Source organism: Phaseolus vulgaris, chromosome 3 (assembly GCF_051622355.1).
Source record: "Phaseolus vulgaris cultivar YP4 chromosome 3, ASM5162235v1, whole genome shotgun sequence".
Taxonomy (NCBI): Eukaryota; Viridiplantae; Streptophyta; class Magnoliopsida; order Fabales; family Fabaceae; genus Phaseolus; species Phaseolus vulgaris.
Genome location: NC_143500.1, coordinates 27,934,597 through 28,006,685, shown reverse-complemented (window position 1 = coordinate 28,006,685; position 72,089 = coordinate 27,934,597). Strand labels below are relative to the sequence as shown.

At 36.7% G+C, this 72,089-nt stretch overlaps 3 protein-coding genes and 2 pseudogenes across 5 annotated transcripts; 2 read left to right on the top strand and 3 right to left on the bottom strand.

Moving 5' to 3' along the window:
• Positions 1-12,080: 12,080 nt before the first annotated feature.
• Positions 12,081-13,766, top strand: LOC137806934 (histidine-containing phosphotransfer protein 1). 2 transcript variants are annotated; one of them, XM_068607331.2, is made up of 6 exons: positions 12,081-12,579; positions 12,684-12,814; positions 12,900-12,968; positions 13,207-13,278; positions 13,398-13,470; positions 13,554-13,766. In XM_068607331.2, exons 1-6 carry the CDS (start codon positions 12,520-12,522, stop codon positions 13,611-13,613), a joined length of 465 nt encoding a protein of 154 aa, XP_068463432.1. In that variant the 5' UTR covers positions 12,081-12,519; the 3' UTR covers positions 13,614-13,766. The 2 variants fall into 2 exon arrangements, 1 of the variants encoding a protein (XP_068463432.1); XR_016519630.1 differs by having other exon boundaries at positions 12,279-12,579; positions 13,120-13,278.
• Positions 13,767-14,704: 938 nt separating this feature from the next.
• On the bottom strand, positions 14,705-39,120 carry LOC137806933 (nucleoside hydrolase 3). 2 transcript variants are annotated; one of them, XM_068607329.2, is made up of 12 exons: positions 38,836-39,120; positions 37,462-37,641; positions 25,921-26,031; positions 25,505-25,840; positions 18,528-18,704; positions 18,126-18,410; positions 17,890-18,012; positions 17,509-17,706; positions 17,106-17,359; positions 16,756-16,957; positions 15,512-15,817; positions 14,705-15,152 (listed from the first exon to the last, which is right to left on the bottom strand). In XM_068607329.2, the coding sequence occupies exons 1-12, from the start codon at positions 38,998-39,000 to the stop codon at positions 14,862-14,864; spliced, it is 2,628 nt and encodes an 875-aa protein (XP_068463430.1). In that variant the 5' UTR covers positions 39,001-39,120; the 3' UTR covers positions 14,705-14,861. The 2 variants fall into 2 exon arrangements, with proteins under 2 accessions (XP_068463430.1, XP_068463431.1); XM_068607330.1 differs by lacking the exons at positions 25,505-25,840; positions 25,921-26,031; positions 37,462-37,641; positions 38,836-39,120 and adding an exon at positions 20,438-20,642.
• A 9,834-nt stretch (positions 39,121-48,954) lies between these two features.
• On the bottom strand, positions 48,955-52,398 carry LOC150028763 (uncharacterized; annotated as a pseudogene).
• A 1,179-nt stretch (positions 52,399-53,577) lies between these two features.
• LOC137808886 (small nucleolar RNA R71) lies at positions 53,578-53,683 on the top strand (annotated as a pseudogene).
• Positions 53,684-61,624: 7,941 nt separating this feature from the next.
• LOC137806935 (Low-density receptor-like protein) lies at positions 61,625-62,356 on the bottom strand. The gene is made up of 2 exons (XM_068607333.2): positions 62,149-62,356; positions 61,625-62,071 (listed from the first exon to the last, which is right to left on the bottom strand). The coding sequence occupies exons 1-2, from the start codon at positions 62,294-62,296 to the stop codon at positions 61,944-61,946; spliced, it is 276 nt and encodes a 91-aa protein (XP_068463434.1). The 5' UTR covers positions 62,297-62,356; the 3' UTR covers positions 61,625-61,943.
• Between the last annotated feature and the right edge of the window lie 9,733 nt (positions 62,357-72,089).

Below are 72,089 nucleotides of genomic sequence, written 5' to 3'. Positions count from 1 at the left end.
TATCAAAACTCTTAAACACGTTTTGTTCTTTGTTCTTGTTTTCCAAACGGTAGTTTGTTGTTAATCTTCATTTTAATCGGTGAGAATTACTTGTTTGTGATTCTAATCGGTTCATGTGTCCTTGGTTATGATATCAATCGGTTCATCTCCTTGTAATGGGTTTCTAATTATTTTGGTGTGTTTGTATCATAGTTTCAATTCAGTTTCTTATTCTTGTTTGTGTTCTTGAATTGCTTGAGAATCTTGATCCTAATTCTTGAAAGTGTTTATTCATGAATCATCTCCTAATCAACTCACATCATGTGGTATCAAGAGTTATGGTTGTGTTCAATTCTTTTTTTGAGTTGATTGGCACTTTAATTGGGGCTTTGTGTTAACTATTCAGTTTTTTGCTGTAATTGAGTCTTTCTTGCTGTTTAAATTTAGGATTGTTCATTTAGGTGACACTTTAAATTTAGAATTGAGATTTTTAAACAATTATGAGTGAAAACCTAAGGAAAATCCCCACTGGACATTAACTTAACCAAGTGGTTAAGTACATGTGAAGATTCATTTCACAAAGACAAAAGGAAAATACAATTATATGTGAAGATGATGACAAGATATGGTGCAGAATTACATAAGGAAAACAAGAGTAACATATAAAAACCGAATAGACATAATGAAGCAAAATAAGAACATGTTTATGAATAGAATGTGGAAGGAAAAGACGAAGGAAAAGGAAGCTTATGGGAAATGGAATTGAAAATGGTTGCACGCCACTTGGATGGTGAAATGACGACAAAATAAGTGAAGGATGCCGCCACTTGAGAGCTCTCAAAAGTCACAAGATAAGACTAAGACTAAGAAGACAAACCTCACTAATCATTCACACAAAAAAATGTGCAGAGTAACTTTTCTCTATGTCATTCAACTTCTAAAATACACTAGGTAGGCCTCCTATTTATAGGTGAAGGAGCCTTGGAGAATAAGCTAAAGGGGTAGGATGGGAAAAGGGAAAAACTGGGCAGCCTTAGGCTTGTTCTTCTAGAAACTAAGTCAAAATGCTTTCAAATGGGCTAGGAACAAGCTGAAAAGCTACCCACACCCCCTATTATGCTAAAGGTACCTTATTCAATCTTATATTTTCTATTTGGACTCCCAAAGTGAGCCCAATTATTTACAACATATTCTAATCTTTAAGAAGACTAGAAGGAAGAACTTTAGGTGCTCCGGTCCTTGTCCAATTCTCGCTCTGCTGAGGTCTCTACTTTGAGATGACTTCTCATTGTGTAAATTAGCATCCTTGGGCATCTCCTTGTTGACTTGATTCGCATCACTTACACAAGTTCTTTCATATGTCGTTTATATCCAGTCAAGGAGGCACGTCCAAAATGTAAACACAGAAAAAGATATACGAAAGGAAAGCCAGGACGTTCGGTTTTCGAAAAAAAAAAGGTTTTCCAGTTTTATTTGCTCTCGGTCAAGGACTTATTACGCCTTATTCCTTGGGTGTTTTGATTTGAAATTTTTACCATACATTCCTTATTATGTGTACTGAGTTATCGCTTAGATTTGAGAGTCAAATTCGTTCCATAAGATTTGCAATAAATTTTTTATTCATTATTGCCACGACTAAAACGAACGTCCGTTTCTATGTGAAATTGTCCGATAATTTTCTAAGTGAATACTCTTCCGTTTGAGCTTAAATTTGCTGGGTTTCGCCCTAAATTATGTTGGGATTGTTCCATAAGATTTCAACAAGAAATTCTTTTTGGAGAATGTTCCAGAAACTTCTTGCACTCCAAGGCGTTCCTCTTTGCAGATTTGCAAAAATTTTCTCTAGTTTCTACAATTTTATTATGAGTTCATATTACGCTGAAAAGTTCCGAAAACACTTACACAGGTACTTTCATATGTCGTTTGTATCTAGTCAAGGAGGCACATCCAAAATGAAAAAACAGAAAAATGTATAAGAAAGAAAAGCCAGGACCTTCAAGAGATTCTTTTGGAAAATAATCCAGAAATTTCTTGCACTCCCAAGGCACTCCTCTTTCCAGATTTGTGAAATTTTGCCATAGTTTCTGCAATTTTATTATCACTTCATATTATGCTGAAAAGTACCAAAAACACTTACATAAGTACTTTCATATGTCGTTTGTATGCAGTAAAGGAGGCACGTCCAAAAAGAAAACACAAAAAAAGATATAAGGAAGAAAAACCAGGACGTTCTGTTTTCGGAAAAACAAGTTTTCCAGTCTTGTTTTGCTCTCGGTCTGGGACTTATTACGCCTTATTCCTTGGGTCTTTTGATTTGAAATTTTTACTAGCATTCCTTATTGTATGTATTGAGTTGTGGCTGAGATTTAAGCCTCAAATTTGTTCCACAAGATTTGCAATAAATTTTTTTATTTATCATTGTCAAACTGAAAGGAAGGTTCGTTTCTGTGTGAAACTGTTTCATCATTTTCTAACTGATTACTCGTCAGTTTGAGCTGAAATTTGTCGCGTTTTGTGCCAAATTCTCTTGGGATTCTTCCATATGATTTCAACAAGAAATATTTTTCGAAAATTTTCCTGAAACTTTTTGCACTCCAAGGTGCTCCTCTTTCGAGATTTGTGAAATTTTGCCCTAGTTTCTGCAAATTTATTATGAGTTCTTATTATGCTGAAAAGATCCGAAAACACTTACACAAGTACTTTCATATGTCGTTTGTATGCAGTGAAGGATTCACATCCAAGAAGAAAACACACAAAAAAAGATATAAGGAAGAAAAGCCAGAACGTTCAAGAGATTCTTTTTGGAAAATGTTTCAAAAACTTCTTGCACTCCAAGCCACTCGCTCCTCTTTCCAGATTTGCAAAATTTTTCCCTAGTTTCTGCAATTTTATTGAGTTCATATTACGCTGAAAAGTTTTCGAAAACACTTGCACAAGTACATTCATATGTTGTTTGTATCCAGTCAAGGAGGAACGTCCAAAAATAAAACACAGAAAAAGATATAAGGAAGAAAAGCCAGGACGTTATCTTTTTCAAAAAAACAAGTTTTCTAGTTTTGTTTGCTCTCAGTCTGGGACTTATTACGCCTTATTTCTTGGGTGCTTAGATTTGAAATTTTTACCAGACTTTCCTCTTTGTGTGTATTGAGATGTGCCTGAGATTTGAGCCTCAAATTCGTTCCACGTGATTTTCAATGGATTTTTTCTTCATCATTGCCACGACTGAAGTGAAAGTTCGTTTTTGTGTGAAACTCTGTGATCATTTTCTAACTGAATACTCGTCCGTTTGGGCTAAAATTTGTCACATTTCGTCCAAAATTCTGTTGGGATTCTTCCATAACATTTTAACAAGAAATTATTTTTGGAAAATGTTCCAGAAAATCTCATCTTTGCTATAAGTTGTCCAGTTTCTCATCTGAATTGATTTTGTTTCTGTTATTGTTGATCGTATAAACTGCATACTAACCTTCTTTCTAGTTGGAACTGTCTATTGGTGATTAGGTGCAGGTAACAGCAGACTAAGCAATGGCATCCTCTTCACACAGAAAGAAGAAGTCCAAAGAGCAACCTAACAGCAACCAAGGTATTCTGGAAAATTGGTTTGCTGGAGATTTTGCAGCTATGACAAGGTTCATACATGAGACAAGCAGGAAGCAAATCAATGTACCTAAGGTGTTGGAATTCTCATGGCTGAGAGAAGAAAATCTGACAGAAGCAAAAACTCTTCTCAAGCATCAAAAACTAAAAAGTTTTCTGGAGATGACTGGAAATGTTTATCCAGACCTAGTGAAGGTGTTCTATAGCAATCTTGAACAAGATGGTAAGAATCTTGTGTCCTATGTGAAAGGAGTAAAACTGAAAATCACTAGAGAAATCTGGAGCAGTGTTGATGGAATCAAATACTCAGGGCTGAAAGTGAGCAAAGGGAACACTGCTGGAATACCAGGGTTCAACAAGATGCAATTCTATAGAAGCTGTGTGAGGAACCATACTGAACCAGTGGCTAGGTTTCATGCAGGTAGCTTGACTTTAATTCCAAGACTCTTAGCTCACATCATTGCTTGGCAGCTCACTCCTAGAGGAAGTAATCATGTTGTTCTTCATGAGGAAGACTTGATACTTCTGTACTCCATAATGAATCAGCTTAAGGTAAATTGGGTGAGTACTATGGTAGAACACATGTTGAAATCCACAAGTGATGAGAATCAAATAAAGGAGGCTTTTATTAATGGAGGAAGAGGACATCCACCCTCACATTTGAAGTTCTTCCTTCTAGTCTTCTCAAAATTAAAAGAAGAAATAAAATAAAGATGAGGCCCAAGCCCAAAGCCCAAGCCCAAGCCCAAGAAGGCCAAAGCCCAAAGAGCCCAAGTCCATCCCATGAGGGGCAAGGCCAAGCTTTGAAATACTCTTGTATAGTTTTAGGAGGTTTGGTTATTAAATAAAGGTGTGTGAAAATGTAAAATAAAGTCACATTGTCCATGTGACTTAGGAGAGTGGTGTAGGTGTAGTTTTTGGGAGGTGTCATAGTAGAAAAAGGTCACACCTCCCATGTGACTTGTTTTTGGTGGGAATTTCAAATGAGTTTATTTGAAATTTCCCACCTATTTTTCAGCACCTTAGGCTATAAATAGAGGTGCTTCCTTTGTAAAATTCAGATTTGAATTCATCTAAAGAAACTATACTCAAAATTGGAGTGATCATTTGGAGAGCTTTTGAGCTTCTACTCTAGTCTTATCTTGAAGGACCATGGTTTCCTCAAGTGGCGGCTTCCACACTCATCTAGGAGCATCCATACTTCTAGTGGCGTGATCATCCAACCATTCTTCCATCTTCATGAGCATTCTCTTCTCCTTCCTTTCTTCTTCTTCAATTTGTTCATGTTGTCTTGTGTTTTGAGTTGTTGTTGTTTCGGTTCTTCTAATTTTCCAGCACCTATAGTTTGTTTGTTTCTTAATTATGTTCGGTAGTTTTGATTTTAATTCAATTTTGTTCGGTTTCTTCTTTTTAACTTTCCTTTGTTGATTCAATTTGACAATATTTGGTTCATCCAAATGAGTTTGAGAATTGGTACTTGTTATTGGTGAGTTCTTGATTTTAGAACCATGATCCAACTTCTAAGAAAGTGCCTCTATATTTTCCAGCTCAAGGTGATTCCTCAAAGTGTCAAGAATCTTGTTCTATGTGGCTATTGGAATCACATCATGTGGTATCATGAGTCTTAGGTTCATTCTTGTTTAATTGTTGAGTTGTGTGCACTTTATTTCAAGAGCTTTTTAATTTCTTGCAATTTAAGTTTCTGTTTTAGAATTTTAATTGAGTATTCTTGCTGTTTTTCTTTTGCTCCAAGTGTTTGTGGAAAGGTTTATGGCACTCATAATTCTTATGAGTATGGTTGCTCTTTTGGAATGGCATTATCCTTCCTAGAGTTTACCTTAAGCTTCCTTTCACTTGTTGTTAAAATTTGTGTTGTGTCTTTTAATTTTTGAATCATGTCAAGTTTTGTCTTAGTCATGTTATTTCATATATGTCATTACTTCTAGTCGTACTTTTATTGTTTTGATTGTTTCTTGCTTTGGTGTCATATAATTTTCTGAATTGATGTTGATCCTTTGTGCATTTTCTTTTTAGAATTGAGTTCATACTTGTATTCTAGACCTATACAAGTTCCAATACATCATTTTCTATTATGTCTTTGATAGTTCATCATTCTGTTTTTTTATTCCTATTAGGATTCCTCTGTTTCTGAAAAGAGTGCTTACTGTTTTTCCTTATTGCAACTGATTTACGTACTGTAAAATTCTGAAATTCTGGATTTGAGATATTCAAAGTGTTAGAAAAGAATAGAAAAAAGAATCATTCAAAAATATGAAGTACACAAAAAATGATAAATAAAATAAAAAAAGTGTACATTCCTGCCGAAAAAAATACGGTAATCTGGCAGTGATTTTAAAAAATTTATTTCTCTCAATTGGCTTACTGTTTTTAATTGATTCCAGTGCCATTTTTGAGTTAACATCTTGAAGTTTCTGTGGTAAAAATTTCATAATCCAGTTCGCTCTACAACGTTCCAGTTAAATCAGTGAATATCAAACACAGTTTGCATAAAAAAAAAAAAAATTTCCAGTAGCTAAATTTTTTGTTTTCTTCATCTACTCTAGTGCTTTTCCTTAGGTATTCTTTTGTGTGCCTACTTTTCTCATTGAGTTCTTTATTTTCTTGTTTGTCTTTCATTCTTACTCTTTGAGTTTGTCTTACATATAGTATTCCTTTTGCAATTACCTTTCCTTGCTTATACCTTTTCTTGTTTGTCTTTATTGTTTCTTTGGTTTTGTGGTGGTTTGCTCTTAAGATTGGTGTGCTTGCTTTGACATATTTCATTTGAGGATTCCAAGGCCTCAAGATCAGATTGGAGCAAGAACATTATTTCTTCGAGAGTGATATCTTTTTCAGCCTTAAGTTCACTTCGGCAGTTTCATTACAGCTCACTGTTTTTGCTAATTTTTAATTTGTTTGCTGTTTTTGTGTGTTTGCTGTTTTTAATTACAAATGGCTGGATCTTCAAGTGGTGCATATTACAAGCAGCATTCTCCTTGCAAAGTTTCAGTCCTTGGTGAAGAAGAACATAGAAGAAGGTGGCATCACCATCATTCTCATGAAGAGAGCTATAACCGTGACCAAAGATATCACCAAGTGTTCAACATTGCTTGTAAAAAAGTCCCTAGTTTTAATGGTGATAGTGCTCCTAATGTGTATTTAGAATGGGAGACTAAGGTTGACCATTATTTTCATGTGTATAAGGTCCAAGATGACCAAAAACTTAGATTAGTTTCTTTATCCTTTTTGGGCTATGCCAAAGAATGGTGGCATAAAATTGTAATGGACATTATGTATCGCAAGAAACCTCCCGTGGTTTCTTGGAATGCTTTGAAAGAGTGTATGCGCGCGAGGTTTGTTCCTCCTTCTAGGAAGGAACACTTGTTGAAGTTCCAAAGGCTTCCTCAAGGACATAGGATGGTAGAAGAATACTTTAAAGATTTTGAAACAACTTTGACTAAAATGAATATGCATGCTAATGAAGAGTCAAAGATTAAATGGTTTGTACGTGGTTTGAAAAGAGATATTAGAGATTTTGTAGAATTAAAAGAATATTCTTCTTTAAAGAGCGTGTTTCGCAAAGCCATCAAGGTAGAATCATATCTTTTGAACAAAACTTTCAAAAATACTCATGATGATGATTTCTACAACTCTTCTAGGAAGGATGCAAACAAAATTTCTCCTTCCAATTTTTCCAAACAAACCATGTTTCCAAAAAAAGTTTCTACTACAAATCTTTCTACTCCTAAGTCACCTACCAAAACTTCAAATATCAAATGTTTTAAATGTTTAGGTTTTGGGCACATAGCTCTTCATTGTCCACGAAAGCAAATCTTAAAGATCAACAAGGTAAAACAAGACCTAACTCACCCACCTACCACAAGTAAACAAGAAAAAGACAAAGAAGGCCAAGTTGACATGGGTCTTATCCTTTCACCTCCAAGGTGTTTTCCTTCCTTATCTTTTTCATTACCCAAGGTTCCTATTTCACCACCATCTTGGTTAAAAAATGTTAGGGATGATTTGTTCATACCTCCTAATGGTTGTCACCATTTAAGAGGTCTTTTTCCAAAACATCACATCATTCCCAAACAAATTTTTCCAACTTGGTCGATTTATAGAACCTCCTTTTCTGAAATCCCATTATTTACAAATGCTAAGTCATGTTTACATTTTTCTTCCACTTTTAATTGTAAAACTAAACTGACTTTGTTATATGCAGGGATTCAGAATTCGTGGACGAATTCTCTCCAACTCGAGGAGTATGATGAGAATCAAATAAAGGAGGCTTTTATTAATGGAGGAAGAGGACATCCACCCTCACATTTGAAGTTCTTCCTTCTAGTCTTCTCAAAATTAAAAGAAGAAATAAAATAAAGATGAGGCCCAAGCCCAAAGCCCAAGCCCAAGCCCAAGAAGGCCCAAGCCCAAAGAGCCCAAGTCCATCCCATGAGGGGCAAGGCCAAGCTTTGAAATACTCTTGTATAGTTTTAGGAGGTTTGGTTATTAAATAAAGGTGTGTGAAAATGTAAAATAAAGTCACATTGTCCATGTGACTTAGGAGAGTGGTGTAGGTGTAGTTTTTGGGAGGTGTCATAGTAGAAAAAGGTCACACCTCCCATGTGACTTGTTTTTGGTGGGAATTTCAAATGAGTTTATTTGAAATTTCCCACCTATTTTTCAGCACCTTAGGCTATAAATAGAGGTGCTTCCTTTGTAAAATTCAGATTTGAATTCATCTAAAGAAACTATACTCAAAATTGGAGTGATCATTTGGAGAGCTTTTGAGCTTCTACTCTAGTCTTATCTTGAAGGACCATGGTTTCCTCAAGTGGCGGCTTCCACACTCATCTAGGAGCATCCATACTTCTAGTGGCGTGATCATCCAACCATTCTTCCATCTTCATGAGCATTCTCTTCTCCTTCCTTTCTTCTTCTTCAATTTGTTCATGTTGTCTTGTGTTTTGAGTTGTTGTTGTTTCGGTTCTTCTAATTTTCCAGCACCTATAGTTTGTTTGTTTCTTAATTATGTTCGGTAGTTTTGATTTTAATTCAATTTTGTTCGGTTTCTTCTTTTTAACTTTCCTTTGTTGATTCAATTTGACAATATTTGGTTCATCCAAATGAGTTTGAGAATTGGTACTTGTTATTGGTGAGTTCTTGATTTTAGAACCATGATCCAACTTCTAAGAAAGTGCCTCTATATTTTCCAGCTCAAGGTGATTCCTCAAAGTGTCAAGAATCTTGTTCTATGTGGCTATTGGAATCACATCAACAAGGCTCCCTGATTATCATTTTCCATATGCAATATTTGTGTCCAAACTAATTGATTACTTTGAAGTGGATACTACAAATGAAAGGAATGACACTATTAAAGCAACAAGTGAGATAGACAATTGTACACTCATGAAAATCGGATTTCATAAGGAGGATGATGGCTGGATTTTCAGAAGAAATGTTGCCCATAGAGTTGAGCATGAAGCCTCTAATCATGGAGATGGAGAGGAAGAGAATGCTACAATGTATAGGGAAGATGAAACTGTGCAGGCTGCAGAAGCATCATTCCATAGGATGCATCATTCATCATCTCACAGGGTTGAATCACCAGCTCAGCACATGGACGAATCACCAATCCATTCCTTCATGAATGAAGATGTTGCTGCCAAAAATTACAATGCATTGGTTGCATATCAAGCACTTGAATACAAAGGTGAACCTCTATCAATGTTCGAAAGACAGGTTCTGGACAGGCTGGACACACTCACAGATGATCAAAAGACATACTTTGAAATGACTCAAGCCAGGTTTCAACACTTAGACTATCAACTTGAAGGGGTCCAGAAGCAATTAGCTGAGCTTTACTACAAGCACATGTGATCCTTTCCAAATCTATTTCTGTTATGTCCTGTTGAACAATTTGGTTTCTAATTTTCTGCACTGGTTATGTTTGTTTTCTGGTTTGTAATAGAACTTTATGCTGGTTTTCTTTTGAACTATTATGTATGCTCCCATTCTGTTTGATGAATCCAAAGGGGGAGAAAAATAGCTTGATACAGGTTTTGTTAGTAGAAGAATAATTCATATAAGCTGCTGATGTGATTCAAACATCAAATTTGCAGGGAGGTACAACAATACTTAATATGATATGTTATGTTTTAACATCTAAAAGCTCTTGTGCATTTTCTGGTATCTAGTGCTCTACAGGTTTTTGATCATGATATCTCTTCAAAGTTATGCAAAGCAAAGGGGATTTGTCTCCATCAAACAGGGGAAGATTGTTGAAGATGGAGGAATCTTCTTCTCTACTCAGTCCTTGTGTGTGTTTGATGAAGAAATAACTAGTTTGCTTTAAAGTTGTAATGGGTTTAGATGATCTTGTATTTAGGCTTGTGTATGTGTAAGGTTGTCTTTTGCTACATGACCTATCCTAGATGCCTAATCAAGCTTAGATCAAGCACATGAAATGGTTAAAAGTTTTTCAAAAAGCTTTTTAGAGTTTTCTCCAAAAATCAGGATACTACACAAAAATAAATCTGTTTGCTTGAAAAACAATAGATTTAATTTTGTTATGCTAAAAGGATTTTTGAAATTCTGTTAGGGCACCAAAGGTACAACTCGGTCAGTTATTTCAGTTAGCTGAGTTGGGAGTTTTCCTAAAATAAATCTGTTTGTTTTTAAACTAAATCTGTTGTTTTCATAACTGCTTTTCAACTGTTTTTTGAAAAGTAGTTAGAAACTGTTTTCTATATAAAGAAAATCTTCTCTCACATGAAAGGTTGTTGAGCAATCACGATTTTGACAGAGATTAAACACTTTTTGTGTGAGAAGAAGGATTGAATTGAGTTTTTGAAAGGTTTTCCAAAGGGATATTCAAGTGTGCTTGTTCTAGGAAAACTTTGATCTTGGTGAAGGTGCTGGTGCAGTTCTGCAGCAATTGAACTACTGGTTTTGAGTTCTTGCATTTTCTTTCAGGTGTTATCTTTCCTTTATTCCTTCTTGTAAAAGGTGTAAGTGTTAGTCACTCTTTGATAGGGTTTCTTGGAGTGCAAGATGTGCTGAAATAGGGTTTTTCAGCTTAGGTTGTATGGTTCTTGTAGGGTTCAAGAACTATTGTGTATTGTAATTGATTGCAATTGGTTTTAGTGGATTCCACCTTGGAGTAAGGTGAAACTGGATGTAGCTCTTTATGAATGAACCAGTATAAATCGTGCTTGCATAAATCTTTTCATCCCTGCACTCGTTTCTGGTTTTTGTTTAATCTGTCAAGAACGAAATTTGTTTACTTCAAATTAAATTTGTTAATTATAGACTTAATAAAAATTGTTCTTCTTGATCTGGAAAAGTTCTTCAATCATAAACAAAGCTTTTGAATATAAGTTTGTAATTGGTGTAAGGACTAATAGTTTTCTTCATTAAAGCCTTGATAAAGATTCATTGTCTTTGAAGCCTTGTGTTGAATATTTGTGATTGTTCTTTTGGCATATTCTGTGTTCTTCAAAACTGTTAAAAGTGAACCAATCTGCTTTTTCCATATTTCACTGTTTGATCTCAATCCTAATCTGGATATGTTCTGTTTGTGTTAAAGTGTTGTGAAGAATCAATCTGTTCATTCTAAAATCAATCTGTTCTTTTTTCTCTGATAAACTTTAAAACAGTTTGTGTTTGCGAAAATTTTATAACTTCAATTCACCCCTCCCCTCTTGAACTTAGACACTAATAGACCCAACACGATCATTGCCTGAACTTAGCTGGTATTATCCATACTTAATCAAGGCTTCATGGCGAGAGAGTGTTCCAGTCAAAGGCAAGTCAAGGTAGAGAGTTGTGGGATATGACTTACCTTTGCCGTTTTCTTTGCATAATTGGGAGGTTACTTACCGTTCACAATTAATTGTTATCAAAGGGAGGTTACTTACCATTAATTGTATTTATTATTGTTATCTCCTGGAACCACTATATATACTAGCTTCCTTCAAGCAATGAAACACTACAAAAAAAAATAACAACACACACTTGTTTCCTCTCTCCTTTCATATACTCTCTATTTCTTCTCTTGGGTGTAAGTGTTTAACCCATATAGAGAGAATTTGTTTTAGGACTATTTATCTATTAGTATGAGAGGAATTCATTGTACTGTGGAAATTTTGGCTCTCTCGTCGATGATATTTTATCTCTATTTAAAGGGAGTTTTCACCTCAAAATTCCGGTATCGTTTTCATTTTTCTTAGTTACTTTAATTTCTCATAATCTATAGTTAAAATTATCACGCTTCCACACTATATCTCTACACATACATTACCAAGAGATGCCCTTTCGAGATGCTGTAATAGTGTATTTACATATTTTCATGTTATATTTAAATACGATAATATTGTGTTATAATAAGACTTATTATTATAATTACTATTACTTCTATGAGTAACTGAAATCAGTGAAAAAAGTTCAGTTGAATTTGTAGGGACGGAATTCGCATTTTAAAGAACACGAGTTATCTCAGTCTCGAAGTCAGAACTTTATATGGTTGCAAGTGTTGTGTTGTGACAGCAAGTGTTTGTCAAGTCTAGAAATTTGTCCTAATTCTGATAAATCGTCAAAATCCAAATGATCTGATTTTTTTTATTATTTTTTTTTTGTAAAATAAGAGAATATGGATAGATTATGGATAGAAATGATATACATAGATAAAAGGTGGTGGGGTCGGTGATTCTGCAAGAAAGCAAAGACTTGATAGGAATAAAAGACTATACGGGCCAAGCAGAAAGAGATAGTAGGCGTGCACCAACAGCAACTAGACCTTGGATTTTGCACCACTATTTCTCAAAAATCTCTTTCAACTTCTGCATTATTTGTTCAGGTACACTTCTCTTCGCAGTAACAATAAGTAGAATCTTATAACATAACAAAAAGTAGTAGCTTGTGTTGTGTGAGGGCCAAAGGCAAAACATGGAGGTGGATCAGATGCAGAGGCAGTACTTGAACTACACAAACTCCTTATTCTCGGAGGTAAGGAAGATAAACAGAGTGTGGAATAAATTCACAATTAATTCTGGGGTTGTTTTCAGTAGCTGATTTTCTGGATCTTGTTTTCTTACGTATGGTGAGAGAAGGGCTTTCTGGATGGTCAATTTCTACAACTTCAGCAGCTACAAGATGAGAACAACCCGGACTTTGTAGTTGAAGTTGTGTCTCTTTTCTTTGAAGATTCTGAGAGGCTTCTCAATGACCTTACCTTTTCTCTGTGAGTTTGCTACCATCTAACCCTCCCCTTAATGTTAATTAGTGGCTCAAGAAAAAAGTGCATGATCTTCCACCTTCTTGTGCAGAGAACAGAAAAGTATTGACTTCAAAAAAGTTGATGCTCATGTTCACCAGCTAAAGGGTAGCAGCTCAAGGTATTATCACTTTTCTATGGACCCAACCATAAGAATCTGAACCAAAAGAAACATGTTTTTGCAATTAAATTGTCTTTTTGTTTTGTAACACCTGTGTACTTGTTGATTCATGAAGAATTCGAGTAACATACTAACAGACTATGGATTTTAGATATTAGCCTTAGTAGAAAAAAGAGGTGGTGCCAATTCGGTTTCTGTTATAAACTTTGGCTGAGACAAATTTTCTGTCTGGCCACAGCATAGGGGCTCAGAGGGTAAAGAATTGTTGCATTGCTTTCCGCAACTTTTGTGAGGAACAGAACATAGACGCGTAAGATTTTTATTTTTGAATTTTTTTGACTCCTGAAGAATAGTACTAAAGTTTGAATAACATCAACAAGTTATAATTTCTAGCTTTAGTAACAATTTTGTATATTATAATTATTGCAGGTGCCTCAATTGTCTGCAACAAGTAAAGCAAGAGTACTGCCATGTCAAGAATAAGCTTGAAACATTGATCAGGGTAACGATAAGAAAAACTCTAGTTGAAGAACATTCTGTTTAATTCTGATTTGTAATTTATGTGTTTTTTTTTATTTGGTGCAGCTTGAGCAACAGATAGTGGCTGCTGGTGGGTCAATTCCAACCATGGAATTTAGTTTCTAAGGATGTGTGAATTTGTAGAGAAGGGAAATAAGAGTATTTTTGTGATCCACTTGTTTGGTGAAAATTCTCTTTAATGTCGTGTCTCTGATGAATGTAAGGGTTTTTCATAAACAGATATAAGTTCCTTTCTATCTAGTTTAACTGTTTGCACAACAAGGCCTCTTTTTTTTTGTTCTTGTCTACCTAGGGAGACAAATTTTGTGCATCAAATCTTACAATCGATATATTATTAAATGTTTAAATTCTTGAATCCACATTGATATTAAGAAAACAAAAGTGATTTCTATTAAAATATGGATTATAAATCTATATTTAACTTAATCTGATGGAATAAAAAAACACATTAAAAAGGTAAGTGGCAAATATATTGTCTTTTAATGGAACAGAATATAAACCTTATGAAACCCCTTAAATTGGTATAGACAAGTTAAACCAGTTTCAAGGGTGGAAGTGAGGTATTTTTTAGCAGTAAGTGGTTTTGTAGTTATTGTTGGTTACATTGTCTTTTGTTAGAGTTCCTTTGATTGATTTTATGCTAGTAAGAGGAGGTAAAGTGTTTGGAGTATTTGGGTGGGGCAAGATCCTAGATTAGTGACAAAGTTGTCATTACATGGAAAATGTAGCCTAAGTTATTAATAAGTTATTAGTTGGCACACATTGATTTGTGGGTTAAAAAATATAGTGGTTGAAGATTGTGCGGATATAAAGTTACTTTATTTTGGAATATGAAACTGGGTCAAGATAAGGGGAATCCTGAAAAGATATGATGCTTCACAGGTCAAATCACTCCAATCGTATTATCCGTGTCACACCTAATGGGGGAATAAATCATTTATACTAAGAATAAACATTGATTAATGGACAAAATCAGGATTTTTCATACAATCTTATTTTATAGTCGAAATTTTATTTTATAAAATTTAGTTAAATTTAAATTTTTTTTATATGATATTAAAATTATTTAAAGTTTGTCTTAATTAAAATTTATTCACCTTATCACGTTAGCAACTATGAGAACACTAGGCGAAGTTCTCATTAATCTTGAATTGAAGGAGAGAGATTTGGCAGTCATTTTCTACGATCTAGTTAAGTTTCGATAAACCTTTGATTTATTTTATTTTCATTGTTTGACATAGGTAAGTTATAATATATAAATAAATAAAAATTTCAGTTTATTAAACTGATTTAAAGAAGTTGAACTAGATTTAAATTGTACATGAGAAAATACTGAAGTAGCGATCTCTAATTTTATTTGTGAGGATGACTCCATCTTCTCCGCTGTTCTTCAAAGCTCGCTATCTTAGCTGACTGCTCCTCATTGCCAAGCTTGTTTGCAAACAAACTATGGTAAGCCTTGGCATCCACACTGCTTAAAATTCTGACTAATTTTCCACCTTTTTCATCCACCACAATTTTTCCATCACTTGATTCATTGCCATCAGCCAAGACTTTTATGAGCTTCTCCTCAAATTTTGGATCAAGACCTGAATAGCTATCACCCACGACAACTGCGCCTAGAATTTCTCCCAAGAAAGTGCCCTGCAAAGACAAAGGACTTAAACAGTGGAAACAACAACTAATCCTATCTAAGCTACTTTTGTCTAATGGAATTTCTTAACGTTTAATCAACATTTGGTTCCTACATCTCACCAACTTTTTGTCTTAATTTTGTACCTAAATCCTCAATATTGTAGTCTTTTACTAACAGTATTTTATGTTTAGTTCTTGCTCTAAAAACAGAAATAGACATATATTCCTACAGGAACTAAATAGGAACCACCGTGCTTCTTAAGGGGCATTCTGTTAAAATGATTCCAAAGTTGATCATTGTCCTTTTTGTGTCAAAAGTTTAGATGTGAAAGCTAGGAAGAAAAAAGGGTGTGGAGAGGAAGTTATACCATATGGTCATATATGCTATGAGATTGCTTTAAACGGAGTAGCCTTGACAGCAGACGCTCGGAAAACACAGCCTCTGGTGTTCTTGATGTCCCACGCAACTTGCCTATAATGTCTGAAAACGAACTTACTCTGCGCTGGGTATTGAGTGGAATGAGTGTGACGTTAACTTGTGATTCAAACACTGTCTTGGCTGCTAAAGGATCCAGGAACATGTTGAACTCAGCATATTGGTTGGAAGGAACTGAAAAAATATTTCCCTTGTCCATCACACTGCTGCTAATGTGTCCCCCAACTACATATACATCCTGCAACATTTTGGAATTGTTATTCCTTCCTATGCTATCAGTAATCATCTGCGGGAACAATGTTAAATGCAGTATCAACTCTTTCCTTTTGGCTAATTTTATCAATATTATCAGAATTTTTTTCTGGGGTTTACACTCAAGCCACTTTGATAGCAGCTGATTGTTCTTTCTGGCATAAGTAACTGTTTAGTAGATAACAAATAAGATTAAGTAAGTTTCCAGTCTCTCGTATATTTTATTTCAAAAAATTATATTTTTCAATGTTGAGTTCGTACTATTTACTTTTTCTGTTAGTCAGATTATATTAGGGGTGGTAATGCAGGCTGGTCCGTCTCGCATGGGCCCGTCCCGCACTTGGTCTGCGGGTGTAGAAAAAAATTATACATTTTAAAGTTATGCAGGTTATGCGGACCCACCCGTCTCGCCCCGCACTTGACTCGTGTGGGCTGCGGGTTGTGCAGGACGGGCCTAAGCGGGTCAACGGGTTGAAATAAGCAACCGACCCCACATTTTTTTCAGCGAGCCGCGGCCGGCCGCACCACTTTGTCACCCCTAAATTTTATTAATGTTATTTTGTCAACCTTACTTGTCTCTGGGAATTAAGATATGTAAATTTTTCTGATCAATATAAAATAATACTGCAATTAAAATAAAATAACATGTAATTTTTATTATTTTAGTTAAAAATATAATGAACAACATGTCACGATTATCTACATTAGTATAAATTCTTGATCAGGTAATAGGTGGAAGTTATCGCGAAACATGTTTTTCAATAAAAATAACAAAAATTACTTATTATTTATATTAATTATTAAACCTTAGATCTTGTAACATGTAGAGATAAGAGAAGTAGGTAAGATTACTAGATAAGATAAGAAGTAAGTGTTAACTGAAACATCAAACGGGGAAACTAATAAATATATACTATAACTCACCTGAATTCTTGAGGTTATTTTCTTGACCGACAGAACCTTTGCCAGATTAGTCAAGGGTCCATTAGTCAATACTGTAATCTTAGAACCTGGTTTAGTATTTTGTAATACAGACTCCCAAACTTCCATGGCCAGGGGTTGTCTGAGTTCAGGGTGATCCGTATCCCGAGGAGCTCCAAACTTCACAGAGTTCTCTGCTGTATACCTGAAATGGTTCGTGTGTTAGACACCTCTACTTTCAATAGCAGCTTCCATTATTCCACTTGGCCTATGTGATTTCACTATGCTCTGATGCATTCTAATCCTGGTGAGCAATACATAGAAAGCCATAAAAGTAACAGAAAGAAAATCACCTTCGTGGACTGCGTGGAAGATCACGAGCAAGACCATAAAGAGTGTCAGAGTCCAGTAACCCCCCACTTCCATGGGGAATGGCTTTTATGTACTTGCATTCCCCAACACCTCCAAATATTGGATCTGATTCATTCATTGCAAAAACATCTCCAAGACCAACTGGGATATCGTCACGACCCATCATGTGCAGTAAGTCATAGATCGAATCTATTGTTGCTGCATTAGTCCATCCAGTAGGGCTCACGATTATTGCCTGAGTGCAATTGCGTCTATATTTCAATATAATATTCAACATTTTAAGAATTTAAATTTGACTTCAGAGTAGGAGACAAATTGAGATTGACGTGAAATCAACAATAAGTAAATCAAAGAAACAACAAACAAATGAAAAAATAAGAATACCTTAAGGTCGATTACTTGAACAGGCACTTTTAGGAGGTAAAATAGAGCTAGAAAATCTCCTGCACTCATGTCCATGTCAAACACAACAGCTTTTCCCAGTGTTTTATTTTGAAAATTTGGCTTGTAAGTTACTTCTTTGTAATAAGGAAACTGTGTGGTGAAGTTGAACCTCCCTGAATTTTGTGGATGATTTAGAACCTTTCACCCCACACAAGACAAAAAATCAGATTCATCTACATTTGTCATTTTAAGAATTCGTTCATATAGTCAGAGCACATATAATTAGTATTTAGATTTCCTTATATGCCATGATAAAAGAGTGTACTTCATAAATCTTGAAAGAAGTTTGAGCAATTAATATAGTGAAAAAAGTAAACATACATTCAAGAAGCTTATGAAATATTCTCTGTCAAGTGTGCTCCTAACATCCTTGTTTGGCTTTGCTTTTGTGGCAACAAGTACCCTCACTGAGTCTGGACCACTTACCTCTTCTGTGTAACCATCCTGTATATAGAACATGTTGCAGCACATAACACGTTATAACATTTACTATATGTACGTGGGAAAGTGTAGGTAACAAATTAAAGTTGCAATCTAAAAGGGAAAGTAACAATTACCTGGCATCTCCCTTTCCCATTTTTCACAAAGCAAAGTGGATCTCTAAGTCCTTGCTGAATATGACCACTATGAACCCCACCTTTTTCTAGATTGAACTTAGGAACTCTTGGGCCATCAAAGAAAGGGTTAGAGCCATCAGATACCCCATAAGGTTTGTTTGAAGTGATTACAGTTATGTTCATATACTCCATTTCAGCAAATTCATTTTCTCCATTATGGTTATTGGGTTTACTCATGGTTGAGACGGCTATACCAGCTGCAAAAGAGTCCCACATAAAATAACTCTGCCAACAATGAATTGGTATTAGTATGAATATTAGGTACTTTGCAGAAAACAAAGTGGATGTTAAATTGTTAACAACAGAAAATAATAGCCATGCATTGCTTCATTAAGAAATTACCGAATAGAATTCGTTGTCAAACCAAGTATCACGAGCAATTTTCAAGGATTTGAAACAGTACTGAGCCTCGTATGTGTCTTGGCTCTTTTCAAATTCATCAAAGAACTCTTTATTGATGGGGATTGTGTTTGTTGAATCCAGAGGAACAAGAGTGACAGGAATTCCAGAATGAATCACCTAAACAGCCAGATATTATCTGGTCATCAATACTTTGTGACTTGAATCAACTAAATAAACGTTATATAATCCTCCCCCAGAAAAAGAAGATACTACTTCTAACTTCTTTATGAAAATGTTGAAATAAATTTTTGAGTTTTTTACATTTTAAGACTATATAAATTTCTAAAACATGTTTTAAATTATAAAAACAAATCTTAGAAATAAGAAAAAAATATAGGTTGACGTCTTTGTCTTCCTTAATTCACTTTACAATCTAATATATTATTATTTTATTTTCAAATTTTGTTTATACTATTATTTTTTAAATAAAAGAGGTTGTAAAATAGTAGAGAGAGAAAAAAAGGAGTTGGCCTATCCATAAAACCATTTTTCCCAAGAAAGAGCATCAAGTTTATTTGGTATCATGGGTAGTGTATGCCAAGGACTGAACTAGGGTAAAAGGTTGTTGAGTTTTGAGGAGCTTTTAAGTTTTATTGACTTGTGTCAGAGGTTGAGAGGTTGTATGGTAATGGGCCTAGTAGTGCTTGTGGGCGGATCATTCTCGATCATAATATTTATGAGTGATTGGACGGAGATCATGGTAATTGACAGACACGCGGGATCAAAATTATTTTGACTTAATGCGACTAGGAAACAAAAAGGAACGACCCGACATAAAAGACAACATATATCGATCATCAAGATACAACATTCTCTAGGGCTAGAAACCTCTGTTTCTGGAACAATTGTATGCTCTAGTAAAGAGACATCTCTCTTGACTGGAACATTTGGCACCCACCGTGGAGTAGGTAAAATAATCTTGCACCATATAAATTTTCTTGATCACAATGAGGACAAATCGATGCAATGCGACAGAAGATAGCAATGGAGGAACATCAGATGCAATGCAAACACTGACAGAAATGATGGAGACGATGAGAAAGCAGAATGACAAACGCCTGGAGGAGGTTAGGAGGGAGTAGGAGGAGTTAAGAAGGGAAAGTGCCAAACAAGGCAAATGCTGGAAGAATCCTTAAGGGTTCAGGACCAATTTCGTAGGAGGAACAAGGAGCTTCAACAGCATATAGATTAACAAATGATGAGCCCCCAAGTGGAGGGAGCAAGTTGAACCAAATTTCCATTCCAACCGTTCGTGGAGGAAATTTTTAGGGAACCTAATCCAACCGGATATGTTTTTCCAAAAATAGGGTCTTTGGAGGGAAAACAAGACCCCAATGCTCATCTAAAAGCTTTTAGGACCCAAATGTTGATTTGCAGATGATCTGATGCCATAAAATGCAAAATGTTTGCAAGCACGTTGGTAGGAACTACTCTAGACTAGTTCAACAGTTCGCCAGGAAGGTCGATAACCTTTTTGGAGGTTTTTATTCAAGTTGTTTATCCCTCACTTTGCGATAAATAAAGCAAAACCGTTAGAGGTTGCAAACCTTTTTTAGGTGAAACAAATGAAAAAGGAATCCATCAACCAATTCCTAAGTTGTTTTAGCGAAATAATCGTACAAATTCCACAACCTAATGAAAAAATGTTTGTATAGGCATTTAAAACGGGCTTCCGTCGAGAACATTTGGTGAATTATTGGTACAAAGAAGGCCAAAAGATATGGCGATAGTAAAATTTAGAGCGGCTTCGCATATTAAGGCAGAGGAGTTTACAATTAAGAAAAAATAAGAGGAGAAAAAAGATGAAGGCATGATTACGGGAGTAAAGGGTGTACAGAGTAGAGGAGTACCATTCAGGAGTTACCGAAAAGATGATAGGAGGTCAATCGACCCTTATGATAGTTTTCGGGCAGACAATTGGACGGGAAGACAGAATGGATGGGAAGACAAGGTAAATGGATGGGAGGACAGGGCACGTGGATTTCACCTAAGATAACAATATTGCAAAAAGATATTGTCAATGACATTAATACGGGGGAAAAGGTTGATGTCAGAGAGGAAAGAAAGTGGATTTTGTCAATAGATGGAGCGCCAAATATTAAAGGAAGTGAAGTAGAGATAATTTTGGAGGGGTGATAAGTTCCAAATTTCAGTAATATTTCATATTAAAATATAGGCCCTTATGAGTATTAATTGATGTACCGACCAGTCCTCGGACATCGACGACTGCTAGTAATGGTGGGTCACGTAAGCTGGGTCCCACAAACAGTACGAGTTAATGTATCAACCTCCAGCAACAAAAGAAGGTTGATGAGTCATCGAACATCGATCCTCGGCAATAGAACAAGGCCGATGTGACATCGGGCATCGGCAGTTTGAACAGCTAAGTTGGGCCATGAAGAGTGGGCCCTGGGAGACACACCAGTTATCAGTAAAACGCCTAGAGGTAGGGGGAAGCCTGAGTCACGAAGTACCCATGCATGTGGTGTGGATAGTGCATCTGGGCGCGACACAAGTAAAGATTCTTGGAAGGCACTAATGCCCGTTAAGGTTAGGGTTTCCAAGGGAAGTTGCATGCATGACACGTGAATACTTAGGGCACCCCCAGAACAGATGGCCCCGGAGATTTGGTGCACAAGTTGGTACCCAGGTGACCATTTTGTTAGTGGTTGCACTCCAGTAAGGGGAGCCTTATGCGCTAGATTACACTAAGATTGGGTAATAGCGGCATGAGGGCATTCCTCCAAAAACCCTAAATGCGGGTAACGGAACAAAAGAAACCCTAGACTATATAAAGGGTAGTAAGAAAATCCACAAGGTACGCAGTTTCTAAGATTAGAACTATTACACAGCATATTGTTTCTCTACCCCAGGATTGACTTGAGCGTCGGAGTGCAAACGGCCTCTAAGGCGCCCCCTTTGTCTTCGCATGTACAGAGTGCTTCGATCCAAGAAAGCGCAAACCTAGGAAGAGACAGGCGGGCGTGAGATCGTCGTTAGAGTCAACCGGCAAGAACAATTGATAAAATAAGTACAAAATAACCCTAAATTTATGAATTTATACCTTTTTATATATTGTGTGATTTTAATTTAAATAAGAACGATTTATTCCTAAAATTGTGTTGATTTCAAGATTCTATAGAAGAATGGAGATAATTAGACAAAAGGAGAATATACGAAGCTAAAAAGAGAAAGTTGGAATGCACCAACATCACCAAAGTTGTCCAAACTCGTAAAAAGCCAATAGGCCATCAATGGATCTCACTCAAGCAAGCTCAATCTCGCTTGGGCGAGATTGCTCTAGTAAAGTTGGGCCTTTTTACGTTTTACTCGCCCAAGCAAGCCCATTAACGCCTAAGCGAGGAGTCACTTAAGCCCAAGCAAATTAGGTTAAATAAGAAGCTTGAGACACAACCCTAGTAATCATTGATTGAGAGGAAAACATCATTGAGGGAATTGTAATCAAATTGGGAGAATATAAGGTGTTAGAAAACCCTAGATGAGGTAGTTGTCAAGGAGAAACATCCGGAATCTTCTTTACTTGTTCCCCATGCTTGTAGGCTAATTCTACCCTTTGGGGTTGGGAGTAATCTATTCAAACTCTTATATATTGAGGTAATATCTAAGCATAATATTTTGTTCTTGATTAGTGATTGGTATTATTGTTTTGTTTGTAATGCTTGGTTTTTCATGATCTTGAAACTTAGATTTGTCTAGAAAGTACTTCTATGGTTCTGACCCAAACGATAATGCTTAACATATTTGAATGTTAGGTAGGAATAGATTTGAAATATTAATTGTTCTCAACGTCTAATCCTAATGATAAATTGTTTTTATAAATATGCGAGGAATCGATATTTAGGAAACATCTTAATAATTTTATATGCGAGGAATCAATATAAATGATTTTTATATGAGCATCAATATCAATCAAATGACACAATATTGTCATGTTAATCAAAATACAAAAGAGTGAGAAAGATGAACATAATCCCTATTTTTCGAATTGAAGCAACAAGCTCTTTGACTTGTTTTCTTATTAATCATTGCCATCATAACAAATCTCAACAAACTTTTATTATTCTGTTTTATATTTAGTGAATCTTTTACTTGATTATTCTATTGATCCTTTTGGGTTTGATATTCGTCCTTAGGGACAAATTATTACTTCTAACAACGTGGTGCACTTGCTGTAGAAAAGTCATCAAGAGGTCTAATGGGGTTTTGGTAAAACAATCATTGAAATTTTCCTTTAGGGCGAGTAATAATCAGGCGAAGTATGAAGCTCTGTTGGCAGGGTTATTTTTGGCGAAAGACATTGAAGTTAGAAATTTGATTGTAAGGAGTGATTCACAACTGGTAATCGAGCAAGTAGCAGAGAACTTTCAGGCGAAAGACTCGCATTTGGTAAAATATCTTCCCAAAGTCCGTTTAGTAGTTGAAGCCTTTGAAGATTTTGATTTAGTATATGTCCCAAGGGACCAGAATTCTACAGCACATTTCCGGTCTAAATTTATGAGTACAAAGAAACTGAAACAATCGATCAGTAATTCAGGAGAATCTTGAATCTCCAAGTGTCACAGTGGACGAGGTAATGGAAATACAGATAGGAGCTGGATGGATGGATGTGTATTTGAAGTGGTTTCGAAGTGAAGAAGAGCTAAATAATCCTCAAGAGGCAAGTATATTTCATAAGAATAAGGTAAGATATGTCCTAATTGATAATAAGTTGTTTAGGAAGGGTTTTTCGACACCTTTTTTTAGGTGTGTGGAAAGTCCACAAAAAGAAAGAATCGTGCAAGATGTACATGAGTGAGTTTGTGAAAGCCATATCGAGGGCGATCACTATCTACCAAAATTTTAAGGGTAAGTTTTTATTGGCCAACTTTGAGGGAGGATTGTCTGATGTATGTTAGGAAATGTAGCATGTGCCAAAGCCATGATGTTTTAATTAATGCACCCGATGAACTTTTGTATTCTATCATAACACCTTGGCCTTTTTATAGGTGGGGGATTGATATTCTCGACCCTTTTCCCGATCTCAGTGAGATAATTCAAATTCATTGTAGTAGCAATTGAATGTTTTACGAAGTGGGTGGAGGTTGAACCTCTAACTATGATAACAGTTGAAAATGTGTTAAAATTTATTTGAAAATCTATAATATGCAGGTTTGGTATACCGAAGGGGTTAGTTTCAGATAATGGAACACAATTTGCAAATAGAAAGCTTCGGGATATGTACGAGAGGGCGGGAATCAAACATGTTTTTTCTTCAGTAGAATACCCTCAAACAAATGGATAAGTAGAGGCGGCAAACAAAATAATTTTGCAAGGATTGGAAAAGAAGGTAGGCAAGGCAAAGGCAAGATGGGTGTAATTTTTACCAGAAATAATGTGGTTGTATCATACTACGATCCAGTCAACAACTAAAGAAACCCCTTTCAGTTTGGATTGCAAATTTGATGCAATGCTACCTATTGATAATCCATGAAAATAGAATGGAAGGCGAGAAACAGATAATGCTAAAGACACAACTAAAGAACAAATAGAACGTAGAATTGGAAAGAAGCAAAGCGTACTTGAGAGCAGGTGAAGTTGAGACTAGCAAAGTGACTAAGGAAGAAGAAGGAAAGGTGTGAAGAAAAAAAGGGGGAAAGAGGAGAATGAAGGGGAAGAAGGAACGACATTTGAATCTAACCAGATAGAAGAAGACACATGGAGGACAGAGGCATCACTTCACCATAATGACTGAAAGGATGTGGCAAAGATAATGATGAGGCACGGTTACCAATAAAACACTTTGAGGCTTCGAGGGAGAAGCTGAGAAGTTGTTTACACACAATAATGTTAGTAAAGATTTCATAATGGTCGTGGACTGGCCCATACAAGGTAAAAGGTTGAAGTTTTGAGCTTTTAAGTCTCATTAGCTTGTGTCAGAGGCTAAGGGATTGTATGGTCAAAGATCGACCCAAACAGGGTAAAGGGTTGTTGAGTTTTTAGGAGCTTTTAAGCCTCATTGGCTTGCGCTAGAGGCTGAGGGATTGTATGGTCATGGGTCTAGCCCGATAGTGCTTGTGGGTGTATCATTCCCGATCATAGTGTTTATGAGTGATGGAGCAGAGATCATGGTAATTGACAGATACGCGGATCATAGTTATTATGACTTAATGCGACTAGAAAACAAAAAAGAATGACCCAACATAAAAGACAGCAGATATCGATCATCAAGATACAACATTCTCTAGAATTAGAAACCATTGTTTCTAACTCAACTATATGTTATACTAAGGAAATATCTCTCTTCACTAGTAAACAATATTATATATAAAAAACTGATAATATATAATTGTATTGATAGTAAACTAATTTGCTAAATTTAATTGTTTTTATTACAGTTAAGTAAAAGTCTTCTTAATAGCGATAAACTGTGTTAAATCTTGCATAAAATTTATAAAAGAAATTATCCTTTTTTGGATTCATATTTCACATTCATAGTAATATATAAAGAAATTTTTCTCTTCTGTGTATATTTTATATTCTTGTCTTATTCTTAATTATATTTTTAAATTTAAAATTAGTAATAAAAATAAATTATTCAAATACTAAAATTGAGAGCACACATTTAACATTATAACGTCTCATTATTTTTATACATAAGACAGGAAGTGTTTCTTTCCCCATATCATTATTAAAATTCTAATACTTTTATTATTAGCAGAATTATTTTTTCAAATGAAGATTACTTACATAATATCAATAAATAATCCTGATTTTCACAAAAAGTAAGAAAAATGATGATAAACAGTTAATAGAAAATAGCAGAATGTGTGTATATATATTTGAAGAATTGAGTGATTGCTAAGAAATAATGTTGTGTTAATGATGAATGAGTTTAAAGGAAGAAGTGTGTATCTGACCTGGTATGCTGCAAAAGGGTCTGAAAATATATTGAACTCTGCAAAAGGGTTAGTATTATAGTCTGTGAACATGTTCCCACGGTTACCACACTGGCGAGGGACGCAGGAAGATGAAGCATTCTTGGGGCAACAACCTGTTGGGTTGCTTGACCTTACACCTCCACCCATTATATAAATACGCTCCACGTTCTTCTTCAGCTGTGGGTTATTCATCAGGAAGATTCCAATGTTTGTGTGTGCTCCAATCATAAGCACTGTTATGGGACCATCAGATATTTTTTCAATCAACACTTCCTGTGCACTTGCTTGTTGCATTGAACTGTATTTTCTACTTCCCTAATTTCATCATAAATCATCATTAATCACGCTCTAAACACAATTAATCATGAAATAAGTAGAATTTCAATTTCATGCACCTGTGGTAGGAAAGCTTTCCTGATACCATAATTGGCATCAATGTCCAACCGCCCTCCAAGACCAATAGGAATGGCCCGCCTATACCTGCAGCCTCCTGCTGTTGTCATTCCCTGCTTCAAGAGAACAATAATCCTTAAAACAGATGCTCATAAATGTTTTTTTTCAATTAATATAATATAATTTTTTTCATTTTAAATATAAATTGTATTACTAAGAGATAATGTACACCTAATAGTATTCTAATATTTAGAAATCGAGGATAAAGGTAATTTTTACACACATTTTTTTTCTTAATCTTTTAAAATATTTTTAAAAGATAAAATCATAATTAAGTTATGAGTGACAAATAATATTTCAGATACTGTACCGACCAGTCCTCAGACATCGACGTCAGGGATCAACATCGGATCTCGCCAACAGAGGGAGAGATCGAAAGTCGGAGGTCTGAACAACTATATTGGGCCACGTAAGATGGGCCCCAGAATTACACTAGTTACCAGTTAAAACATCAGATATGAGAGGAAGCCCTAAGATACGAGGGATCCATGCAGGTGGTGTGTATAGCGCACTCAAGCGCGGCACGAGTAAATAGTTCGTAGAGATGCTAAGGCCCGTTAGGGTTAGGGTTTCCAAGGGAAGATTGCATGTATGGCACGTGAATACTTAGGGCACCCATAGAACAGATGACCCTAGAGATTTGGTGCACAAGTTGGAACCCAGGAGGCCATTCTGTTAGTCGTTGCACTCCAGTTAAGGGAAGTTCAATGTGCCAGATTACGCTAAGATTGTGTAATAGCGACGCAGGGACATTCTCCAAGGGACACTAGACACGGGTAACAGAACATAGGTAAACCCTAGTTTCAACCTATATAAAGGGGACTAAGAACCCTAGCAAGGGACACCGTTTCTAAGACTGAAACTAATTTATACACTTATTGTTTCTTTGCCCCAATACTGACTTGAGCGTCAAAGTGCAAACGGCCGTCAAGGCGCCCTTTGTCTTTGCAGGTGAGAGATTCTTCAACCACGGAAATGTGATTCTATGGCAGAGACAAGCGGACCAGAGATTACCGTTTGAGTCAACCGGCGAGCGAGTCAACCGGCGAGAACATTTGGCGTCCACTGTGGGGCCCGATAAAAAAAGGTCTCATTCGCAATCGTGTTAAGAGTTTACCAACAACATGAGGAGTACGAGGCAAGGATCAGTTGCGCCCCTGGGTGTTACGCCCTCTAGAGGGGACAATGTCACCATGCAACAACTCATGGAGACCATGCGCGCCCTCCAAGAGGCGGTAGCAGCATCTAGGATTGACATAGTTGTGTCGCAGGCAGACAACGAAGAGCTGCGCAAAACCAATGAGGAACTGCGCAGGAGTTTACAACAGGCAATAGAACGCGCGGTGGATGAGCGTGCCCCACCCATACCACCTAGGGCACACCCCATGTCGTTCTCTCAGACGATTATGGATACTGTGTTACCAACCACGTCTCTGGGCCCGAAAGTCACCTTCACGGGTGTAGAGGACCCAGAGGCTCACCTCACAACGTTCCACACCAGATGATGCTTATAGGAGGATCTGATGTTGTGTACTGCAAGTTGTTGATGAGCACATTGGCAGGCGCAGCGTTGAAATGGTTCGTCAATCTCCCTGAAAGAGCAGTACCTTATCAATAGGGCTCCCCCTCGAATCTCTTATGATGTCTTTGACATAAAGTAGTACCAAGGAGAGTCCTTGAAAGAGTTCTTGAACAGGTTTGGAGTCCAGGTGGTGAGGCTGAAACCCACCGATGAGGCCATGAAGATGCACGCCTTCACCAAACGAATGCTACCAGGCCCTTCAGTGAGTTGTTGCTTATATATTACCCGAAGACGTTCTGTGAGATCAAGTGTCAAGCTATGGCGCACATCGCCGCAGAAGAACGAGTCATAGAGAAACGTGGCTTCGTCGGTCCTGTCCGACCTCGAGCAGCTGGTCAACCTCAACCCATGAGGGTGCACGAGGCGAAGATAGAGAAGAAAGGCTCAGGGAAGCAGCAACCTTACGAGAAGCCCCAAACTAGAGCACGCACACGGGGAGACCCGCTCCCCAAGCACAACTTTCGTGTAGAGCTCAAGGAGTTGATCGTTATCCCCAACATCGCGACAAGGCTGAAGGTGCCCCCGAAGACCGACAAAAAGTTGGGGCCCAACAAGAACGCTTGGTACGAGTTCCACCAAGCATATGGTCATCCCATACGCAACTGTTTGTCACTGGGGCACCAGTTGGACGAATTAGTGAAAAGCGGCTTCTTAAAGGACTACCTCCTAGGGTCGCAGGAGGATCAGGCGTTAGTAGCAACAGGAATAGATCAGGGGCATGAGGTACCCATTCATGGTGAGATCAACACCATCTCTGGAGGGTTCTCAAGAGGAGGATGCACCGCCTCCCAGCGGAAGAAATACGCACGAGAGGTGATGGCAGTAGAGGTGCAGAAGGCAAATCATACACCTAATGTCGACCTCGTCTTCACCAAGGTCGACTGCCAAGACGTCGTCCCACATGACAACGACCCAGTGGTGATTTCGTTAGTGACAGAAGGAAGGAGGGTGCATCGCGTCCTCGTGGACCAGGGAAGTTTGGCCGATGTGATGTTCTGATCGACCTTCAAAAAGTTGCAGTTGTCCCTATACCAGTTGAGGCCTTATACTGGTTGCTTGTATGGTTTCGGTGGAGACAAGGTAGAGATGCGTGGACACAAAGAGTTGAGCACGACCTTCACGGATGGCACAACCTCGCGTACTGCAAACATCAGGTACCTCGTTGTTAACGCTCCGTCAGCCTATAATATACTTTTGGGCAGACCTGCTTTGAACAGGATTTGAGCGGTGGCCTCTACGAGGCACATGAAGATGAAGCTGCCTTCCCTCGAGGGTACGGTGATCACCATCAAGTCTGATCAGAAAGAGGCTAAGAAGTGTTACGAGAATAGCCTCAAGACGAAGAGAAGAGTGTTCGTTGTTACCACTCAGCCTCAAAGGGAAGAAGGGGTCACCCGCGCAGAGATCGCCCGGGAGAGACAACCCGAACTTGCCAAAGACATGTTAAAGAGGGAGATCGGCGGGAAGAAGTTCAGGCTTGGCAAATCCCTAGGCCAAGAGACACAAGATCAGATCGCCGAAGTCATAGCTCGACACCTTGATGCTTTTGAATGGTCTGCCTCAGACATGCCTGGCATAGATCCTGACTTCTGCACCATGGACCCCCAGGTCCTACCTGTTCGCCAGAGAAGATGAAAATTCAATGACAAAAGGCGTCAAGGCGTCAGAGAAGAGACTTAGAAGCTGCTCAGTGCTGGCCACATCAGGGAGATTCAGTACCTTGAGTGGCTAGCGAACGTGGTACTGGTAAAGAAGGCTAGCGGGAAATGGAGGATGTGCGTCGACTTCACAGACCTCAACAAGGCCTGTCCGAAGGATTCCTGCCCGCTGCCCACTATAGATGCTCTGGTGGATAGTGCGTCCGGTTGCAGATTACTCAGCTTCCTGGATGCCTTTTCTGGTTACAACCAGATCAGGATGCACCCCAGGGACGAGTGCAAGATAACATTCATGACAGAGCTGTCTTGTTATTGTTATAAGGTCATGCCCTTTGGGCTTAAGAATGTAGGGGCGACTTACCAAAGGTTGATGGACAGAGTGCTAGCGCTCATGATAGGGCAAAATGTCCAAGCGTATGTGGATGACATGGTGGTCACCTCCCAGCAGAGGGAGCAGCATGTAGCAGACCTAGAAGAGCTATTCACCACAATAACTAAGTACAAGTTAAAGCTGAACCCAGAAAAGTGCGTGTTTGGGGTAGAAGCAGGCAAGTTCTTGGGTTTCCTACTCATTGAACGTGGGATAGAGACGAAATCTGAGAAGTGCGCTGCGATCATAGCGATGGGGAGCCCGATCTTAGTGAAGGAGGTGCAGCTGTTGACAGGGCGCATGGCCGCTCTGTCCAGATTTGTATCGACAATAGGAGATAAGGGGCATCCTTACTTCCAATGCCTGAAGAGGAATAACAGATTCGTATGGACCAGGGAGTGCGAAGAGGCGTTCCTAAAACTGAAGGAGTACCTGGCCAGTCCATCTGTGTTGTGCAAGCCACAGCCGGGCACTCCACTTCGTCTGTACTTCGCAGTTACAGAAAGGGCGATCATCTCGGTCCTGGTGCAAGAGCAGGACCAGGTGCAGAAGTCAATCTACTTTGTCAGGAAAGTATTGTAGGGGCCAGAGGTGAGATACCAGGCCATAGAGAAAGCAGCCCTGGCAGTAGTGTTCTCAGTGCGAAGACTTCGCCACTACTTCCAAAGCTTCACCGTAATAGTGATGACAGACCTTCCCATCCGCAAGGTCTTACAAAAGCCAGAAGTGGTAGGAAGGATGGTGCAATGGGCAATAGAGCTATCAGAGTTTGACGTACAATATGAGCCCAGAGGCCCTATTAAAGGCCAGGTTTATGTTGACTTCGTGGTAGAGCTCTCCTCGGCAGCCACGCACCAAGAAGGAGCAGGTTTCAGATGGGTACTCTCTGTACACGATTCCTCCAACCAACAGGGTAGTGGGGCTGGTGTCATCTTGGAAGGGCCAAATGGGTTACAGATTGAGCAGGCCCTGCGGTTCGCTTTCAAGGCCAGTAACAACCAGGCAGAGTATGAGGCCCTGATCGCTGGAATGTTGCTGGATAAGGAGATGGGAGCAAAGGGTTTGCTGGAAAAAAGTGACTCCTTGTTAGTCACAGGTAAAGTCACGGGAGAATATCAGGCCAAAGACCCTTAGATGGCCACATATCTAGAGTACGTTCAGGTTCTGAGGGAGACGTTTGAGGTTTTTGAGCTAGTCCATGTACCTAGAGAACAGAATGCCCGATCTGACTTGCTAGCAAAGCTCGCCAATTCGAGCAAGGGGGGAAGACAGAGAACTGTCATTCAGGAGACCCTGAGGACTTCTCGAACTGCCACAGATAATATGATAGAAGTCCAGCAGATCGACACTTTGGAAGGGGTGCAGAGGAGTCATCGGTCGTTGACTCAGGAGACGATAAAAACACCCAAAATAAGTGTGTACCCAGTTATTGGGGAAAGGTCGTTGTAGGTTTGCCTAGTTGAAGCAGGAGAAACTTGGATGACACCCTACCAACGCTATTTGGATGATGGGGTACTCCCGCTAGAGCCTACAGAGGCTAGAAAAATCAAGAAAAATTCGAGCAAGTACCCCTTGATCGATGGAAAGTTGTTCAGGCATGGGTTCACCCACCCTATCCTGGTATGTGTAAGTGGTGAGCAATGCACGCGCATTATGGCAGAACTTCATGAAGGGATATGTGGAAGCCACATCGGCGACCGATCTCTCTCATCAAAGGTCATTCGTGCAGGATATTATTGGCCAACCATGAGGGGAGATTGCACGGGGTATGCACAGCGATGCAAGCAGTGTCAGCAACACGCTGACTGGCACAAGGCGCCTCTAGAAGAGCTTAGGTCGATCTATAGCCCATGGTCGTTTCATACTTGGGGGATCGACATTCTGGGGCCTTTCCCTTTAGTAGTGCAGCAGATGAAGTACCTTGTGGTTGCCATAGAATACTTCACAAAGTGAATAGAAGCTGAGCCAATAGCGCAGATCACAGCCCATAAGATCCAGCATTTTGTGTGGAAAAACATAGTGTGTCACTTTGAAATCCCAAAACGGTTGTTGTCTGATAATGGTACCCAGTTCGCGAGCCAATAGTTGGGCAAACTATGTACGGAGCTGGGAATAAAGCAGGTGTTCACATCGGTCGAACACCCCCAGACGAACGGGCAGGTCGAGTCTGCCAACCGAGTTCTGCTCAGGGGTCTGAAGAGAATGCTAGATAAAGCCAAAGGGACTTGGGCAGAAGAAGTTCCTAGAATCGTGTGGGCTTACCACACTACTCCCAGTCCACTACCAAAGAAACACCCTTTAGCCTGGTGTATGGTTCGAACGCAATGATTCCTGTAGAGATCTAGGAGAACTCGTCGCGTTTCCAGAACTTCGTGGTCGAAGAGTCCAATGAAGAAAGAAAGGTGAACCTAGATCTACTAGATGAAGTGAGGGAGGAAGCAAGAATCAAGGCTGAAGCCTTGAAGAGAAGGGTGAAGTACAAGTACAACTCCAAGATGAGACCTCGACAGTTTCAGGTCGCTGACCTGGTGATGCGGAAGGCCCACCCATACCAGCTAGAGAACAAGTTGTCCCCCAAGTGGATTGGTTCTTTCAGAGTGACAGAGGCCCTTGGGAATGGAGCATACAGGCTCGAGACATTGGAAGGCAGCTAACCTTAAATTTTATTTCAGTTAAATTATCCCATTGTACACAGTTTCTAAGGGACACTTTTTTTTCCCTTATAAGGGTTTTTTAATGAGGTCACCCAATAAAATTTCAGTTACCCAGTTAAAAATATTTTGCACAATGCAGTACAACGAACCTGTCCCTTGACTTCATACATCAAGGATGAGGTCAGTTGTTAAAAACCTGTCTCTTGACTTCATACAGCAAGGATGAAGTCAGTTATTAAAAACATGTCCTTTAACTTCATACAGAAAGGATGAGGTCAGTTATTAAGATCCTCCCTTGACTTCGTATAGCAAGGACGAGGTCAGTTACGAACCGTTCACTTGGGTTAGAAGCCTCGATATCGGGAGAGGATGATTCATAGAGAACGCCTCCCCCTTTGAGTGAGAACGCCAAGGTTGAACAATATGGTTTGCCAATTAAATCCTCCCTTGCCTTACGGGCGAGGACGAGGTCAGTTTCGAACCGTTCACTTGGGTTAGAGATCTCAAGGTTGGAATAGGATGGTTCGTAGAGAACGCCTCCTTCGAAGTAAAACCCCAAGGTTGAACAGTATGGTTCAACAGTTAAATCCTCTCTTGCTCTCATAAAGCAAGGTCGAGGTCAGAAAGTCAACCTCTCCCTTGTTTGTAAGTCAAGGTAGAGGATAGCCTGGTTCACCAGTATCACTAGTAAGACATCCCCTTTGTCCCTCAAGGCAAGGGTGGAATCGCTGGGGAGACCTTTCCTTTATTTTGCAAGACGAAGGTCAGAAGCAGCAAGTGAAGGTTTTCCCTATTTTCGTACGACGAAAGACCAGCCAAGAAGTACGCGCACATCACTGGTACCTTTAGACGGTAAAGGTCGTAAGAAGGTAAAGTGGGTGGGAAGAAGCGTGCTACTTAAGGTGTGAATGTGTGTCCAAGGGCGTTGTTAGCAAAGTTAGTGCAAGACTCAATAGAACAATGACCATGACAAGAAAGCAGACTAAAGAAAGCATATTTCATAAAAAAATTATGTACAAGATTACAAAATGTTCGTCAGAATGTTAAATCACAATGTTAAAGGGGCTACTCCTTGCCCATCAACAACCCGTTTCGACTCCGCAAATGGGAAAGATCCATCTCAGGATGCACGTAGGCAACTTGAGCCATGGCATCTTCGAACCCAGCACCATAAGCATCAGCAGCGTCGTTGGTGAGCTCTTCTTCGGTTTCCTTGAAGAGCTCGATCTTCTGGGCAAGCTCCCCCTCCACCTGGCCAAGTTGAACCTCACGTTGGGTGGCCCTTTCCTCCAACTTGGCCATCTTGGCCTGCACCTCCTCGACCTTCTCCTTCAGATCAACCACTTCGTTGCGTTGAAGCTGGGGGGCGTTTCGCGCTTGGAGAAGGTCTTGGCCTGGAGAGCTAGTTCTTCCCTGAGCTTCGCTGTTTCTGCCTACGAGTCTCGGGCCTTACTCATAGAGAGGTTGGACGCAATGAGGAACTCCCCAAGGCACTGAGCCACACGATCCTGTAGGGGGTCCTCACCCAAGCTCTCCACCACCTCTTTGTTTTGAAAGCACTTAAGGGCTTGTTGGAGGATGGCAGGGACCTCGACCATAGGAGGCGCTTGGTCACCCCCAGCAGCACTCTCCCCCCCGCCTTCGTGCATGATGAGCTCGCGAGGAGAGGAAGCGCTGGGAGGATTGTCCCTGAAGGATGGAGCGTGGCCATCAGAGGCAGAATGTGATGGCGCCACGACATCATCCACCCGTTGTCTCTTAAAGATGAGGCCCGTGCAGGTGTCCTCGTCTTTTGAGTCAGTGGCCACCACCACCCCCTTTTGCCTGTTATCAACGGGGGCTGGTACAGGTGAATTTGGAGCAGAAGCAGCAGGAGGAGGAGTGCTGGCAGGTGCTGAGGTGCCCGCGTCGGCAAGAGCAACCTTACGATGGGTGACCAGCTCAACCAACTTGTTCCTTTTTTTTGCATTAAGAACCATATCTGCACAAGAGGCACAATATGTAAAAGTTAAGTCAGTATACACGCAAGCGAAGACAAGTACACACATGATCAGTAAATGCAAAGAAGATTGGGGGGTACCAATGCATTTTTTGAGGGACTCGGGAAAAACTCAAATTTGATTAGCTCAATGGTATCAAACACCGCCCCCCAGCTTCGAAAAGAACTCGTAGGTCTTTCGATCTTACGGAGTCAAGTCCTCCAGACTCCTTGACTTTTTAAGTCCAGGCTTCTCCACCCAATAGAGGGGAAATTTGTCTAGCAGGGTGGGGTCGTGCGCGCTGCAACACACCTTGAAGAACTTCTTCCTGAAGCCCTTGTAGGATTGCTGGAAGAGAGTTAGGAGAACTCTCCCCACCACTCCATTAAAGCTCAACCACAGCCTCTTACCGGGATTCTTCGCCTCGAAGAAGTACAAGAAGACGTCCACAGAGGACGTGTGGCTGAAATGATTGCACAGAATGCAAAAGGCTCTTATGAAGGCCCAGCTGTTGGGATGCAGTTGGGTAGGGGACACGTTAACCTCTGTAAGCAACGCGCGCTCGAACCCCGTAAATGGCAAGCGGAGCTTGACCCGCTTGAAGACGGTGGGGTAAATAAAGAATAAGAGTTCTCTGGGGCTTGCGCGATCATCAACGCATACGGGTTCGCCTTCCTTGCGAGGCCGAACCGACACGTACGCATCGTGTCTCTCCCAAACACGCGATGCTTTTCGTTAGCCTCACCCTCCCTATACGTCATTACGTCTTTGTTGGAGGTTTCGACTAAAATTTCATCAGGAGCCCATTTGTATAGGGTTTTTTAGTTGACAGAGGGTGGAGGGTTCGGTGTGGTTTTTCTTCTGGCAATCTCGGTGAGAAAGCTAAAAGAAAGAAAGGAAGGAAGAAAACAAGGGTTTAGAAGAAGATGATGTCGCAACTCAGCAAAACCAGAAGAGCAGGGACTCAAAACAGAAAATAGAGACTCGCAATAAAAACAGAGGAAACATAAAATGCAGAAAACATAAACAAATCCAAAAGTTATAGCATGTTATGAGCAGCGGAATCATGAAGCAAGAGTAATCGTGGAGTAAAAATCATACCTTTGGATAAATTAGGTTTCGAAGGTAGCAGTTTTTGAAGAGGAAGAGAGAGCGTTTCGAGGGAGAGAAATGCGTGAGAAATGTTCGAGAAATGCTTAAGTGAAAGTAATGAAACAGTGAAGAGAGTGTAAGGGTTTAAAGGTTTAAACAGTATACGAAGAAGCGCAAGCGTCAACAAGTGATAGTCGTTGACCTTGCCACGCGTATGCTGATTTAAAAAGTATGGTGAGACATCACTTCGGTGTACTGTTCACATCCTGTCACCCAGTGCCACGTAGGTCGCCTAGGGTGATCACTTAGTCTCTTCGCTGAAACAAGTTACAACTTGAGACTAGGGGGCTTGTGTGCCGACCAGTCCTCGGACATCAACGTCAGGGATCGACATCAAACCTTGCCAACAGAGGGAGAGATCGGAAGTCGGAGGTCTGAACAACTATATTGGGCCACGTAAGATGGGCCCCAGAATTACACTAGTTACCAGTTAAAACATCAGATATGAGAGGAAGCCCTAAGATACGAGGGATCCATGCAGGTGGTGTGTATAGCGCACTCAAGCGCGGCACGAGTAAATAGTCCGTAGAGATGCTAAGGCCCGTTAGGGTTAGGGTTTCCAAGGGAAGATTGCATGTATGGCACGTGAATACTTAGGGCACCCATAGAACAGATGGCCCTAGAGATTTGGTGCACAAGTTGGAACCCAGGAGGCCATTCTGTTAGTCGTTGCACTCCAGTTAAGGGAAGTTCAATGTGCCAGATTACGCTAAGATTGTGTAATAGCGACGCAGGGACATTCTCCAAGGAACCCTAGACACGGGTAACAGAACATAGGTAAACCCTAGTTTCAACCTATATAAAGGGGACTAAGAACCCTAGCAAGGGACACCGTTTCTAAGACTGAAACTACTTTATACACTTATTGTTTCTTTGCCCCAGTACTGACTTGATTGTCAAAGTGCAAACGGCCGTCAAGGCGCCCTTTGTCTTTGCAGGTGAGAGATTCTTCAACCACGGAAATGTGATTCTCAGACGGAGATAAGCGGACCAGAGATTACCGTTTGAGTCAACCGGCAAGCGAGTCAACCGGCGAGAACATATACAATAATTAATTTTAATTTATCATATTTAAAGTTGAAACATTGATATTGATATTGTTTAATAAAAATATGTTTCTAAAATTGAAATGTTGTTTAACTCTCAACTAAGAATTTATTTGGATACGTCCAGCAATGATGCATCATTCAAAAATAATTTATATAATACCTTATTCACTTTATGTTATATTTTAACAAAACTACTGTAAAACTTTAAACTCTAAAATAGATAATATCACATATATGTCGATTTACATGAAATATAAACATTGCATTTACATTGACAAACATATTTTTTTTTTAATTTATCATTTGACTAATAAATGACGTAGTTGAGCTGACATAACTATGTTATCCTTATCAACAATATTTCTTGTATTTAGGGAAACTTAAGGTTTGCAAAAGGTAAACATATGTCAACAATATAATAGATGTCGCCTTTGTTGTGGTAAGGAATATGAATACTAAAACTTCTAAAATATAATATAATATTAATTAATATAATTAAATGTAAAATTTGTTTAACTAAAAAACGAGTAATATTCCCAAAGATTAACCATGTATAGTCCTTAAATTTTATTTCTAATCTAAATTGTATATCTATAACATTATTTATAAAATAACCAAATATATATATATATATATATATATATATTATTTAAAAACCGTAATTCAAAATAATAATAAAAATTTATTTTAAAATTGTATTAATATATAAATTGAGAAAATATTTAAAATTCATATAAATGATTATATAATAAATAAAAAAGTTAATAATTATTATTAATTTAAATTATACTTACAAAATTTTAATATTAATAAAATAATTTACATGTATTAACAAAAACTTCTAAACATATATATATATTAAAAAAAAACTACACAGAAATCGACTAAGGATACATTATACAATTCAATAAAATCACATTACTTCATGATAGACAACAAATTTATCCTCATAAGTAAAATGTAGAAGGTCTATGGAAGAAATTTGTTATTGGTTTTGGTTTATTGAAGAAAAAAATGGAACGATTACAACGTAACAAACCTGTTCGATGATGGGAAGGTAGCCACCAACGTTAGGGAGTATGGTACCGTTTGGGAGTATTCCACCATCACCGCCGACTCCAACTGCAACATCATCTCTACCCATCATATAAAGTAGATCATAAATTTGATTAACACTATGTCCACCATTGGTCCAAGCATTTGCACTGATGGTGATGGCCTGAAAAAATGTTACCACCACACACACAAATTATCTTCATAACTACTTCATAAATTACCATTTTTTATCCTCATACTTCTTTCAAAATGCTATCATATAATCTTTCTTTCTTTTACTTTTTACTTTATAACTTTCTACTTTATAACTTTTTACTATATCACTTTTTAAATATTTTTCTAACAATAATACCAATTTGTTTTTTTTCATGAACTAGGTTCAACACCACCCGGAAAAAACAAACCTCCCCTGAAAATGTCAAATATCTTCACCAAAAATGTCAATTCATTTGAGTCATCAACTATAACTTTATTTGGAAAGGAATTCAAGAGATGTATCATTTCTTTGTTACGAGTGGTTATGTGTATAAATGATGTGTGAGAGTTTTGTAATGATTTATATTAAAAGAAAATTTATGTAAAGAAAACTGATGAGTTCGTGATGGTTATTTGATAAATTATTAATCTACCTTCATATTTAATATTCAGTTTTTAAAAACAGTTCTATTTATTATGTTTTTCTTTAACTTTTATGTAAATGTTATTGAAATAATATTTTTAATTTTTTTATAATTAATATATTTAAGAAATAAAATAATATTTATATTTTAAAAAACATACTTAAAATTAATTTTAACAATAACTTATCAACTATCATTAATTCAATTCAATTAATTCTTTACTCAAAAACTAAAGTATCTCCTTCTCCATTAATACTTACAAAACAATCCTTACATTATTTATTAATCTTAACCAAACAAATGAGTAAAGTAAACTCTCGAAAAAAGATAAAAATAAATATTTATAAAAAATGTTCAGCTGACCATTATATATTTGAAAACTAACTTCACGTTTTTTTAGAAAAAATTCTTCCTAAAAAATTTTTTTTTTTTTAGTTTTAACAATTGTAATATGAGTTGTCAAGATATGAATAGTCGTATATGATGATGACGTGAAAGAAAAAATATATTTAAATATCCAAGAGTATGAAACAGTGTGCCGGAAGTATAGAAAAAGATTCCACAATGGGAGAGAATGACGCACACCTTGAGAACTGGGTTTTTTTATTAAAATTAAATTAAAAAGAAGTGATGAATAAGGTAGTAAGAAAATCTTGAATAATTTGGTATGGAAGAAGAAATAAATGAATGATTGATGATGAAGAAAAGAAGAAGAAGAAGAAGAAATGAAGGCTTACCTCCAACTTAAACTGTGATGTGTTGAGTTTGATAAGATAGAGAAGAGCAAATAAATCATCGGTGTCGACATCTGTATCCACCAGAATCCGATGAGGCCTTCCCTCCGCAGAGCCTCCCACAATCAACACCACCGCCACTGCTACTGCTGTCCACATACCTATCATCCTTCACACAACACACTGCCTGCCATTCATTTATTATATATCAGAACATTTGAAGAAGCAGAGTGAAGGACCACTACCAAACAGATTGTTGAATTTTAAGAAAGGAATAGTACACACCCACGTGCCATTAGAGTCTCACAATAAATAAATATGTTAACAGGGAGACTTAACGCCATCTCAAACTATATAATAAATCATCATCCGATAACATAATATTATATTAAATAATAAATTTTAAAATTAGTACAATTTTATAAAACTCATTCATAAAATAAAATTTTTACATTTATTTATAAATTATAAAATATTTATTTATATAATACAGATACTTTTACATAAACACGAAAGATTTCTAAAATATAGGACATCGAAATATAAATCAATATATTATATAATTATAAATTATATAAATTAATAATATAGATTTATGTGTATAAATATATTTTAGATTATTTTTAAAATAAAAAAATATTTTTTATAACTGATTCATAAAAATTTGTTTTTTAATTTTATTATCATAATAATAATTTATACAATAAAATTTAATATTTTAAAAATTTAATATTTTTTTTAAATTGTGTTAAAACCAAATTAAAATGTTCATAAATACTTTTTAAATTATACTACGTGTTATAGAAAAGTATCATACAATATTTAATATTTAAGAGGAACGAGCTTCATAGTATTTTATCTTTTAGTATATGTTTGTTGCTGTCAAGTTTGACTCAAGACCAAAGACTAGTCAAAAAAATTTCAGATTGATCACACGTGATACTTGAATACTCTTTTTTTACTATTATTATTCAAACATGTAACGTACAACCCTAAGAATATCAAATCAAAGAATGTACTTCTAACGTTTAAACAAAATTATTTCAACTGTTCCTTCGTAACCATAATTTATTACTTTAATTAGTAGTTGGATTAATTTGATCATATCAATGAAAAAACGCTTGTCCAAAAACTAATGTATTCAGATGGAAACATGCTATGATATTTTTAAATTTTCAGTATTTTAAAATACAAGTATTCACTAAAAAAAATATTAGATAATAATTTAGAAATAAAAAATAATTAATCATTATATTAACTAAATTAGATATTAATTTAAAAATAATAAATTATTTATATCTAAAGTGGTTTCTATCATTAATAAAGGAATTATATCACTACAAAAATAATTAAATAGAAACTAATTAAACCCTAAACCATTTTAGAGACTAAAATAAATTAGTTTCTAAATTATTTTATATTATTATTAAATAGTTTCTAAATTAGTATCTAATTAGCTATCAAGGTTTTAACAACCAGTTATTTAAATTCTAAATTTGGTAGCAAAAATCTTGGTAGCTAATTAGATACCAATTTAGAAACCATTTAACTATAATAGAAACTAATTTAGAAACTATAAGTTTTTTTAGTTTTTAAAATGGTTTCTAATTTAGTCACTATAGTAACTAATTAATTTTGGTCTTTAAAATTGGTTTTTATTTCATAATTCTCTTGTAGTAGTGTATTAATTACTTAGATTTTAGTTATTAATATTTAAATTTTAAATTGTTTTTAAAAGAGATTTAAAATATAAAATAGTAAGTACCAAAAATCTTAAAAAATATGAATTAGATATCAAATTAAAAATTATTTTATAAATTGATATTAATAATAAAAAATATTTTAAATATAATAATTTTTTTAGTTTATAAAATAATTTTTAATTTAGTTAAATAGTAATTAATTATTTTAGTTTTTAAAATTAATTTTATATTTAATAATTTTTTTCAGTGATTTATATCTTTATACAATATTTTCTTTTGAAAGATTACATATTTTGTCATAAATTGATTGGACTAGCAACTAAATGTTAGAGACTTGGTTACTTTAAATAAGTGTTGTACAAAATAAATGTCATTTTCATTTATTATTAATTACTTTTTATTTATATTCTAATAATATTAATGATAGGAAACTAAAACTGTAAATAGATTAATGATGAGTAGTTAATTTTATATAACTGATATCTCTCTCATTTAAATATTATACATCTATATTATAATTATATAATTATTATCACTATCACAAGGAAATCAATTTTAGAGACAAAAAAAATTAGTTGTTATAGTAACAAAATTAGAAACCATTTTAAAGATTTAAAAAAATGGTTTCTAAATTAGTTTCTATTATTGTTGGTAGCAAAAACTTTTTTTTGCTAATTAGATACCAATTTAGAAACCATTTAAGAATAATAGAAACTAATTTAGAAATCATTTTTTTTTTAGTTTCTAAAATGGTCTCTAATTTAGTTATTATAACAACTAATTATTTTTTATCTTTAAAATTGGTTTCTATTTCATGATTTTCTTGTAGTGTTATTAAATGAAGAGGATACATCATTGCGTAACTTTATTTAATATTATCTTTTAATTGGAGATTATATAAAGATACACTATTTTGGTAACTTTCTTTGATATTATATTTTAATTGAATAATTTTACCATTTAATAAATAAATAATTATTTATTTAATAAATTGAATAAATTTTTTATTTTAAAATAACTTAATAACTTCCTTTTTAAAAATAACAATTACATAATCTATTTAATACCAGTTTTATAAAATTATATATATATATATATATATATATATATATATTCTCGAACAGGTTTGGAGCCTAGAGAACGATTCCTTCTTCTTTTACCTTCGGTCGGTCACTGACGTTTTAAGCTTTTTGTTTCTCCTTCCTCCTCTCGGTCCTCTGGCTCCACCGACGAGGATGGTACCTGCAGAAGGTACTCCAACGCTCAAGTCAGTTAGGGTGTCGGCACTCGGGTGTCAGAGTACTATAGATAATGATGTACCTTTCTCCTTGGAATATGTGTTATTTATATTACCTTAATGAGTCTTCAATGGTGGACCAAATTAGGAGGTTGGTTCATGTTTAGGGTTGTGCTAAACAACCCTTAATCGTAGATTAACCTTGCTGACTTGGTCAACCCATGGCTCGTCTCCAAGGGTTGGTCGGTCACATGTCATCATGTGACCTTCTCATCGTGGTTGATTGGTTGAGTGGTGAAGTTCCTGACCGAGTCATTGAGTCACTCGGTCGTCCTAGTACACTTGCCCCCCAGGCTTGAGAGCTGGTACAGCCAAAGACTCTAACTGAATGGCCTCGGTCGGTGGGGGTGATGATGGGTGAAGAGACTGGAGGCGACGCTTGAGCGGGTGATGTGACGTGAATTTATGAGGGGTTTTTGGGCTCCAAGCAACGTTGACCATTGGATCAAGCAGATCCAATGGTTGAGATTTTGTGACGTTTGAGATCTCGAGACACCCTCGAGTTATAAATAGAGGTTGGGAACAGTGGCCTTTCACGCTTTTTGAAATTTACTGAGCTCCGAGACCCGAACGAATCCGATCGATTTGCGCTACGTTCTTCATTCGTCTAAGGTTATTCATGTCTTCTCATTCGCGTCCCACGTCCTCTTCTTCTCCCGCTCGGTCTCCTCTTCCTGAACCCCCTTCCTATTCGTCCTCTTCGTCTTCCACCTCGGTCAGGGCAATTCAAACCATTGCCCCACAGGTGGAGGAAGTGAGGGGTGATGACGTTGGTAACGCATCAGACCGGTCGAGCTCATCTGAGCGACTGCGCCCTCACGAGGGCCCTGCCTGGGTCGATCCCAAGGTGTATGGGATCGCGTCTATGTTCCATACGGATGCCTCAGTAGCTGATTTTTTGATTAAGGTTCTTGTCTTGAAGGCTTCGGCCGAGGAGTCCTTACTGTCGTTCGGCCCTTGTTCGCTAGACGACCAGGTGTACAAGGAATGGTTATCTACCGAACCCCCCTTTTTCTTCATGTATAACTGTCTTTTTTCAGACTTGCACGTGTCGCTTCCTTTCTACAAGTTCACGGTGGGCATTCTTCAGGCGCTTAACGTAGCACCGAGTCAGTTGCACCCGAATACATGGGCGTCCATGCAGGCTTTTCGCATGGTATGTCGGGCGTTTGTGGTGCGTCCCCTTCCAACCTGTTTTCTTCATTTTTATGCCTCTCACCCATTCAAGCTGGTTGAATGGCATTCCTTGGTCAGCCGGGCGGGCAACGTCCTGTTCAAGGCTTTCATGACCTCCTATAAGAACTTTAAAGAAAGGTTCTTTAAGGTTTTCGTGGATTCGGCGGGCACGTCCCACTTCTTCGACGTGGTCGGCCAGCCGAGGTTTCTCTTGTTTTGGACAAGGAGCCCCACCAGGATAAAGGATTGGCCACGTCCGGTCAATCCAAGTGATAGCGAGCGGGAGGTCTTTGCTTTGTTTGATAGCCTTACGAGGAAGCTCCTCGCTCGGTCATTGATGTCGTTGTACACAGAGATCGATCGTGAAGCGGCCTTTGAGGGTATGTTTCAAATCTGTAGACCTTCGGTCGTTCATTCTATGTTTATGACTAACATCTTGTTTTTGTTTCAATGATCGCAAAGAGAGAAATACCGCAGGCGGTCGGTATGTTGATGGTATGTTGATAACACCCGGCTGAGGAAGGCCCTGGAGGAGGCCGAACACAAAGGGGCATCCATGGAAGGGAAGATTGCCTCTATGCGGCAAGGGAAAGAGGCGGCGAAGGCTGAGGTGTTGAATACCATGGAGGATACCATGGTCTTAATTACTTAGAGGTTTGACCTGGCCGTCCAGCAGGCTGGGGTGTTGTACGGTGGGCCTCCACCCTCTGGTCAATTTGACCAAGAGATGGAGGTCTTTAACGGCCGACTGGTTCCTGCGGACGAGGTCCAGAATTTGCAGAGCGCCGACCAGCCTACCCCGAGCGAGGATGTTGAAGATCAAAGCCTAGGCTTTTAGGTTTTTTCTTTCGTTCATTTTGTTCCCTTGAGGTCGGGGTGTGGCCTCCACCTTTTGCTGGATGAATAGAATCGATCGTTTTCATTTTCAATAATTTGCACAAGTCTTTTCCTTCGGTCGGTGTGAGTGTGAGTTAATAATAACCAACCTAATGAACCTAATTGGCGTAAGTTGATGTGATTGGTCGTTTATAAGTAAATTGTTTAACGAATTGAAGGCAGTTGGCCATTAAAACGTAGCAAGATAAAAAGTGCCTAGTTTAGACAAGTAAAATTATGCGGTCGGTGTAGCTAGCGGTATCAGGAGGGAATGTCAGTTAAGGCTGCATCCTGGTTGAACCGTTGTGACTAGGTGTTAGGAGGGTATGCCGATTAAGGCTTCATCCTGGCCGACACTTGCGCTTTGGGTATCGGGAGGGTATGCCGGTTAAGGCTTCATCCTGGCCAAACCGTGCCTCTTAGGTTGATTTTATGGTTTGCACGTTGTTTGATGAAAATGCTTCTTTAAAACCTCTCTGACCGCTGGTGTTACCGGATAAGGAAAGAGTGCGTGAATTTTATTCATTTGTTCAATTGAAATAAAATTTGAGGTGTGTGGAATTCCACGTCCTCGGTACAACCTTTCCCGACAACCATTCTAGGTGGTACGCTCCCCCTTCTCCTACTTCTCGAATTTGAAATGGTCCCTCCCAGTTTGATGAGAACTTACCGTCTGACTTCCCTCCAGACAAGGTCACCCTTGTGGAAGCTCATTGGCCAAACCTTCATGTTGTACCTTCTTGCTGCTTGAAGCTTGCAGGCGGCTTTGCGGATCTTGCTTTTATCGCAAAGCTCGTTGATGAGGTCGAGCCCGACTGCTAAACTTTCCTGATTGAGGGATATGTCAAACAGGTGCCGTCTGATGGACGATTCGCCCACTTCTACTGGGATCATGGTCTCGGTGTCGTACATGAGGTTGTACGACGTTTCTTGTGTTGTGGTCTGAGGAGTGCATCGGTACGCCCACAAGACCTCGAGCAGTTCCTCGGTCCACCTTCTTTTCGCTGTGTCGAGTCTCTTCTTCATTCGTTTAAGAGAACCTTGTTGGCCGCCTCTGCTTGATCATTTGTCTAAGGGTGCTCGACCGAGCTGGTAACGGATTTGATGTCAAGGTCCTCGTAGAAGGTCTGGAGCCCTTGGTCAATGAACTGCAGTCCATTGTCTGACACGATCATGTTCGGTAGCCTGAACCTACAGACGATGTTCTTGCAAACAAAATTTTGGACGTTTCTGGCCGATATGGATGCTAGGGATTCGACCTCTATCCACTTCGTGAAGTAGTCCACTGCAACCAGCAGGTGCTTTGTCTAACCTTTGTCAAGTGAGAAAGGGCCAATAATGTCCATTCCTCATATGGCAAATGGCCACGGTGATGTCATGTTTTGGAGTTCTTCTGGTTTTGAGTGGTGTAGGGGCCGAATTCCTAGCATTTCAAGCATTTCTTGACGTACTCTGCGCAATCGCCTTAGACGGTCGACCAATAGTATCTTGCTCGGATGACCTTGGTCGCCATGGTTTTCGCCCCGGAGTGATTGTCACACGCTCCATCGTGGATTTCCTGCAACACATATTGAGTTTGCTCCTTGGTAAGGCACTTCAGAAGTGGAATTGAGTACCCCCTTCGGTATAGGTCCTGGCCGATCATGGTGTAGCGAGCGCATTGCAGCCTGATTGCTTTCTCGTTGCCTGGTTTGCAGGTTCCATGTTCTAGATACTGGATGATTGAACTCATCCAGGTATCGACTTGGAGGGTAGTCCCTCCCTTTACGGCGTTCTCGGCGAGGATCATCCCCCTTCGGCCGGTGCGGTCCCTCTTCCTTGGTGCTTCTTCCCTACACGGGGAACGCCATGTGGTGCGGCCGCCCCGCACAAAACGACATAAATGCCCGGCCTGAATTAGCTCTTCTATCTTGTCCTTCGGTTGAATGATCGGTATTCTGATGATACCGTCACTTCTTGCTACGGTCGGCACCATCCGGACTTAGAGCCCTTCTAGGTGGTGGCATCAGCTCCGCATTAAAGGCTTCCTGCAAGATTTTCCCTCTATCGGCGTTGAAGGGTGTGTATCGTGAGAACCGGAGTCCACGATTACCCCGTCTGGGATCACCTCGTCCAGACCCGGACCTTCCCTGCCGCTCTTTCTCATCCTTCTTCTCATCGTTGGTCTCCGCCCGAGCCTGGCTCCTGAATTCGCGTAGCTCTTCAAACTGCATGAACTTTGCGGCTCAAAGTCTAAGTTCATCCAAGCTCGCCGCAGGTTGCATGCACAAGCTATCTACGAAGGGGCCCGGTCGGAGGGTCGTCAACATATGATGCATCGCCACCTCAGGACTGAGGTTCCGAATACTCATAAAGACCTTCCCGAATCGGTCGATAAACTTCCTTAGGGACTCTCCCTTCTCCTAGCGGAAGCTGACCAGGGCAATGGATGTTAGGTGATGGGGTCGGCTGGTTGCAAACTTGATATCAAACTTTGTCACCAGCGTTTCAAAACAATCTACAGAGTTCAGAGGGAGCTTCGTGAACCAGCTCAAGGCTCCTCCTTTAAAAGAAGTTGGGAAGACTCGGCACAAGAACATGTCATCGTTCGTATACAGACTCATATGAGTGGTATACGCATCCATATGTTCATCATAATCGGTGATGACTTTTTACGGCAAATGCACCGCGTTTGTCAGAAGTAATAATTGTCCCTAAGGACGGATATTGATCCCACAAGGAACAGTGAATTATCAAGTACAATAGTCGCTAATTATAACAATAGAACAATGAAAAAAGTGTTGAATTGAGTGTGTTGACAATGATCAATAAGAAAACAAACAAAGAATTAGTTGTTTCAGTTGGAAAAATAGGGATTAAGTTTCATCTCTCTCACTCTCATGTATTTTGATTAGCATGTCAATATTAAGTTCTTTGATTGAGATTGATGCCCGTAGAAAATTCATTTATATCGATCTCTCGCATATAAAATTCTTAAGAATGTTTCCTAAATTTCGATCTCTCGCATACTTATAAAAACAACTTAGAAATCACTACCAGACGTTAATGGCAATTAACATTTCAAGTCTATCTCTAGCACTCAAATATGCTAAGTATTGATGTTTAGGTCCGAACCCTAAAAATACCTCTCGGTCAGATTTAAGATTCTCAATTTGTCACGGAAAGTTAAAAGTAAAACAACAATACCAATAATCAATCAAGAACTGAATATTAATATATAAAATATCACCTCAATACATAAGAGTTTGAGCATATTACTCTCAATCCCAAAGGGTAGAATTAGTCATGCATACTTCTAACACCTTCCATTCTCCCATAAATTAAGGATTATTTTATATGTAAATTAGCAATAAATCCTCATAAGTGCCTATATTTTAATATGAAATATTACTGAAATTAGACACTTATCACTCTTCCCAACTTAGAATCTTGCTTGTTCTCAAGCAAAGTAAATGAATATATTTGAATTTAAATATCAAACAACTTAATTCATTAAACAATAGATCAAATTAAAAACTTATGATGCGTCCAAATTCAAATATTGAAAATATAAACACAGTCAACTTCCAGGATCAAATCAAAACAAATAAATGGCAAATTATCAAGGAATATCTTCTCATATGCTCACGGGTATATGTTTCTCTCTATTTTCACTGAATCATAACAAATCACAATTGTTTTTCATTTCATCCTTAAATCACAAACATATTAGAAACATGAATCTTGAGGTCTTTTCCAGGGTTGTAATGAGGTTGAGCTTCCAAAAAATATTGGTTTTTCTTAGATAACAAAATGCACATCTTAAAGAAGAAGAACATACCTACAATCCAATTTATAGAGAACATATATGTTATCTAATCACCGCTTTCTTTCAAGATCACACTTTTCCTCATTTTTCTTTCTACCTTTTTTATGATTTCCAACAACTTTTCTTTTCTTTTTTTTCTTTTTTTTTCTTTTTTTCAATCACTAGGAATAGATTTTTCCTATTTTCAACTTTTTGAAATTTCAACAATTAGAACCAACCATTCCCTTTTCTATATGTATTGCATATATGTTCTCCTTCCTTAAACATGCTAAAGGGTAGGAAAATATATCATTAAAGGTTAAGGTGCAATATTAACAAAAAATTTATTGGCCCAAAGGGGATATATAAAAAAAATGGAATTCTAATAAGATAAAGGTTGACTCTTTGGCCTTGGATTCCTAATTATCACAAACAAATGCCTCAATCATCTTCATGTTCTTTTATGATGTAACAAAAATAAAAATTAAGCAACTACAATTGTCAATTCATCAGTAAAACTCTCAAAACTGTTTAAGGTTCACACACTCACTTGGTTTAATTGGTCTCATTCCTTTTTCTCTTGTCATTATCTATCCTAATCAATCATCCTGTTAAATTTTCATGTATCATAATTTTAACTACATTTGAATAGGGATTCAATCATATTTTCTTTTCTAATATGTGTCTAATTTATCTCACTATTTAATATTTAAACACAAATTATTTTTTCCACAATTCAAAATTAATATTCTAGTTCTTTTTTATTTGAAAAAAAAAACTAGAAATAAACAAATTAAAAGTGAAATTTATTCAAGAAAGATAATTCAAAACCTAAAACTAACAAAAACAACAAATTTATTCAAAATACAAAATAAGCAATTAAAACAAACTAAAAAAAAATAAGTAAATAAAAAAAAACAAAATAACCGAAAAATAAAATAAATAAATAAATAAACAGAAAATAAAATTCAAATAACTGAAAAGAAAAGAGAATTAGAAAGATAAAACCATATTTTTGCTCAATCCTCTCTTCTTAAGAAGTCATCCAGCTTTTTGTTAAAATCTTTATCTATAGTCTTGCTTCATTTGTTGGATCTGCCCCCTTGAATAATAGATCATGTCCCTAGGTCATAACCTGCAAAATGATTAGGAGGCATACGAGATTTTTTTTATCTTTTTTGAAAAATTAAATAAACAAAGGTAACAATATAAAACTAAAATGTGGTCTGGGTTGCCTCCCAGTAAGCGCTTGTTTAACGTCATATAGTTTGATGCCTGTTTATTTAAGGGTCATCTAAAAGGATTATCGTAGTGAGGTTTTCCTGTTCATTACCCAAGTAAGGCTTTACCCTTTGACCATTTACTATCCATCGTTCATGTGATTATGGATCTTCTAATTTTATTGCTCCATAAGGCTTCACTTCTTTCACCACATAAGGTCCTGACCATCTAGATTTTAACTTCCCAGGAAAAAGTCTTAATCTAGAATTAAATAACAGCACAGACTGACCAGGATGAAAATTTCTTTCCACAATCCTCTTGTCATGATATTTTTTTGTGCGTTCTTTATAAAGCTTTGAAGAACTGTATGCATTTAACCTCATCTCTTCAAGTTCCTGGATTTGAAGTTTTCTCTTTTCCCCTGATGCTTTAGCATCTAAATTTAATGTTTTTAATGCCCAATATGCTTTATGCTCCAATTCCACCGGAAGATGACAAGCTTTCCCGTAAATAAGCTGAAATAGGGAAAGGCCAGTAGGTGTTTTAAATGTTGTTCTATACGCCCACAGAGCTTCATCAAGTTTGATTGACCAATCTTTCCTTGATGCAACCACTGTTTTCTCTAATATTTTCTTGACTTCTATGTTAGAAACTTCTGCCTACCCATTCGTTTGTGGGTGGTAGGTTGATGCTACTTTATGACTAACCCCATAATGCTCTAACACTTTCTTCAACTGGGTATTACAAAAATGAGATCCATCGTCACTTATCAATACTCTTGGAGTGCCAAATCTGCAAAAAATATTCCTTTTAAGAAATTTAATAATTGTCTTGGAATCTGCATGTTGTGCTGGAATTGCTTCCACCCATCTAGAAACATACTCAACTGCCACTAGTATATATTCATTTGGAAAAAAAGATGGTAAAGGCCCTATAAAATCAATGCCCCAACAATAAAAAACCTCAATTTCTTGAATATTTTGCAATGCATCTCATGTCTTCTAGAAATGCTTCTTGTCCTTTGGCACCTGTCACATCTTTGTACTAATGCATGTGTATCTTTAAACAACGAAGGCCAGAAAAAACCTGATTGAAGAATTTTTGCAACTGTCTTTTCCCCATTAAAATGTCCTCCATATGCTGAATTATGGCATTGCCATATAATTTTCTTGGCTTCATCTGAAGAAACCCATCTTCTCAGCAAATTATCTGCACAAATTTTAAACAAATGAGGATCATCCCACACATAATGATTGGCATCCTTAAAAATTTTTCTTTTTTGATGCCAGTCCAAATTCTCCGGGATTGTTCCAGTAGCTTTAAAATTGGTCATGTCTGCAAACCATGGCCTCTCTTTGATTATCAGTAGCTTCTCATCTGGAAATTCAGCAAGAACCTCCGACTCCAATGTGGTTACCTCATCATTTGCTAGTCTTGATAAATGATCTGCTACATTGTTCTCACATCCTTTCTTATCTTTGATCTCCAAATCAAATTCCTGCAACAAAAGTATCCATCGTATAAGTCTTGGCTTAGAATCTACTTTATTCAATAAATATTTTATTGCAGCATGATTAGTGAAAACAATGACTTTAGAACATATCAAATAAGATCGAAATTTCTCAAATGCATACACTATAACTAGTAATTCTTTTTCTGTTGTGGTGTAATTACTTTGAGTTTCACTCAAAACTTGACTCGCATAGTGTATTACTTGAAAAATTCTTTCTTTCCTTTGTCCTAAAACTGCTCCTATTGCATAATCACTAGCATCACACATTATCTCAAAATTAAGTTTCCAATCAGGAACAATTATGATAGGTGCAGAAATGAGTTTTTCTTTCAAGATATTAAAAGCAGTTAAACAATTATCATCAAATTTAAAAGGAGTATCCTTATTGAGAAGGTTGCATAGGAGTTTTGAAATCTTGGAGAAATCTTTAATAAATCTTTTTTAAAATCTAGCATGCCCTAGAAAACTTCTGATTCCTTTGATGTTGACTGGTGGAGGTAACTTCTCAATGACTTCAACTTTTGCTTTATCTACCTCCAACCCTTTATGAGAAATTTTATGGCCTAAGACAATTCCTTCAGTGACCATGAAATGACATTTCTCTCAATTTAGCACAAGATTTGTCTCCACACATCGCTTCAGTACGAGATCAAGATTAGCTAAACAATCATCAAAAGAAGATTCAAACACAGAAAAGTCATCCATAAAAACTTCAATGCATTTCTCAATCATATCTGCGAAAATAACAAACATACACCTTTGGAAAGTTGTTGGCGCATTACATAAACCAAATGGCCTTTTCCGATAAGCAAAAACGCCAAATGGGCAAGTAAATGTTGTCTTCTCTTGATCTTCAGGATTGACCACAATTTGATTATATCATGAATAAACCATCCAAAAAACAATAATATGCTTTACCTGCCAATCTTTCCAACATTTAATCCATAAAAGGTAATGGATAATGATCTTTTCGCGTAGCTTGATTCAGTTTCCTATAATCAATACACATCCTCCATCCTCTAACAGTTCTTGTAGAAATTAATTAATTTTTTTCGTTATAAATAATTGTCATACCTCCTTTCTTAGGTACCACCTGTACTGGACTAACCCACGCACTGTCTGAAATGGGATAAATCATTGCTGCTTCTAAAAGCTTTTGTACCTCCTTTCTAATAACCTCCTTCGTGGAAGGATTTAAGCACCTTGGTGGTTGAGCCACAGGTGTGAAATCTTGCTCCATGTGAATTTTATGCATGCAATATGATGGGTTTATACCTTTCAAGTCAGCAAATGTCCATCTATACCTTTTTTATTTGCCTTCAGCACTTTTATCACTTTTTGTTCTTCCTCTTTGGATAAATGGTTGCTTATGATAACTGGCTTCTCCCCATTTTCTTCAAGAAAAACATTTCAAATGAGTTGGCAACTGTTTCAACTATATTTTCTAAGGGGTGTTGGCTTTGTTCCGTTCTAATTCATCAAAAATCCCTTGTTGAACTTCTTTTGCCTTTCCCAACTCTGACAAACATTTCTTGACTTCCTTCTCCTCCCAGTCCTCGCAATTTCCATTATCAGTTAGGACTGCTTTCATCAATGAATCATCTATAAATATTTCTCTGTGATTTTCTAAATACAGTTCATCCAGTGCATCCATCCTAAAACAATTCTTCTGATCAATCGGATGTTTCATTGCTTCAAATACATCAAAGCTAACTTCTTCATCCTGCACTTGAACCTACAACTTTCCTTCATCCACATCAATCATAATTTTTGCAGTCTTCATAAATGGGCGTTCAAGAATGAGAGGTACTTCAACATCTTCCTTTATGTCCATGATCACAAAATCAACTGGGAAATAAAATTTGTCTACCTTCACCAAAAGATCTTCTACTATCTCATGTGGATATTTTATTGATCTGTCAGCTAATTGCAATGTCATCCTTGTAGGAAAAATTTCAACATCCCCGATTTTCTTCAACATAGATAGTGGCATCAGATTTATGCTTGCCCCAAGATCTAGTAATGCTTTGGCCACTGTAAAATTTCCTATTGTGACTGTCAAAGTAAAAGTCCTAGGATCTTTAGATTTTTGTGGCAATGATTTTTGAATAATGGCACTACATCCTGCTTCTAGCTCCACAATTCCTTGTTCTTTTAATCTTCTCTTCTTGGTCAACAAATCCTTCATAAATCTGGCATACGTAGGCATTTGTAGGCATTTGTTCCAAAGCTTCAGTGAACAGAATACTTATCTGTAGTTGTTTTAGAATTTCACAGAATCTGATAAACTGTCCTTCTATATTCTTTCTAGAGGGAGCATGTGGATAAGGTAAATCTACAATTGGAACACTTATTTTTTCATTCTCTTTTTCCTTTTTTTCTTTTCTTCCTGTACCCTATCATTTTTTTCTTTCTCTTCTCCCTCTTCACTCTTGTTTTTTCTTCCTCTTCTTTTTTCTCTTCCCTCTCAATTTTTCTTTCCTTACTTTTCTCTCTTCCTCACTCTCTATGTCTCTTTCCTTACTTTGTATATTATCACCAATCCCCTTTCCTACAACTACTCCACTTCTAGTAGTGATTGAATTACATTTCTCCCCGAGTTCCTTCAACTCTTGTGTAAGTTGCTTAATTTGTGTCTCCAGATTCTCAACGTTCTTTTGCACGACCAACATGGTGTGTAGATTTTTCTGTAAAATCTTCCATTTTGCTCATTCTCTCTTGGGACACAGGATCTAATAGTTGGAGTTGTTGAAAAGTGTTTTGCTTTCCTTGATCTTCCATGTAAATTACTTTTTCTTCAGAAGAAATATTTTGGTAAGCACATTGCTCACTAGAATGCTCACATTCACACAGTTCGCACCTTAATTCTTGATTATGACTTTGAATAACATGTAATTGTCGAGGCAATTTTGCCATTTTTGTGGTTAACTGCTCAATCTGCTGTGTCAAAATTTGATTTTGAGCCAATAGTGTATCTTCCCTCCATCCTTTCTTCTGAGTACTTCGTCCATCATACTGGTCTTGAGAATCTACTAATTCCAATGCATTAATAATCCTCGTTGCTTGTTCTGCATCAAGAGTCATCATTGTGCCACCAGCTGCGGCATCTAAGAGCATCTTCATAACATATTTGAGACCATTAATGAATATGTTCAGTTGAGCAATGTCTTCAAACCCATGATTTGGGCAATTTCTCAATATCATCTTGAATCTTTCCCATGTCTCACAAAAAGACTCATCTGCTCCTTCTCTGAACATAGAGATTTCAGACTTAGCTTTAATGTAGCGAGACATTGGAAAAAAAATTTGCATAAATTTTTCCTCTACATCCTTCCAGTTAGTGAGGCTTTGAATTGGAAGTGATCTAAGCCAATTTTTAGCCTTTCCTGCCAATGAAAAAGGAAACAAGCGCATACAACATTATCAACATCATTTGATTCAAAGCCCATTACTCCCACCAATTCATAAAATGTATTCAAATGTGAATATGGATCCTCATGTTCCATTGCTGTGAATTGATGGGCATTGATAAAAGTGAGAAAACCGGGATCTATTTCCAAGGCCTTGGCGGTAGCAGGTATTGCAATACTAGAAAAATGCACGGACCCTTGATACATGACATAATCTCCGATTGTCTTCTTTGCTTGTTCTTCTGCCATGTTGCTTTCCTAAAATATTAGTGAAAAAAAAAAGAATAGAGTATATTTTTTTTATTTTTTTTAAATAAACAGGAATTTAAATTGCTAACTAAAATAAAATCAATAACCGTCTAAAGTACAAATTAAAACTTAAAGATAAAATAAAACAAAACACTAAAATGATACTAAGAGAAAATAAAACCAAAATAATCAGAAAAAAAGAAAAAAATATAAATAAAAGAAAAACAGAATAAAAGAAAACAAGAAATAAAAAAAGAGTAAAATAAATACTAGGAATAAAATAAAAACAAAATAAAATAAAGTTAAAACAAAATAAAACTGAAAACTATAGTTGTAAATAACTAACTAACTAAAATTCTACACTAGCTTACGTAAGAATACGAATTAAAACTTGTAAAGAAAATAATTAATTAAAACAAATAAATAACAACTACGTAAACTTAAATAAAACTACGAAAACTAAACCAAAAACAAAAAAATTAAAATAAAATATAATAAAACAAAACAAAATCAAAATCAAAATCAAAATAAAATAAAAATAAAAATAAAAACAAACTAAAATAAAATATAATAAATTAAAATCAAATCAAAGAAAAATAAAAATAAATCTAAAAATAAATAGAAACAAATAAAATCAAAATAAGAATAATAACAGCAAATCTGAAAATTAAAAATAAAATTAAAACAAAATAAAAAAGTAACAAATATAAACACAAAACATTTAAAATATTCACAATATTTATGAAACTATACTCAATAAATCAAATTTGTTTACGATAAGGTGCCAAAATCTTGATGATTTTTTACGGCAAGTGCACTACGTTTGTTCGAAGTAATAATTGTTCCTAAGGACGGATATCGATCCCACAAGGAACAATGAATTATCAAGTACAATATTCGCTAAATATAACAATAGAACAATGAAAAAAAAGTGTTGAATGGAGTGTGTTGACAATGATCAATAAGAAAACAAACAAAGAATTAGTTGTTTCAGTTGGAAAAATAGGGATTAGGTTTCATCTCTCTCACTCTCATGTATTTTGATTAGCATGCATGTCAATATTAAGTTCTTTGATTGAGATTAATGCCCGTAGAAAATTCATTTATATCGATCTCTCGCATATAAAATTCTTAAGAATGTTTCCTAAATTTCGATCTCTCGCATACTTATAAAAACAACTTAGAAATCACTACCAAACGTTAATGGCAATTAACATTTCAAGTCTATCTCTAGCACTCAAATATGCCAAGTATTGATGTTTAGGTCCGAACCCTAAAAATACCTCTCGGTCATATTTAAGATTCTCAATTTGTCACGGAAAGTTAAAAGTAAAACAACAATACCAATAATCAATCAAGAACTGATTATTAATATATAAAATATCACTTCAATACATAAGAGTTTGAGCATATTACTCTCAATCCCAAAGGGTAGAATTAGTCATGCATACTTCTAGCACCTTCCATTCTCCCAATTGGGTTACAATTCACTCTATGGTGTTTTCCTCTCAATCTAGCACACTAGGGTTGAGCCTCTAGCCCTCTATTTATCCTAGTTTTCTAGGGTTATTTCGCTTCCTATGTCGCGCTAATGGGCTAAGTGATAAAACATAAAAAGGCCCAATCTTTCTTGGCATCTTTTTCCATTTTGGGACCTTCCAGCTTTCTCTTTTTAGCTCTAATTATTCTCCTTTACTCCAAATCTTCAATCCTCCCTCAAAATCTGCAATTAACACCAAATTTGGGAATAAAATGCTCTTATTCGAATAAAACTCATAAAAAATGTAAAAAAGATATAAATTCATAAATTAAGGATTATTCTATATATAAATTAGCAATAAATCCTCATAAGTGCCTATATTTTAATATGAAATATTACTGAAATTAGGCACTTATCAATCGGTCGTCCCATCATAATGGTCTCTATTGAATCCCTTCCATTTGTCCGGCAGAGGAGCCTCCATGACAAAGTCAGTGAAAGAGTGATGACGATCGGTCACAACGAACACCGTTCGTGTTCATCGTTTTGTTGGGGTAAGACTCACCATCCATCTCCAAGGTGAGGTTCTTGTTCTTCGGCTCTCTCTTGGTCTGAGGGCCGACAGAGGTGGCGAAGGATCTGTCGACTTGGTTGGTCGGGGCTAGGGACGGTTCTCCCTCCACTAACTTCTTCATTTCTTGATTCTCCTTTCGGAGATTCTTGATTTCTTCTTCATTCTTCTTGGTTGCCTCTTCGTGTGCCTTCTTCATCTCAGTTAGCTCCTTTTGTAGAGCTATCATCATTGCTGCTTGATCTGCTTCTGACATCCTTTCGCTAACCATACTACGAGTTGATACCATCTACTGTTGCTTCCTCACGCTATCCTCTCGGCCCCATGGTGGGCGCCAATTGTTCTCAAACGGGTTTGGGGCCTAGAGAACGATTCTTTCTTCCTCTACCTTCGGTCAGTCACTAACGCTCCAAGCTTTTTGCTTCTCCTTCCTCCTCTCGGTCGTTTGGCTCCACCGGCGGGGATGGTACCTGTTGAAGGTACTTCAACGCTCAAGTCAGTCAGGGTGTCGAAACTCGGGTATCAGAGTACTGTAGATAATGACGTACATTTCTTCTTGAAATATGTGTTATTTATATTACCTTAATGGACCTTCATTGGTGGGTCGGATTAGGAGGTTGGTTCATGTTTAGGATTGTGCTAAACAACCTTTAATCGTGGATTAACCCTGCTGACTTGGTCAACCCATGGCTCGTCGCCAAGGGTCGGTCGGTCACATGTCATCATGTGACCTTCTCATCATGGTTGATTGGTTGAGTGGTGAAGTTCTTGACCGAGTCATTGAGTCACTCGGTCGTCCTACTACAATATATATATTAAATTGTATTGTTTTTTAATTAATTATTCATAAAATAATAAAATTTTAAAAATATTATTTATATTTCAATCTGATAAAAATGTGAAAACACATGCACTATTTCACATGTGTAATGTGTTTTCTAAACAATTAATTTCTTTAATAAATATCTAATCTTAATAAAGACTTATTTATAATGAAAAATTAGATTTAAAGTATATAATCATTATCAATATTTATTAAATATGTAAATTAAAAGAGGGTATTTAAATTAAATGTAAATTATTTAAAAGTTGTAAATATTATATGTAATATAAAGAAAAACATTTTTCATTTATCTAAAACATTTCACATTTCTCTAAATTATAAAACCTTTCACTTTTTTAGATTTCTGAAGTTGTTTTTTATCTCTTTCTCTGTCAAGGCGTTTATATTAGAAAGGGTCAAATATAGTACAATCTTACTCGATCAATTTTGGTTTTAAGTAAATATTCTTTTTTTTTCTTTTTTCTTTTTGGGTATCCATAGATGGGTCTTTGTGTTTGCGACAAATAAATGAACTTCTGCTGCTTTAATTATGTAATTGCATATTTGGTTTGTAAATTAAGCTTTAAGGTTGGGAGTTTTCTTACTTTTCTAATGATAAAAAAAACTAACTTAATTTGCTATTTTTGAAAGAATTGATAATTATGATAATAGAATCTTGAAGAACCAAAACTATAGGATAAACACTTCTATAATTATAGGATTTTGTTGAAATTGAAGTTTAAGTTGTTGGATGATAGATCTTGAATAATGTGAAATTTGGTGATTAAATGAGAAGTATATTTTGATAGGAATTATCTCTTAGATAAAAATTATTTTAAATATAACTGTTTATAATTGATTTTTATAGTTAAGAGAAGTACATTTGATTACTATATGAAGAAATTTTTTAGATTCAAGAATATATTTGTTATAATTTAATTAGAATAAAAAATACGTGGGTGTGCATGTTATTTACCTCATTTAAATGACTTTGTGTGACTAAAGCAATTAACTTCAATTTTCAAGATATGGATGGTATATCGAGAGAAAAAAACATGTATGAATTATCTCTATAAAGTTTTGGTTGCTTAGGCGATGAGTGATTGCTCGAGTGAGCAAAAAGTCAACAATTTTCTCTTTTTTAATAATTTAGTCGCTATAGTGATATCTCTAATGATGCTAAAGTAATAATATGTTACACTCAAGTGACAAATGAATGTTTGAGTTAGTAAGAGGTCAAACAATTCTATTTCCTTTTAATGGATGACACTGACGTGATAACACCTAGCTAGCTCAAGCAATGATATGTTACACTTAAGTGACAATTGAATGTTTGAGTCAGTCAGTAAGAGCTCAAACAATTCTATTTTCTCTTTAAGGGATGACACTTACGTGAGAACACCTAGCTCAAGCAATTACATGTTACACTCAAGTGACAGTTGAATGTCTGAGTTAGTAAGAGGTCGAAACAATTTTATTTCCTCTTAAGGGATGACACTCACATGAGAACACCTAACTCAAGCCACCAATATTTATGAAAATTTTCCTTCGTTCTTGTTTTACTTGAATTAAACAATGTATATGAATGTCTTATATGGTATTTTATGAGATACTATTTGAAATTAAATATGAATGATGAGAACATTTTAGAAATCATGAGCATGTGTGTGATTTAACAATAAATCATATGAAGGTGATTTATGAGAAATCGAATGTGGGTAAGTGGTTTTAAATCACATGCGTAATTTATGTTAATTATTTATCATCACATAGGTAAAGATATATTTGATAATATAGTGTAAGTATTGAATTGTTTTAAGCACTAAATTAGTTTAAGTATAGTGAGATTTGATGTTACATCGATAGTCTCAATCATATAAATGAAGGTATAAGGTGGTGAAGAATCAATGGAGGTTTTTGCTAATTATGCAATATTGATTGAGGGGTTTAAAAAGTTACATTGTTAGTAATGTGGGTTGTCAGTGGGCATTGAACTAAGAAGTCACTTGATAGTAAGGATGACAATTAGACAGGTGCACATTTGATTATACTTGTCCTTATCACTAAAGTAAAAAATTATACTCGTTCCCTTTCCTAACCCCATCCAATGTGAAATTTGTGTCTCACCTCATCATTGTTGGGTAATGAGCATATCAATAATTGTGTCTACCCTGTCCAAAATATTAATTCAATAATTTAAAAAAAAAATCACAACAAAAGGATATTTGATATTATCAATGATTTAATATTAAAAAAACAAACATCTTTTATTCTTCGATTTCAAATTTCAAGAAAAAATTTATAATTGCATAAATCTTAAAATAGAATACCAAATCACAATTGCATATAATTCAATAGTTGAAATCTCATAACATTTAGAATATCTATTATTTTTGAAAAATCTGAGAGAGAAATTAGGTGGATATCGATAGAGTTAACCCATTAATAGAGAGAATGAAAAATTTATAGTGAAAGAAGAGTTCTTCGTATGAAAAAAAAAAAAACTAAAACCAAAGAAAAAAAATATAATTCATTTTTTATTCAATATTATGCAATTTTTATAAATTTGATGAAGGTCAAACCAACAAACGTGGATTGTGGATCATCATGCAGTGATAGCGGGAAAGTAACTGATTTGTGATAAGTTATAATTGTTATTGTAATTCCTATATTTGTAGCACATCTATTATTTTTTTAATATTTGTTGTTAAAGATGTTTCTTTACATATTATAATTTTTTTGGAATTATATGTAAAAGTTCTCATCTTTATCATCAAAGAAAGTTATCAAAGTTAGACTTATTTTAATCTCTATTGTTAAGGGTGTTTCGTTACGTGTTGTAGTCTTCTTTACAATAATATATAAAAGTTCTCATATTTGTGATGATGGAAAGTTATAAAAGTTGACCTTTGTCATTTATTTTAAACTTCAATTTCTTAGAAATTAAATATTAAATTTTTAATTTCACATACAATTTTTATTTTTTCCACATTTCTATGTGTAGAAAACTATTACACATGACATAAAATATTCACTTAATCAAAATTAATCCATTCATTTTTATCAACTCCAAATTTTTAACCAATTATATTTTCTACTTTTTTAACATTTCCCAGATATCATTTTGTATTTATAAACAAAGACCTACTCATATTATTTTACATTTAAAAACCTACATAATTACTTGTTTGTTTACTATCTTTCTCCAAATTAATATATCACATACATTTCATTACTTTCTTCTATTCTTTAACAAAATTGTTTATTTATATTTCTTTAAAATATATCTATTTTTAAATATTTCTTTATCTAACTTTTACTTATCTAAAGAACTATATCCTACACACTTACTAAATATAATTATTATTTTTTTAAGATTTCCTTCAAATAATTCTGACCTAAATTCAAAAACATGTCATCCGTGTAAATATAGTGTACTGTGTGTCATGTGAGAAAAAGAAGAAGAGAGAAACCATGCTATGTCAGAAAAAAATTCTCACTGTGACCATCTTTGTGTTTCTCTGGTGTGCCTTCTGTGTCAGTTCTGCTGTTGTCCACTCTAACGTAAAGAAACCAGCAGGTGAGGACGTAAAATTCATACCAACTTCATAGCATGTGAGTAGTACCAAAGAAGCCCCCAGCATAAACGTACTTTATTATCATTGGCCACATATGCATTCACTCCATTTTTACTAGATGTATATCTATGATCCTTCCTCCATTAACCCTCGCCGAACAAGAGAGTATAATAAGTTTCTTGGAGAGAATAAGGTTATTTAATAATAGATAAAATTGCAACAACCCAGCAAAATCAGCAATTTGCCCTCGATTATTTCAATTGTCAGCATGTGTTTCATGTAAAGGGAAATAAGCAATGGTTTTAACCAAATAACCAGATATTTGGCTTGTGGTGACACTTCCAGTTCCTAAAGAGGCCTATGAGCCTCTACCTACCATGCAATAGTGCATAGAAGAAGGCCAAACAAGATCAAACTTTGATTGGTTTGGGCATGCAATCAGCAGATCCAAACCCAAGACAAAGTTCAAGATAACTAAACATATCCTTTACCGCGCAGAATACAGAAACCCAGTAGTGCAGTGATAGTATACGACAGAAAGAGACTGCAGCACTCACATTTAATGGATCCTGCCATTAAACAGCTTAAGGAATAAATAAGCCTCTTTAACTTCCTGTTCCCGGGACGTACCTTTCCCTACTTAAGGAAAGAGATCTATACTTAGTATGAAATGTCAGTGATCTGAATGATGCAGAAGAAACACCAAAAATTTGTAGAAAACATTATAAAAAAATGAGTATCGTAAGATAAATGAGCTTAGACATAAGCTGAAGCGAACAACTGTTCTATTTCTGTGATATTGACACATTGCCTATTCCTATCTTACTCCTAATCCGTTGAACCAAATCAACCTTTCCATTCCCAAATTATCGAACCCTAAGAAGTCTCAATTTAATAATTTCCATGGTATTCCTAGTATAATCTGGTGTTATTCATTCAAGCAACCAAACTAACTCTTACAAACTCTTAATAACCGCAACAATTGAATTTCAATTCCACTGAATATTCAAACTTTAAGCCAAGGTTCAATCAACAATCTTGTAACACACATGAAGCTAAACAATCCATGTCAGTGAATAACTGATGCCAATTTGATGAACACTTCACATCCATAGAGAACATAAAACAGCTTTACTTTTGGATCGATTCATTACAAAATCCAAATTATTCTCCACGCTTACTCATAAAACACACAGAATCAACCCTTAAAATAAATCACATAGATACAACAGAAGAAGAGAATAACCCCCAAAATGTAAAATAAGACGGTCGTTATCTAATTGAATAAGATTCGATTGGATTCGATTAGTCTACCTCATTATTGTCCCTATAAAAGAAGAACCACCTGAGCAAATCAGAGAATTGTGGAAAAATAAAATGTGGAATGACATGTATGCCTGCATGTATGTATGTAAGTAAGTATCTGACTAAGCAAAAAGTGTAGAAAGGGGATTGTGAAGAAGCAGCTTTCGATTGGCGGCACGAACCCCTGAGTCGGACTCGTCGTGATACCACCCCACAGATTTCTGAGCCTCCATGACGATTTGGGAAAGACCTGAAGAAGCGAGGAAAAGGGTAATTGAAAATTGGGAACAGAAATTGGAAATTGGAATCGAAAAAGAAGAGAGAAACCTTCTCTGACAGTTTGCTTGTTGTTGCGGATGTCGTGGACGGTGGCGGAGATTTTCCAATAGAGAGGGCGACCAATGTAGAAGACAAGAAGAAGCAGAAGCGCAACCACTACAGTACGGAAAACAACCCTTGATGTCGGTGAACCCATTTCTCTTCTCAATCACACAAACACAAACAAGAACAGCAAAATAAGCCTTCTATCTATTATATCTATCTTATGTTCAATGACTCCTTTTGTTGGTGGGAAAATTGCTAATACTTTATGAAATACATACAATTATATTCATATCATATAGTAAATCAAATAAAAAATACATGCCAAAATTTATGAATTGTATCTCTTGAGTTATCTCAAATTCGCATACAAATGTTTATCTTGTTTCTCTATTAAATTAAGATAAATAAGATTCACTAGGATTTTTATTTTTAATAAACTTCAATCAATAAAGACTTTTGAGAGAGTAAAAAGATGTATCTAAACTTTTATGAGTATTAAAAAACACGAGTTAAAGTTGACAAAGAAATATAATTATATTTTTAGGTTAAATTTTGAAGATGGTAAATAAGATTACTAAAGATTACATTTTATTTTCAAATTTAAATGACTTGGAAAATAAGATATTTTTTTAAGTTTATAGTTTGAAAATTTATAATAATTCAAAGAATAAATAAGTTATATAAATTATCTTTTTTCATAGAAAAATATTATTCAAGAAGTTTCGTTACTTATCAACTTAGATAAGTTGTTAGTATATATTATTCCATATTAGATTATTATTTGACATAGATCTCCCTTTTCAACTACATTCTTTTATTTAAGAGGATTCAAGCTAAAAACTTGTTAAAAGAAAATGAAGTGTTATTCTGATCTTTAAAAAATATAAGCATAACGTGGTCACAACAAAAATTTGTTTCCAACAACGAAAACATATCAAGTGAAGAAATATGATTATAGTTTTGAGAAAAAAACAAGAAAAGCTTCTTTCTCGGATTTTCCACTTTCATTTATGAAGAAAGTCACCTTTTTCTAAAAAAATTATAATCAAGTAAACAACAAAGTTAATCGATTAAAATTAAATAAAATATGATAAAAAAATATTATTTTATTCTAACATATTAAATTGTACTGGACTAGACATCGTCATCAGGCATCGGACATCGACACCTATGAAGTAGGTCAACTTGGTGTTCTGGTCGAGATAGTGGGTCACGTAAGTGGGCCCTCAGAGATGCGTGTGTTGAAACTCGTATATATATATGAAAGGTCTAGTCAGTTAGAAAGTGCATGTGGTGTGTATAGTACATTTGGGTCTAGCACAAGTAAATATCCCCTGAAGATGTTGAGGCCCAAGAGCGCTAGGGTTTTCAAGGGAAAGTTGCATGCATGATACAGAAGGACTAGGGCACCTACAGTAACAAATGGGCCCCGTGATGGGTACATGAGTTTGTACCCTGACGGCCATGCTGTTAAGATTTGCACTCCAAAGAGGAAGATTTTGTGCGGTTGTTGCGCTAAGATTGTGTAACAACAGAATGTCCTCTGACAAACCTAATTTTACTAGAACATTTGGCGCCCACCGTGACGCCTGATAAAACTAGGTCTCATCCACAGTCGTGTTTTGAGCCATCTAACAACATGATGAGAAATACAAGTCAAGGTACATCTGCACTTGAGGAAGGAGGCAACGTCACCATGCAACAACTCATGGAGACCATTCACGCCCTTCAGCAAACAGTGGTGGCGTCCAAGGCCGACTAGGACAGGATTCTGGCTGAGGTTCAGGTCGAACAGACAGCCAGTCAAAACCGATTCCAGGTCGATTTGGATGCGTTACGAACAGACAACGAAGAACTGCACAGGGTCAATGAGGAATTGCGCAAAGAACTGCAATGCATGGGGGAGCGCGCAATAGGCGAGCAAAGCCCGCCCATTCCAGTTAGGGCTCGCCCCATGCCATTCTCCCAAGTGATCATGAATGTCGTGATACCCACAAATTTCATGACTCCAAAAATCACCTTCACGGGAGTCGAAGACCCGGAGGCCCACATTACGACCTTCCACACTCAGATGATGATCTTGGGAGGGACCGACGCTATGCACTACAAATTATTCATGGGAACATTCTTGGGCACAACTTTGGATTGATTCATTAGTCTCCTTGATGACACATCACTTCATTTGACTAGTTCTCAACATTGTTCAGGGAACAGATCATTGTCAACCAAGCCCTCTCTTTCGACCTCTTTGATGTGAAGCAATACTAGGGAGAGCCCTTGAAAGACTTTCTGAATCGATTCGGGACACTAGTGGTAAAGTTGCACATCAAAGACGAAGTCATGATGGTGCACGCCTTCAAGCGGGGAATGCTATCAGGACCCTTCAACGATTCTCTAATAAGGTGTCGTCCAAAGACGTTTAGCGAGATTCGTCGTCGAGCTGTGATCCACATCGGCACAGAGGAGCACAGAGGAGGAGGTGACGAAAAAATTAGGTACATCATCATCCAGTACCAATTGCACTGTGTATCGAGTGCCCAAGTGTTACTTGAGGCGTCTTAATCATGAATTAAATCATTAATCAGACACAATAACAAAGCGTCCATGATAATTATATAAATAAACATAAATTCCAAGAATCAGGTATGTTGGAGTGCCTTTTGCAGGTACTATACGAGTCCAGAGATCACGTAAGCGAGGAGTACATAGGCAAGATATGGCAAAAGAGTGCATTCGAGAGGGAGGGAAGAGCAGACCGACAACTGACAAGGAGGGCATCATTCTCTTGGTCCCAACCCCGTTCGAGAACAATTGGCGTCCATCGTGGGGCCGAGAGAATTTGAAGGAGGAAGTGATCAGATGGTGTCTACAAGAAGCAGGGTGAACGAGAAAATGTCGGAGGCTGAGCAGATGGTGCTGATAATGTCTTTGTGGAGGGAGATGGAGTAGATGAAGAAGAAGAACGAAAAGGAGATTGTGGCCCTACCAAGAGAAAATGAAGAAATGAAGAAAAACTGATCGAGGAGGGTCCCTCTAGCGGGCCAAGTAACCCTGTGGGGAGACCTGATGCAACCCCAACTGGCACAAAGGTTGTTGAAGAGACAAGGCCCACTCGTACTCAGGAGAGTGTGGGCGAATCATACCTAAACAGGTCATTTCCCCCGTCCAGCATGTTGGACACATCTCGAAGGCACCCATTCATTGGTTATGTGATAGGAGCGCAACTTCCACCTACGTGGAAGGGGCTAAACACAAATCCTTACGAAGAGACGAACGACCTCGGTGAGCACATAGACATATACACTACTAATATGAGTTTGTATACCTCAGACAAGATTGTTTTGTGTTGAGTGTTCCCAACTTCGCTGAAAGGAGGAGTGTTCTTGCCAGTTGACCTAGTCGCCGGTTGACGCTGGTGACAGGCTCTAGCTCCGTCTGTCTCTGCTGGAATCTACTCTTCCCTTGGTTGCGTAGGAAAGTGGCTTCGTTGAAACAGAGGGGACCCTATCTGTTGATTGCACTCCGACGATCAAGTCAGTACAAGGCTTATAGAAACAATAAGTAAGTAAGTAGTTTCAGTCTTAGAAACAGTGTCCCTTCACCTGGGATCTCAAGTCCCTTTTTTATAGACTACCTCTAGGTTACCTCTTGTAACAACCTTCTCTCACGAGAACCTTATCTTAAGTGAAAGCATGTTTAATAGGAGAAGATTCTGTTACAATGCGCACAATCTTATGTAAGAATTGATGGCTTAAACAAGAGGGGGTGAATTGTTTATCAAAGATTTTCGCAAAGATTGAATAAGAATGAACCTTTATGAAACAATCACAGATAAGCAATTAAAGAAAGCAATCAAACAATGATACAAAATCTGTTTACAGAATTTTAACCGATTGAAAATACGTTTTAATCGGTTGTAAGGAGTTAAAGAGAGAGAATTACACAGCCAATTTTATACTAATTCACTGAACCTTAAGCTACATCCTGTTCCCAGAACAACCACTGGGTTCCACTAGTAATCACTTACAGATTACAACAACACAACCACAAAGAGGTGACCTTAAAAACCACAAGACCCACTCACCCTCTTTGCAACCACACACCTCAAGTCAGAACACCCTCTGACTTTGCAGGATTTCACACACACTTACAAGTTTATGAAAGTACAATTACAAGAATCATTAAAGGAATAGAAACCACATGAGATTACATAAACCAGGAAGTCCTATGGTCAGATCTTGTACCAGTGCAAAGCTAAACAACAATCTTGCAAACTTTTGAAAACCTCTTTCAAAAACTAATCTCAATCTCACTTTGATTTCAAACTATGTAAAAAACTTCAGTATTTTGTTTTCAAAGAAAGGCTATATTTATAACACTCAAAATCTAGCCGTTCAAGGCAACATTTATGAGTCAAAGCAGTTTTGATCACACCCAAAACAGATTAATAGGTTTTCAAAAAACTGTTAGGCAATGTTACAATCAACTGGTTGAAAAGTCGTTTTAACTGGTTGAATTGGTTAGGCAGTTACATAACCAAGTCAAAAACAGTTTTAAAACCTTCAAACAAGCCAAGTGACAAACAAATGATTATTTTGATAATTCAACCGGTTGTTTTTCTCTTTGCTTAGAAAAACACTTTTCTTTTTAAAAGAGATTGGGCAAGCTTTGTGCAAGGGTCAAGAACTGATCTTTACATAGATTCTAAACACACTAATCTAAACCCAAACCAAAAGCAGCACAACTTCAAGCTTCATCATGGATTTGAAACATCAAAGGTCCCATGCTCTACAATCTCCCCCTATTTGATGGAGACAAATCCTTGGGATGCTTTTTGGAATGTTCTTGTTTAGAATCTGTACAACCTGCATCCATGAGCAGATATAGAAATACAGGATAATCTATTCCAATCAAATAAGCACCACAAACTAGTTCGCACTAGGTGATTTCTGTTGAAGCTGGAGGAAGCTTCTTCCCTACCAAGGCTTGATGTGTGTTTGATGAAGAAAATGGCTTGGGTGCTTTGAAGATTGTAATAGGTTTTTAGATTCATATGTAATTAGGCTTGTAAGTGTGTATGATTGCCTTTTGCTGTGTAACCTATCCTAGATGCCTAACCAAGTCTAGATCAAGCACATGATGTGGTTAAATGGTTTTTGAAAAGTCTTTTGAAATGTTTTTAACAGTTTTAAAACAGTACACAAATAAATCTGTTTTATGGAGAAAGAATCTGTTTATTTCTTCTCTGTTAAAAAGGCTTTCGTTTAATGGTTTTTGAAAAGCTTTTTAAAATGGTTTTAACAGTTTTAAAACAGTACACAAATAAATCTGTTTTATGGAGAAAGAATCTGTTTATTTCTTCTCTGTTAAAAGGCTTTTCTAAAATTTCTGTTAAGGCACTAAGGGAAAGCTCAGTTCGTTATATCAGTTAAGCTGAGCTGGCCTGTGTGTTATACTTTAATCTGTTTTACTGTGAAAGAACAGGTTTATTCCTTGGTGAGTTGAAAGGTTTTTCACAAGTTAGTTAGGGCTCCAAAGGTACCACTCAGACAGTTATTTCTGTTAAGCTGAGTTGGCAGTTTTCACAAAATAAATCTGTTATGTTCAAAACTGAATCTGTTGTTTTCTTAACTGCTTTTCAACTGTTTTTTGAAAAGAAGTTAGAAACTGTTTTCTATATAAAGAAAAGTCTCTCTCACATGAAAAAGTGCTGAGGAATTACGCTTTTGACAGAGATCAAACAATTTCCATGTGAGAAGAAGGATTGAAAAGAGTTTTTGAAAGGTTTCCAAAGAGATTTTCAAGTGTGCTTGTTCTAGGAAACCTTGAATCTTGGTGAAGGTGCTGGTGCAGTTTCTGCAGCAAATTGAACTACTGGTTTTGAGTTCTTGCATCTTCTTTTCAGGTGTAATCTTTCCTTTATTCTGTTTTGTAAAGGTGTAAGTGTTAGTCACTCCTTGATAGGGTTTCTTGGAGTGCAAGGTGTGCTGAAATAGGGTTTTTCAGCATTGTGTGTGGTGTTCTTGTAGTGTTCAAGAACTGCTGGTTTTGTAAGTGATTGGCACTGTTTTTTAGTGAATTCCACCTTGGGGTAAGGTGAGACTGGATGTAGCTCTGTATGAGTGAACCAGTATAAAAACGTGTGTATCTTGCATTCTCATCCCTGCACTCTTTTCTGTTTTTGCTTAATTCTGTCAAGAACTAAATCTGTTCTTTTTAAATTGAATCTGTTAATTCTGGGTTAAGTGAAAATTGTTCTTCCTGTCTTGTTAAAGTTTTCTGATCATAAACAAGGTTGCTGCATATAATGGCTTAAGTGAATTGTGAACAAACTGACCATTCATTAAAACCTGTGAAAGGATCATTTTTCTTGAAATCTTGTGTTGTGTAATTTTGGTTGATCTCTAAGCATAGCTATATCCTTTATCCTCACAATATTAATCTGATCTGGTTCTGTTCTGATTCTCTGTTGATCACAATTTTACAGTGAACAAAATTCAAATTGTGCCAATACTGCTTTGAAAAATCAATCTGTTTCATATAAAAACAATCTGTTCTTTTTGCCTCTGGAATACTGAAAAATTGTGTGTTCTTGCGAAAATTTTATAAGCTCAATTCACCCCTCCCCTCTTGAACTTAGACACTAATAGACCCAACAATTGGTATCAAGAGCTAGGGCTTGTATTTTGCTCAAGTGTGTGTATGATGTCTGAGTTTAAAATGCCTTTTGCTGAAGGTGCATCTATTAATAGACCTCCTATGTTTGGTGGTGTTAACTATGCTTTCTGGAAAATCAGGATGAAGATCTTTATGGAATCTATTGACATGGGAATCTGGGATGCAGTGGTCAGTGGACCTTTTATACCTATGCAGGTTGTCAAAGATGAAACAATAAAGAAGCCTTGGTCTGAATGGAGTGAAACTGAGAAGAAAAAGGCCCAGTATGATTCTTTAGCCAAGAATATCATCACATCTGCACTGAATATGGATGAGTTCTTTAGAGTCTCTCAATGTAACTCAGCAAAGGAGATGTGGGATGTACTAGAGGTGACTCATGAAGGAACTGATGATGTGAAACGGGCAAGGAAGCACTCACTCATTCAGGAGTATGAGCTGTTCAGAATGCAATCTGAAGAAAGTATTGCAGATGTGCAGAAACGATTTACACACATTGTAAATCACCTCACTGGCCTTGGTAAAGTCTTTGACAAGGAAGAGCTTAACATTAAGGTATTAAAATGTCTTGATAGGAGCTGGCAGCCAAATGTAACAGCAATCTCAGAATCCAGAGATTTATCCAAGATGTCCACTGCTGCACTTTTTGGAAAGCTGATAGAACATGAAATTGAGCTGAAAAGATTGAAAGAACAAGAAACAGTGGAAAAGAAGGCCAAAGGAATTGCTCTGAAAACTACCATAGAACATGATGCAAGTGAGGAAGAAGGTGATCCAGAAGATGATGAGACTGTGAGTCTGCTCACCAGGAAGTTTAGCAGATTTCTTAGAAAGAAAAACCGTGACAGAACTCAGCAGAGAAAGAGGTATTCCAAACAACCTATTGATTCAAATTCTTCCAATTACACGTGTTTTGGATGTGGTAAACCAGGTCATATAAAAGCTGATTGTCCAAACAATCAAAGTAAAGAAAAATCAGCAAGCAAGAGGAGTGACAAAGTGAAAGGTAGAAGAGCATATATCTCATGGGAAGAAAATGATGTATCCTCATCTAGTGATTCTTCAACTGAAAGTGAAAAAGCAAATCTTTGCTTCATGGTGAATGATGAGGGATCCAACTCTGACTCAGTAAGTAATTTCTCCACTGATTCTGAAAACTATGATCAATTGCTATTAGCCTTTAGGGAAACACATGATGAAGCAAACAGGTTGGCTGTTATGTGCAACAGATTGAATAAAGTAAATAAGGTACTTGAACCAAAGGTCAAAGCTCTTGAAGAAGAACTGCACAAAGCTAAAACTGAATTAATTAGTCTTGAATTGACATGTTTGCATGCATCAATTAAAACTTGTGATAATTGCAAAAAGCTGGAAAAACAGGTTGAGTATTTGTTAAAAACACTTTCAAATTTCACTAAGGGAAGAGAAAATCTTGAAACATTATTAGGTTCACAGAATGCTGTTTTCAATAAAAATGGGTTAGGATATAATCCTGGAATGAAAGGTAATGTGAAAAAGCTGTCCAGTTTCTTTGTTCCTTCCAAAACAGTTTTTTCCTCTTTCGGTAATTCAAAAACAATGCATACTGCAACATGTTTTTATTGTATGAAATCTGGTCATGTATCTAGAACATGTAAGGCTAGGAAATATTTTGTTCCTAAAGGTTTAGCCAAATGGCTTCCTAAGGAAAGGTGTTAATCATGCTGGACCCTAGACTAAAAGGGTACCATATGTGCTAAATCTGTTTTGTTGCAGAAAAACAGCAGGAGAAACCAGTGGTATCTAGACAGTGGCTGCTCAAAGCACATGACTGGTGATGTGACTCAGTTCATAAATCTGAAACTCAAAGCTGAAGGGCATGTCACATATGGAGATAACAATAGAGGAAAAATTCTTGGAAGAGGAGATGTTGGTACTAAAGATTCAACTACTATTGAGAATGTCCTATATGTTGAAGGGCTAAAACATAGTCTTCTAAGCATTAGCCAGCTGTGTGACAAGGGATACAAGGTCAATTTCGAAGCCAATACTTGTACAATTTCAAATGAAAATTCTGGTAAGGTGCTGTTCACTGGAAAAAGGGTAAACAACATTTATCTCCTTGACATTGTAAAGAGTTGTTCTGAAAATGAGTGTTTGCTATCTAAAAATGATGAGTCATGGCTGTGGCATAGGAGACTAGCTCACATTCACACAAATCACTTGAACAAGCTAAAATCTAAGGAACTTGTTTCTGGCTTACCAAACATAAAGTTTCAAAATAACAGATTGTGTGATGCCTGTGTAAAGGGAAAACAGATTAGAACTTCTTTTAAATCAAAAGATATGGTTTCTTCAAATAAAGCTTTGGATGTTTTGCATATGGATTTGTTTGGACCATCTAGGACTGCTAGCTTAGCTGGAAATTACTATGCTTTGGTGATTGTTGATGACTTTTCAAGATATACATGGACTTTGTTTCTTGCTTCTAAAAATGATGCATATAAAGCCTTTAAGAAACTTGCTAAGGTTCTGCATAATGAGAATGAAAATAGGATAAAACAGATTCGTAGTGATCATGGGGGAGAATTTCAAAATGCAAAGTTTGACAAATATTGTGAAAAACATGGGATCATACATAGTTATTCTGCTCCTAGGACACCCCAACAGAATGGTGTTGTTGAAAGAAAGAATAGATCACTAGAAGAGTTAGCTAGGACTATGCTAAATGAATCTGGTTTACCTAAATATTTTTGGGCTGATGCTGTATATACTGCTTCTTATGTGCTTAACAGAACATTGATTAGACCATTCCTTAAGAAAACTCCCTATGAATTGTATAAAGGAAGGAAGCCTAGCATTAGTCATCTTAGGGTGTTTGGCTGCAAATGTTTTGTTTTAAATAATGGTAAGGATAATCTAGGGAAGTTTGATCCTAAATCAGATGAAGGAATACATATTGGTTATGCTATAAATGGTCATGCTTATAGAGTATATAACAAAAGATTGCTTGCTGTTGAAGAATCTATACATGTTGTGTTTGATGAAACAGATTTTTCTGTGCCCAAATCTGTTGTGGATGAACCTGGTATGGATGATTTAAGAACAATTATGCAACAGAATCAATCCAGTGAGCTTGATGCTACTAATCCAAATTCTGTCAAAGAATCTACTGTGAATGCAGGACTGCCTAAAGAATGGAAGACTCCAAGGGATCTCACTCTTGACAATGTGATTGGTAAAATTGAGAAAGGAGTCTCAACAAGGAATTCACTCAATAACTTCTGCAG

Bases quoted from the DNA above. Each gene is read 5' to 3' on its own strand.
- LOC137806934 (XM_068607331.2), top strand. From the start codon at position 12,520: ATGGAGGTGGATCAGATGCAGAGGCAGTACTTGAACTACACAAACTCC. The intron at 12,580-12,683 runs GTAAGGAAGATA...TGGTGAGAGAAG, and splicing joins CAAACTCCTTATTCTCGGAG to GGCTTTCTGGATGGTCAATT. The intron at 13,471-13,553 runs GTAACGATAAGA...TATTTGGTGCAG, and splicing joins AGCTTGAAACATTGATCAGG to CTTGAGCAACAGATAGTGGC.
- LOC137806933 (XM_068607329.2), bottom strand. From the start codon at position 39,000: ATGATAGGTATGTGGACAGCAGTAGCAGTGGCGGTGGTGTTGATTGTG. The intron at 25,841-25,920 runs GTGCATGAAATT...TGATGAAATTAG, and splicing joins GGAAAGCTTTCCTACCACAG to GGAAGTAGAAAATACAGTTC. The intron at 17,707-17,889 runs GTATGTTTACTT...GTGGGGTGAAAG, and splicing joins ATTTCATAAGCTTCTTGAAT to GTTCTAAATCATCCACAAAA.
- LOC137806935 (XM_068607333.2), bottom strand. From the start codon at position 62,296: ATGGGTTCACCGACATCAAGGGTTGTTTTCCGTACTGTAGTGGTTGCG. The intron at 62,072-62,148 runs GTTTCTCTCTTC...TCGCTTCTTCAG, and splicing joins CAAGCAAACTGTCAGAGAAG to GTCTTTCCCAAATCGTCATG.